Source organism: Sinohyriopsis cumingii, chromosome 9 (genome assembly GCF_028554795.1).
Source record: "Sinohyriopsis cumingii isolate HCF-2022 chromosome 9, ASM2855479v2, whole genome shotgun sequence".
Lineage (NCBI taxonomy): Eukaryota > Metazoa > Mollusca > Bivalvia > Unionida > Unionidae > Sinohyriopsis > Sinohyriopsis cumingii.
In genome coordinates, this window is record NC_142969.1 from 1,390,153 (window position 1) to 1,462,241 (window position 72,089).

The window sequence follows — 72,089 nt, forward strand, 5'->3', positions numbered from 1 at the left end:
TTCTTCGGGGGTCGGGCCTCCCAGATACTTAGGCCATTTTCCTTTGAACGATTGAAAACGATTTTCAAAGTCGCAGTATTCCGACAAACGCACAGGAAACGAATATTCGTCTTTCACAGATTCGTTTCGATGAGGGTTGGGTGACATGGACAGGAGTTTGCTAAGGGCTGGATGACATCCGTAGGGGGGTAGACGTGAAAGTGAACATCCACCTTTAAAACGAAACCCAGTAAAGTGTCCAAGAGGACGAGCGGCATCGCTTTCGCATCCCTCAGGTTTGACACGCACAGCATCACTTTCCATGATAGGGGTAGTGAGAACAAAGTTCCCATGATGCTTTACGGCATCGCTAAGGTCACAGCGTACAGCATCGTTCCCATCGCAAGGCTCACAATCGCATTTCACTTCAGAAGCCCCACACTTGAATTGTGCCTTTCTGAACTTGTTTTGTGTTTCTCTGAAAGTAATCATCTTGTTCGCTTGGTCTTGGTAGTCACAATGAACTATCGATCTTGCCTAGGGTTCCTTTTTATATACAGACCAATACCGACGTGTCCATACGGTAAGGTGAAATGATTGGGAAGTCGCACTCGCTTCTGGTACACGATTTGATAGACCTTTTCCAAGGGCGACTGACGATGTGGTGAGTGGGTAAACGTACAATCTTGTTGGGTTGATAGGTGGTCACTTTAAAGTGTTCATCCTCTCCAGATTGCAAGGCTACTTTCAATACCCCAAAGTTGACCACACGACTGGTACGATAATTCAGAGTCAATCCTTTCACTTTACACTTCGTGTGCACCTCTCCTTGTGCGTCCCGGTATTCGTAGCCGTAATTTGTTGGACCGCCACTGACGAAACTTAGAATCTTGTCGTCGGGATGCTCGTCTGTCCAGGCTCCTAAACGGTCTCCTTCGATGTCAGGGTGCTGTTGACTCGGGTGATGGATGTAAATGCAACTGTCCGTGTCAAAGTACAGGACACGTTCCCCTAACAGTTCTCAAGCTTCGTACAATTTTAAGCTAGCATGAGCTGTCACGTAAGCCGCAATGATGACATTTCCAAAGGGGTCGTCTTGTACAAAGTCCAGATCTTCTTCGTAATTGACCAAGATCAAATCCTCTCGAACGACGTCCACGTGTTTCATGTATTTGGTTTTTGTCGTGAATCATCTGGAAGTAGCGGGAAGGTTCTGTCAAATATTCCGTCTTGGGTAAACACGGTCGTTGTGCCATTTTTCCCCACAAGCAATTTAACATCACTTTGGCAAACGATCGCCTGCCTTCGTTTTTCTCGATGTGGTCTAAAGTGATGCCTTCTTGTTCCCGGTATTTCACTTTGAATTGTATTTGGTCTTCGGGAGTGTGACACCAGGAAGGATAGCCACTGGCTTCTTGCTTCAGTTTCAAAAAGGCATCCACGTAGTCTGCGAAAATGCCTTTCTGAGTGGGGTCACCCTTCTGGTATTGTTCTGTCTTGGGAAAGTGACAAATTTCGTACACTTCTAACAGTTGGTATCCCATGTCCAGAGCTTTGAACAATTCTACGCTCACCCACGTCCCCGTCAAGGCCCGTTCTTCCTGGGTGTGCTGACAAGGTTGGTCTTGGTTGCACGTTTCGGCACAAGTACGGCACAAAGGAAACATCAGTTTGCCTTGACAATGGTGAGGTAAAACGGGATGGTATAGGTTCGTGGGAGGCAAAACTTTGCACTTGATCAGACCTTCGTATTGTCGAATGTTTTTCAGGTCGATGTGTTCCGTCAACAATTGTGGGTGCCCTGCAGGAAAGCGACAATATTTGCACACGTAGGTATACAGCGAACACACGTCCAAGTATTTAATGTCTTCTCCTTTCTCTTCGTCGGCTTGGTACAGTAAACAGGTGGCATTGGTCCTTCCTCCGTACAAACTATCCCTCGGGTTCAGCGGGTCCATGAACTGGTAACTTTCCACGACACGTTTAAATTCGGGATCGGTTTTCAAACGGTGATCGTATTCGTGTTCCCACATTTCCACCACTTGGTATCCTTCCTGTTCTAACTTTAGGCGTCGCTGACAAGTGGCCTGGTACAAGTCTTCCATGGTTCGTTGTAAAAACTGATTTTTAGTACCACGGTCAGGGTAACAGACGGGAATCCGTGAAATAAGCAACCGTTAAACTCGTACACGATCTTGGGGTTTTCTAAGTCCCAGCCATCGACCGAATGCGTTCCGATGGTCTTTTCGCCTCCTCCGTTGCGGGCATGCTGGATCCATTTGTCTTCCTTGTCGCACAAGTAATGTAACCAGCGTAGGGCTTTGACCGAGTATTGACGTTTGACATAGTTGGTCGTTTGACGACTGATGGCAGCCACGGTGTTTTCAGGCATGAATCGTTGCCGGTACACTAAGGAACACGCTTTGGCAATGGTGCAAGCTTCTTTCAAAGGATCGACCCCTCCGTGTTCCATGAACAGTTCTCGAAATTTTCCACAGCAACGTCGTAAAATGTCCACATCGGAACGACAATACTTTAGCATTTCTTCCTGAAAGTCGAATGGGTCGGAGGCGTGAGCCTGGTACCAAGCGTAGAAAGCTTCTCGTTGTTCGGTACGCATATTGTCAGGGTCGTAACAGTGAGCCTCAGGCAAATGGGGTAGAACGGCGTGTTGATTGGCTTGCGTATTGAAAAAGTGTGGAACGTACCCTTTAGCCATTTCTGTCATTCCAAATGTTTTAGGCATTCGACTCAAAGGCATGGCTAAGTAACTCATCGAATCTTTAAACTGTACTTGTCCCACTTGCATGAAAATGATTTTGGCTCCGTTCAAAGTGACTTTAGGACGTTCGGTGCCTTGTTCCGTATAGTATCTCAAAAGAAACTGTCCATCATTTCCAGAGAAATTGTGAGCCATCACTGTGGCATGACGATGACAATCTCCGTAACGTTCGATGTCCTCTTGGCTCCACGTCTTTTCGATGGGGTCTAAGACCCATTGGGCGAAATCGGCTAGCGTGTTAGGTCCCCGAAATATTTTTTCACGCCCTCCAGGAATCTTGCTACAGTGAGGGCAATGACCGAAGATAGATTCTTGAATGCACTTCTCGCACGCTCGATGAGCCACGCAGAAATTAGGAATGTGAATACCGGTCTCTTGCATGCATTCGAAATCGAAAAAGATGAAATTGCCTTTCTTCTGGTGTCCATCCTCTTTCTCTGGTGGAGATTGGTATTTTTGAACGTAACATTCGTGTTCCAAGTCCACGATGTGGTGACAAATGTGACAAATGTGACATTTTTTCTTTCCTCGACATACGTGTGCCTTGGCACTGTTGGTACGTAGGCCTTGTCCACACGTAGGGCACAATCTCAGGAGTTGACAAGCACATTTCTGCTGTGAACCTTGCGTCTTCAGATGTTGTTGGTAACAGGTAGGACTGACAAACGTGCGCTGACAAGCTGGACAATGCACTGGTTCTTGCCCTTCGCTCAGACAGGGTGGAGAGGCCAAACATCCTGAGCATTTCCATCCGCAATGTTTGTTTTGCTCTCGATTGTTATAGCCATAGTCACATTTCTCACAGTAATATTTGTATCCCAGGAATCCGGTGATACTGGTAATGGTATCGAAATGGTCATCGTGATGATACACGTGAATGTATTTTCCATCCTTAAAGTCTTTCCCTCGAAACAACAGAGGCCCACGCATTTCTTAAGGGTACACTTTCAAGGTGTAGCGTGGAGCTAGGACATCTTGCAATTTTTGCATTTCAGGAATGCCGCAGGGTGTGTCTTTTGCAAGTCGGCTTGTTGCAACAGGAGTTCTGCTTCACTTCGTTGTTTGGCTCGGTCCGATTTTCGAATATTCTCCCAGGCTCTTTTCCATTCTACCGTGTCATTTTTGTTGGCATAGGTTCGTTCCACCACGATAGCCCTGGCTAAACACATCTGGTCTTGAGGGTTGTGAATTCGGACGAGACTTGTTTTGGTGCTGCGAAGCTCGTCCACCAATAACATCTTTCTGCGTCCAGTCCCTTGAGGAGGAGAGACGTGGGTCATGTCCACTTTGGCTTTTCCATCGGTAATGTCAAACGGGTCATTGGATTGTTGTACGTGTTGAATTTTGTCCATGACTTTGGAAGCGGTCAATTCTGTAGGGGTGCTAAACTCGATCCAAACAGGGGATTTCAAGCCGTCGTGTTGTATGGAAAGTCTCAAGCGATCGTCTTCTTTGGGTTGACATTGTCGCTTGAGTGTGGTGAGTAAAGAATCCCACACCCCGGTGATGAACCCTTCTACTTTCTCCAACGGTACTTCAGCCTTGAAATCTTTAAACTTCACCGTGTATTTGTAAGCCGTGGCTCTAAATTTTCTAGAGGAGTTCTTTTCGGTCTCTCGAATGGAATAGTATTTTTCAGGGTTAACTAAGGGTGGTGAACTTTGTTTAGAGGGTTTGGATTCTGGTTCACTCATGTCCTCTTCAAAATCACTGGCATGAATTTGTGCCAAGATTTCAGCCCTGGTACGAGGCGATAGATCACGTTTCTGCCTCTTACTTTCTTCTTTTTTCTTCTCAAATGAATTGGATCGTTTCATCTTGAGTGTAAAACGTCAAATGACTCAAGTTTAAACACCATAGACTAATTTATAGTAATGGCAGACCAGCGTATATAAAAGGGTGTGTGACTTGTCATTTCACTATTCGTTTCACTCTCTAACCGAGCACAACGATGGAAGACACTACCCAAATCGAACATTTCATCAGAGCTTTGCGAGGGGTCATTAGAAAATTTTCTTTAGACCAGCCGACGGACTACTCTCCTTCCTTGCGAGATAAAAGTCAAGATACTTGCTATATCTGTTAGAAGAAAAGGCGTTGGTCTTCAGAGTGTCCAGACCGTCAAAAAAGAAAAACAGGGGCTAAACGAGACAAAAGTCAAGATACCTGTTATTATTGTCAAGAAAAAGGACATTGGTCTTCAGATTGCCCAAAAAAGAAACAAGAGGAGTCAGAAGAAGAGAGGGATTCTTCAGAGGAAGAAGAAGAGGAGGAAGATAGAAGACAGGTGAAGAAAAAGAAACAGGAGAAGAAAAGAAGAAGGGAAGAAAGTGAGGAGGAAGAGGAAGAAAAAACTGTGAAGATGAAGAAATTAAAGAAACAGAGAGAGTGAACAATGAGACAGAAGAAGTCTATGAACTTTTTAAAGTGATTTGTTGTGAATTGGGAATTGGATTGTAACTATTTATAAAAGAATAAATTAGGTATAAAAAGGCAAGTGTCTTTGAGTTTTGATTTTAAATAAGAAGCTATACTCACGCACTCATATACACGTACTATAAGGGTAAAATAGTTTTTTTTTTTTGAGTTATTGGCAATTGAAAGTCTATCTCTTTTCGAGAGAAGTTTGTGGCCCTGAAAAGAGCCTTTGGTTTTTGGTGTAGGGGTGAGTTTAAGCAATCAACTTTAACTGCCTTAAGCCTTTGCCACGGCCGAGGCCTACTTCTGATGATGATGACTGAGCTGAAATCACTAAGGGTGGTACGGTAGGCTTAGTCACATGGTTGGCGTGTTTAGCTCGGAAAGGTCGTATTCTCTTCGGTCGTGATAAAGAAGTCTGATACATTTGTTTCAGACTTCTTAACTCCGCTAAAATGTCTAACAGTACCGTGACCGTTTGATTTTCACCCTCTTGTTTCTTTGCTGCTGCTTCTTCTTCTTCTTCTTCTTGTTTTTTTTCTTACCTCTTCTTGCTGTTGTTGCTGTAAAAGGAAAGCTTGTTCCGCTTCCTTTTGTCGTTGTATAAATTTCTCCAATTCTTCTTTCTGTCTCTGTCTAAAATTCTCCACGTGCGGTAATGAAGAAGGTGACGAAGGTTCCAGAACAAATTCTTGCGAGGTAAGAAAATCCACAAAATCCCAATTTACCTCTTCTGAAAGTAAGTCCGGGTTCCTTTGGGTGGTCTCCACTGCTGGTACACCCCAATGGATCGTTTTCTGAGTTTCCGTCATGTTGAATCACTGTCGCATGGATTGACAGCGCACAGGCGCTAGCGAATCTATATAGACCACGTGACGTCACAGACTGTTCTCTTCGGATTGGATGCGGGCTGACTGAATTTTGTAACGCGTGTTTGGATTGGTCAATGAACTCAATCCGTTTCAATCCTTCCTCTACCTATAAATAAGCTTAGTTCACTGCATTGATTCACCTGTTCTCGGCGCCTCAAAATGTGGACCACAGTCGAATCATCAACCCTTGTTTCTTCGATGATGTTCAGGACGGACATGCTAATGTATGTCCGATCCAACTGGACAGTTGTCCACAGGACAGACACCAGTCTGTGGATGCGAAGAGTCTATGTAGAACGTCAAGGATGCCTCAAAAGAGTCCTGATTTACGGTCCTGCAGTCAGGGGCAGCCTAAGGACAAGAAGAAGACCAATGCGGTGCCATTTATGTTAATATATCTTAATATTAACATAAAACCCAAAGGCCCTTTTCAGGGCCACTCCAATCTCTCGAAAAGAGATAGACTTTCAATTGCCTACCCCATTTATTTTATTTTTTATTTTTTTAAAAAAATAGAGACCAATCAGGTAGGACCCTATCAAAATAGGGTCCCGACCCTGTTCCATTTCCCCTAGTCCCTAGACAGACCCACACTCTATTCTCATGTTCAATTCCCCTTGTCCCTAGAGTGTCCCAGCAATTTTTCCCATGTTAAATTTACATTGTCCCTAGATTGACCCAGCAATTTTTCCCATGTTAAACTTCCATTGTCCCCAGATTGACCCAAGGGTGTTTTTAATGGTAAGTTCCATTGTCCCTAGGGTATCCCCATTCACTACTTACAGAAAATTGGTGATATTTTCCTGTATATCAGTGACTGCAGCCAAGAATAAAAATCGACCGTACAAGAAAAATACTCGAACGTCATACCCGATGTCATATTTGACATCTCTACCGCCCTGAAATATTTCAAGAAAATCTAGGTGATTGTTGATGAATCGGTTTACTGTTGTACAATTTATTTGAATTTTTTATCTTGAATAAATGTATAGAGGTTGCACACAATGATCTGACTCGGTCATACATGTAGTGCAGTTAATTGCATGAGGTGTCTTTAACAAATAAGGTGACAGTAGTGTCTGGGTTTGATGTATTAAAAAGTGAAATAGAAATAAAGTACCTCACGGTCGAAAACTGATATATATATATATATATATATATATATATATATATATATATATATATATATATATGTGTGTGTGTGTGTGTGTGTGTGTGTGTGTGTGTGTGTGTAAGTTCAGGTCATGTAGATCATACTCTTATGATCAACAATTTCATAAAACAAATTGCTAAAAATCACAAATGGAAATCAATAGTAGCAACGTTATTACATTGCTTTAAAATATATTACGCAAATAATACACTGAGATGGCAATTTCCAAAAGAAACAAAAAATATCATAATTGGAACGTATGATTATAACAAATAGACTGCATCATTTTGTTCATCGTTTATGACTCAAGCTTACATACTGGAAAGCTACCTCCTCTCGAAATGACATTATATTTACTTACAGTAAGAATTATAGATCCTGTGTTACGCCTTCTGTTACTTCCATTTATAGGCTTTAACTGCATATCTCACTGTTTGTTCTATATCAGCCATACTGACACGCTCTGGTATATAGAACCAGTCAGTCGCATTAGCGGCAATTTTATGCATTTGAAATTGCTCTTTAAGTGCATTCTGCGCAGCCGATTTAGCGCCATTAATTTCAGGTGCCCGTACTCTTCCCACTAAAATAGTATTTGGTCGATCTCGCTTGATTTGTTGTAATCGTTCTTCTGGATCACCCGAACATCCAATTTTGACCTGGTTACCATCTTGCATGATATAGACAAAACCCTCTCCAAACCAACTGCCCCGCTGTACCTCCTACTTTCTTAGACATATTCCAGATGGAGTTGACAATATTCCTATTAACCAGCTATTCGTAACTTAAGCATTTATATACAGGTTAGGATAAGAGGGGAGGAGCGGAGCTTAACTGTGCTACCAAATTGAACAAGTCCAGGAGGTGGAGTCAAATGTGCAGGAAACAATGTATTTAGAAATAAGCAACAATCCGTGTTGTTGTGACTGGTACATTGTGTAAGAGTTTTAATAATTGTCAAGTTTAGGGAAAGGTTGCCTCTCTCGGCAATGTGTGGCCTCCTTGGAGCGGTTTCCTTGTTGAAACTGGCCAAACAAGAAATTGTTTCTTGGACGCCGGTGGTCTGGCATGCGAGCTACATTACCTGCCCATTTGCAACTGTGATTGCATCAGGATGGTGTCGATACTGTGCAGGCTTGCTTGGGCATGGACCTCATTATCTGGGATCCTGTCTTGCCACTTGATGTTGAGGAGTCTTCTAAGGCAGGTTGTGTGGAAGCGGTTCAACTTATCTGCATGACGCTGATACACTGTCCAGGTTTTGCGCGCGTATAGTAGCGTAAGGAGTACTGTTGTCCTGTGCACTTTCAATTTTGTCGGTAGAATATTGATTCTTATATTCCAGAGATTGGCGGGAAGATTGCCGAAAGCTGCACTGGTCTTTGCAATTCTGGCCTTAACATCTTCATCGATTACGACGTTCTGGGACATAGTGTTGATACGATAGGTGAACCTGTTCACTGCGCTCAGTTTCTGGCCTCTGAGTGTGATGTTTGGCTCAGCATACGGTTCCCTGTGGATGGCTAATACCTTACTCTGTTATTATGTGTATTGATTGAAAGGCCAAAATGTGTTCAATCATCAAAGAACTTGTCGATGCTGCATTGCATGTCAGCTTCAGAGCCAGCGTTGAGGGTGCTTTGATCAGCAAATAGAACGTCTCTGATGATGACCTAGTTTTTGCTTGAAGCCTCCTGAGGTTGAACAGTTTGACATCAGTTCGGTATCTGATGCTAATTCCCACGTCACATTCTCCGAAGGTATTAGTACGCACGGCGGAGAATATGGTACTTAAATTTGGAATCTATTTGTCTACAAAATCCCGAGAAAATGCAAATGTATGATTTCAAACACGGTAAAGCAAGATAAGGGAATTTGAAGAAAAAAAATTCAATGATAAGAATTCCCACAAGCTGAATCCTCCTGAATGATAACTTTCATAGGAACTTCTGTATGAGAAATTTAAAACATGACAATACATGAACATGTGCGCACGCACATACAGCTTCGTGCTCTTTCAACACTCTTTTACCTTAGTAGTCATCATTTAATGCCTTGCCAAAATATATAATGGATTGCAAAGAATGCTTCATCCTACGGACGTATCAAAATACTTGTAAGTATTGATTTCGCACGATGTCGTTATGATGACAGCTGATCGAATTTTGACTTTTTTCTACATTGGTGTGGAGGATATATACTTCTATGTTCTATCAAAAACAATCATTCTGTAATGTGATTGTTATGTTCAAAGCAAAACAACAAAATAGATAAATAAATAGGTGTGTGAGAAAAAAGATGTTTTTTTGAATTGCTAACCTCAGTACCTAAATTATCTGCCCCTGTGGTTAGCATATAGACAAGAAACCACTTTTCAGATACAGAAGGAAACACGTATTTTTAGCAGATCTCCTAAGCGATCGTAATTTCTCATTAATTTGGACTTCTTGTGTTGCTAGTTGCACGCGGCTCATTTTCATGTAATACATGAGACCTGCTCTTTCTCAGGGCTTTTCTTGTGGCTGCTTCATTCGCACACATAATGGTTCATTTGGCCGCTTGTTTGGTTACCATTATGTCACGAAGCTCCTAATCCATATTTTTTGTTCAAGACCACACATTTCCAGGAATCGTTTAGACTCTAGGATTCTGAGTAGGTAAAATTAATTTAATTTCAAGTATTCGAATTAGTCAGTCATGTTTTCGTTTAAATCACTCCGATCATATGCTATGGCACGTTTGCTTTCAGTATAAGGGTTGTCTCGTTGGTTTGTTTAGTTTATTTAACCTGAGATAATATGCCATATGCGCACATTTCCGGAGAAGAACATTTCATTTCTCCCTCTCTGTTTGGCTATAATTTTTTTATATTATTTTGAATGCAGACTCTATTTGCAGGCTTATATTTCGTTGTCATTTTTCTTGTAGTATGCTGGTGGAAATATATGTATTTTTCCTGTTGTTTTGTTTTAGGGTGGAAGTATTAGGAATTGCTAGCTTGAGCAGATAAGCAATGGATGTCTTTGTGAGGGTACACGGGGACCCGATGTAAAGTCCATAACAACGTCATATGATATGATTTTAGAACAATGTACATGCTGTGAATCACTCGAAAGCAATCATATGAAGCATTTAACATAATCATAAGCACAAGTATACAAATAGGAAAGGGGGAAAAAAACGAACATATGGTTTCACCAATTTTAAGGACCTATAATTGTCTTTATCATAAAATCGGCTTTTTAACCACTTCTGCTTTGGATCCAGTGGTTCTTTTATTATACAGATATTTTAGTTTTTGCAAGAGGTTATGCTTTCCTGTACATTACACCAAAAGGTTTATCCGTGTAATACACTCTAGTGAAATTTAAGTATATATACAGTAGCGGTAAGGAAATTTTCAAGATGCCCATTGTATGATTGATAGACACCATTTTGATTTACGATCATCTATACATCATATGAAGACATTTACTGAAACTCAATGCCAATTAAATAATATGTACAGGAGCAGGAGCGATAGCAAGGTTTTCAATATAGCCACCAGATCGATCATACTATGGGTGAAATTGGCACCATATTTATTTAGAACAAATAAGACACCACCATAACTCATTTATTAAAATCCCATGTCGATATGGCAATTTTCTCAGTAGAAGTAGTGATAAAATTATTTTGAATAATGCCATGACGGACAAATTGGATGGCAGATGTGCATAATTTTCCTTTAGAGCCATATTGATATTATATAAAGACTTTTCATGAAAATCCCAAATCGATATCACTATTTGTTGAAGTGCAGCTGTAACAAGATTTTCAAGATGGTTGTTTTTGGCGGTTAAAGATGACATATGAAGAACATCATTTCCTCAAAGTCAAACTAAACATAATAAGAAAGTCTTTTAGCGCAAACCCACTATCAATACGATCATCCATTCAGAAAGAGTAGTGTTAATACGATTTACAAGTTTGCCGTAGTGGAGTTAATATTGGACGTCATATTTTCGCTATTTTCAAGTAGATGCACGAGACATAAGATGTCATTTTGAAAACACCCTATGTCGATAAAAACGTTTTTCTTTCACGAGTTGGAGCAATAACAAAACTTTTACGAAGGCCTTCCAAGATGGACCATGTGAAGATGTTTTGGGCATTCTATACATAACGAGAAGTTTTCCAGGGAAAATCTCATGTCGATATACCATACCCAACTGCTCAGGAATAATATCGATGACAATATTTGCAAGGTAGCAGCTACGGTGGCCACACTGAACATCAGACTGGCATCGTTTTCAATAAGGAACAATGAGAAAGCATATGAAGTCTTTCAGTGAAAACCCCATGTCATTATGATTATCCATGCAGGATTAGTTGGCGGATACAATGGACACTCATGCGACAATTTTTGTTTAGAACCAATTAGACTTTGGGATGAATGTGTCTTTAAATGAAAATCCATCCAGTAATTTAGAAGGAAGAGCGAGAACAAACTTAAGATAGCGGACGATTGACGACGGATAAAGGTACCGGACGAATGATGGGCCTTTTGATAAACTCTTCAGGTTCATACAAACAAGAACTACGATGTTGTTATATTCTTGTAACGTTGGAAGTAAACAATCTGTAAAATGGTCAGTCTGATTATAGAATCCATGATTTGAAATAAGTATAGTACATGTCACATCATCTTCCAATATATATATATATATATATATATATATATATATATATATATATATATATATATATAATACCAAAGTTAAGTCATATTCATTATTTGAAATGCATATATGTATTAATGAATATATTAATATTTAGTGCATTCCATTTATATTTAAAATGTTTAATTATTTATATGCAATACATGTTACTCGCATTCAAGCTTTTTAATTTCTCTTGATTAATTGTAATATTCATCGTGCACGTTGAATCAATGTATTCGTATTTGATTCTTTTTACGATAATTGCAACGTTTGGCACACGAAACGTTCGAAGTTTTAAATTACATGGAAAAAGCCAATCACGGATTCCATAGGTCAGAACTACACAAGGGATGTCAAAGGGCTAGACGGTATTAGATAGGATGAATTCTCTTAAATTATCGAAGCAGCTGATTGACATACAGACAGTTACAATAATACAATCAATGAAACAAGTAATATCTTTATTTTGGTTCTGAAATACTAAACAAAAACATTAAATAGTAACATATATCTTTCTGGGGAAAAATAGATCTGAGAATATCAGTTTGCCTTTCCAAATTGGCTTTAATATACACCACACAAATGTTGTTCTATAAGGTCATGCTATATACAATCAACACACATATCACACACACTGTATGGTATCATTTGTTGGAGGACACTCAACCCCTACATTTCTGTATAGTGTTATTAATGTGTATAAATCGTGCTATTTAGCAATATATATATTTTAACTCGATTTTATCTAAAATTTCCTGTTTCATGAAGTTAAGGCATCACGTTTTTGCAGTTTACTTTTGGTGAGAAGCAGTTAGTTAATACTACACAAGTGCTTTATTTATTACGACTTCTGCCATTCATTCCTAGTTCTTGTGCAATATAGTTTTCTATGTCCCTTTTACCGGGTATTCTCTTAAATCGGAAGTGGTTTTTGTATATCACTTTGTTCTTCCTGACACCAAAGCCATTATATACGATAATGAGGTTGTTGTGTGACCGTCATCCAGGTTCCTGGGTTTTCGTCAGCTCCTTACTGCATTATCTTTGTACCTGTCAATTCAAAATGAGTACTGATCATAAAAAGTAAAAAATGTGCAAATCAGCCTCTTATCGTCGATAAGATACATTTGTAAAAGTCAATGTTTAATGATTGTTTAAAAATTGGCTTTATAATTGTACTCAAAACAAACAAACCCTGTCCACAAGTCACTATATTAATATAGTACATCACCGGCACTAATTATAATTATAAAAGGAAACAAATAGTCATTTATTTTATTTGATTTTGGAAAAACTCGTTAAATAGACACAAACAGTACTTGATTGTTATATGGTAAATTTTCTTTCCATTTTAATCTGAAAAGATCATCATACATCTTCATGACAAAAACAATTTGAGAACCAAGTTAAATATAATAAAAGTGAAAACACTCGAACATTACATAATTTGGCATTCAAATAGATAAAATTAAAAAGTGATAGCCCAATAAACTGTAGATCTTCAACTGCCAGGAGGATATTTGTTACTTTGTTTTTCCTGGCTATTAATTTCGCCCAGTTTTAACAAACTTTTGTAAAATAAAGCATAGGTTTCCAAATGAGTCTGAAGGTAGCAAATTATGGTTATATCTGAACACAAATGTGAATTATGTTCCTAGTAAGGTGCATGAATTTCACTAACTTTTTCAATGTCAATATTTTGTTGAAATAAGAAGAAAGCATATAACAAATAAATTTGGTTATTTTCAAAATAGCACAAACCTTAACGTACAGATAAAAAGAATTAACTTTATAGAACTGATATTCAAATTAGTCTCTTCACATATAAACCCATAACAGTTATGTCTATCACGGTTTCATCCCACTTTTTCATGTAGGTCGAAAATATTTATGAAAATATCTCCTTCGACTGGTCCCACCCCCTCGATTAGTACTTTGTACTTTGCGTTATCTGATATGTTTATAGCTAGACCTACGTTGGCAAAAAAATTCAGGTATGTTCATTATTGTTTGTGTATTGTAACTTTGTAGCTGATTTGAGGTTCTGTAACGGATACTATATTCGTGATAATTCTTCTGCTACTGCATTAGACAAACGTTCTATCTCATATTCTTTAAACTCAGATTTGATTGAGATAGAGATTTTGCAACAGGTATGCAGCTGTGGGCAAATGTCTGTTCTACCAGTTAATATGGGGAATCCAATTCAAGAAAGTGTGCAGGTGGGATTAGGACACATAATAAAGCACGAAACAGGTTATGGGGACAGTAAATTGCACAAATACACCTGTCTCTACGCCTTTTGACAGTGAACAAGTTTTGTGAAAAAGTAAAGATCATATTCATAAGGCATAAATAGGTTTAAGATGTTTATTAGAAATACTGATTAGAAAGTCATAGGATAGGCAATTGTCTAAACAATTATTGGAAGGACAACAAAGGTTCGGACATAATGCAATACATATTCATGCAATACAAAAGTAACGGTTTTAAATACATTTATCGTGCAGCTTAATGTGCCATTTTACTTTCAATTCAATTGCACTGAGACAAAAAAGCAGTTAGCGAAACTATTTTCAACAAGAAATAGGAAATTCAGTCAACGAAGTAATGTATTTGGCAAATACAGATGAAAATACAAGTAAGTAAGAAAGGACAAAAATAATTCGCAGCACCAAAATCAAAACATCGAAGAAAAGCGGCAAATCGGCAATGGCGCTTGTTTGTTCGTTTTTTTTTTTTTTTTTTTTTTTAAACCCCGTAATAGGTTGACCAATGGGTCGGGGAACCATCCCAGGGTCACCTTACAATCAAACATTTCTGGTTATCAGATAATCTAGGGATAATAAATATAATCTACAGAGAAAGTAAAATGAAAACACACACACACACACACACACACACACGCATATGGCACACAATCAAGGTGACATGGCCTTTGTGATATTACAGTATTTTGTTCCTGTTTACCCTCAAGTCAGAGACAAGTTAAATGTTCATTGTTGAGGTCCATTTTTGAAGAAATTGGTCCTCTTTTTTGTTTACCTTAGCAGTGTATTTTTCAATGTTCTTATGCGTTGCAACTATTTGCTTAAAAGCAAAAATAGAAGGATTTTTCATATTGACTCTGCAAGTGAATCTTGTTTTTGCAAGTTCGTTATTTTATCCTCCTGCTTATCAAAATTATTATGTACTAGGTGGTTTTTTATGGCATCTTTCCATGCTTTAGGAATTCTGGATATTAAGGAGAAGTATTTCAAGAAATCATCGCTTCCAGTTTTTGTTTTATTATCTCAAAAGGTATTAAATTACCGTGATTATCTACTAGATCGTTCAGAATTTCAAAACCAGCTTCTGTCCAGGACTTGTACTGATAGACCAATGGCGCTTGTACTTTTTACCTCTGTGAAACATCGCCCGCAGTGGTATCAGTTTCCAGAAAATTGCCATTCGAACAAGGCGAACCGGCTTAATGGCGTTCAGTGATCTTTCCGTGTTATTGTTCACTGAAAACCATGTACTAGGCGCTACATTTTTTTCATCTGAATATAAATGTGCATTCCAATATTATGTTACATTTGTGCAGACTGTATGAATCATATAGTCAAGTTTGATAAATCTTTCTAGAACAGTATAATAGACAAATTGCCTGCATTTCATCACCGATATATGCCCTGAATATTTTGAGATGAAAATTCCAAGAGATACTTGTCGATCAAGTATTCCTATATGTGTTTCATGTTTTAGCATATAACTAAAAAGGGCTGTATGGTGAAAATGATTATTTCTTAGACTTTGCTTAGCGCATACAATTACACTCTGATGTGAATTTAGAAATGTTGCATCTATCTTCAATATATTGAAAAAATAATTTATCAATATTTGTTTTTTGTGGGTCTTTTTGTTGTTATTTTGTATTATGCAATAGTGATTTGATTACATCTTTCTATTTCTGATGTTTTATCGGTAACAAAGTTAAGAAAAGAGGAGAGAAAATGTATCTTTTTAATTAAATATCAGTTTTATAAACAAGTCTTGCATGGCGATTTAGAACATATAAGAATGCATTATGTTCATTAGATTTATGGTTTTGAAAAGAGCAGCAATGTTTGATTCTATTTAACCTACGTGCATATTATATTTCCTTAATTAAAAGATATATACATTTACATTTTCCTGGAATTATAATTACACGTATGTATTGATGGAAACAGCAATTCATAAACTTCTCTTCCTGATGATGACAGCCAGCCTTAAAATAAATCACATTTTACAAACAAAAACTAACTGAAAGGGAAATAAATTAGATATAAATGAATATTATTGTTTTCAACACATTCATTTGGGACACTCACTCTCACGTATATATATATATATATATATATATATATATATTCCTTTAATGTCCACATAAAAGAGTTTTACTCAGGGTAGACTTGAAAACAATACAAAAAAGAATTACAAAGAAATAAAGTGTACAAAATTATTACTGTACACACTCATATATTATAGTTGAATATATGAAAACATTACATAGTGAGGGAAGTGCAAATAAAAACAACTTTATTTTTGCATATATGTCGTGAAATACTACGTGTTACTAAGCTTCTATCAGTGCTTGGTGCGAATACAATATGGCGGTAGCCGGGCGTAGATAAAGCATGGTCTATTTTTAGCACAAGATAGATTTCAGTAAAGCGCCATTGGTAATTTTACGAAGTGTTTTGCTTCATAAACCCTAAATCAATCCGTTTCTCAATTCTGAGAGAGAGAGAGAGAGAGAGAGAGAGAGAGAGAGAGAGAGAGAGAGAGAGAGAAGAAAGGAAGGAAGTTCAAGTCATTTGATGTAGTGTCACTCGATGATGAAGACGTGACTACATTCTTGGGGAATTGAAGGTACTCGGGATCGAACTGCAAAAGACAAAGCCTGTTTGAGCTTCTGGCCAGCAAAACTTTATTGAAATATTCAACATAAACTTACATTTCAATATCAAACTACAACAAGCTCAATTTTCGGATATAAGAAATACATATAAAACTACGATATTATTTCACTTACCAACATCATACTTGTATAATGTCTGCCGTTTAGAATGTAATACAGCTAATTAAATATCGAATAAATTCACGATAGCAAAAGAATCTAAAATTCAATATTTCGGACTAATACCGTAATTGAAATATATTTTACTGAAGTAGTTAATGGGGATCTTATAGGGTCTATGGGATTTATCATTACAGACCCCCTTGGGAACATATAGGGTCTATGTAAATTTAACATGGAGAAAAATCGTGGGAACATATAGGGTCTATGGGAATTAACATGGCCAAAAACCCTGGGACAATATAGGGTCTATGTAAATTTAACATGGAGAAAAATCGTGGGAACATATAGGGTCTATGGGAATTAACATGGCCAAAAACCCTGGGACAATATAGGGTCTATGTAAATTTAACATGGACATAAACCCTTGGGACTGTATAGGGTCTATGTAAAATTGAAACAGGGAGGGTCTCTATTTTGTTTTTAAAAAAATAAAATAAAAAAAGGGGTAGGCAATTCAAAGACTATCTCTTTTCGAGAAATATGGCTGGCCCTGAAAAGGGCCTTTGGGTTTTCTTCTTCTTCTTCTTCTTCTAATTTCTTCTTTTCCTCCACCAAGTTCTTATTTTATCTCCTACACTCTTCTTCTCTTTCTTTTTTTTCTTCTCCTCCTCTTCTTTCTTCTTCTCTTCCTCCTCTTCTTTCTTCCTCTTTTCATTTTCTTCTTCTTTTTCAATCTTTTCGTTCCATTTGCGTATTCTTATTCTTTCCTCTTCATCCTCCTTCTCCTCCTTGATCTCTTTCATGACACCACTAATCTTGTCCTTTGCTTTCCTTAAGTTATTAATTTCCATCTTCACACGATGGGGACTATAGGAATAATGGTCTTCAACCAGTCTTAATAGCATCTGTTCCATTATTCCTAAGTTGTCTAAAACGTCTTGCAAGGTTTGAATTTTGTCGATTTGGTTTGACGCCATCTTCTTTTTATTCTTTGCAGAATGGTTTGAACAACGAACACTGTGGGTTATTATAGTGAAAGCGCGGACGTGATGGAAAACATCCCCCTAAAAAACATAAAATCGATCTTACCTAGATCATGACCCAACAACGCGCGAACGTGAAGGAAAACATCCCCACTTTTCTCATTTCATATAATATAACCCAAACTATACTCTCCACATACGCTAAGAAACAATAAAGAAACCCATAATCTACTATTCACACAAACTTACTTTATTAGTTACTAACACAAACACACAATCACATACACTCCCACTATTAATAAAGAGTTAGTGTTTATTTTCACACTACTCTACCTACACACATTGGCAAATCGATCGTTATTTCTTTTCTAGAGTATTGGGTAGCCCTGAAAAGGGCTGTTTTGTTTGGAACTTCATGGACACCTGGTTAATGGTGGCACCTTCCAGGCCTGGCGCCACATACACATCTTATCCCCCAGTTACTTTTTACCTTTTGGGGGGAGAGAGCAGAGACAGGATATGTCGCTTCAGAATCCCAATTTTCGCTCTCTGGGATTTTGAAATTTCTTCTCTCCTTTTCCTCCTCCTCTTCTTTGTTTCTTCTTTCCTCTTTATATCTTCTTTCTTCTTCTTCTTTATATCTTCTCTCCTCCTCTTCTTTGTTTCTTCTTTCCTCCTCTCTTATCCTTCCCTCCTCGACAATGGCTTCCGCGGCCAGTTCATTTAATATGCGCCTGGCATATTCCAGATGCACATGAAGCTCCAACAGTTTCTCAAGTCTCGTGTTCATTTTTTGGTGTTGATCAATCAACAAGGGTAGCTGGACTGCCGAACGAGTTTCAATTTATACTGAAAGCGCGGACGTGAAGGAAAACATCCCCCTAATAACATAAAATTCATCTTACCTTGATCATGACCAAAAAAAACAACAACGCGCGGACCTAAAAGAAACACTCACTCACTTTTTATGCTACCCATCACTATTTTAAAATTTTTTATAAATCACTTCAATAGACTATCCACATACGCAAAACAATTCAATCTCACTCCAAATATACACCTCAAACACTAAGAAAAGATATCATTTTAATCTACTATCCACACCAACTTACTTGAGCTCTTACAAGCACTAACACACCAACACATACACTTTCACTATCAATAAAGAGTTAGTGTTTATTTTCACACTACTCTACCTACACACACACATTGGCAAATCGATCGTTACTTCTTTTCTAGAGTATTGGGGTAGCCCTGAAAAGGGCTGTTTTTTTGTTTGCTATGGCATTCTTTTTTAGTTTCTAAGAATGCGATGTCCTCTGAGGATAGACTTTCTGGCGATAGGTCTGCTTCTTCGGAAAGAGAAGAAGAACTCTTTGGTGTCGATACGACAATCGACAAAGCCTCTGTCAGCTTCAGGTTGTTGCTGCTGTTGCTGTTGTTGCTGCTGTTGCTGCTGTCTCTGAAGTCTGTACTTCTCCGTCCATTCTTCTTTTTCCCTGTTCACTTCTTCTCTGAAGAGCTCTTCTATCAGGTCTTCAGTGATTTTTAACATTCTCACATTCTCTATTTCTTCTGGCTTCGGTATCAGACTGTGTCTGACCCTATGCAAATTCACGTAGGCTTCGTTGAGCTTAGCTAGTTTGGAGCACATCTTCTTAGGAGGATGAGTCGACAATGGATGGCTAGACTGGAAACAACCCCGGTTATTATAGTGAAAGCGCGGACGTGAAGGAAAACATCCCCCACACGGTTTTCGATTCGCAACGTTCAGTGATTGTCATGAGAGGGATAGTAAGAAATGAAAGGGCATCAATTCAACATTCTTATAGCTAAACAAAAGACAAAAGCATTTTTTCAAAACACAACATTTTTTATTCAAAAATCACTTAACACTAAACATCAACTCTAACATTTTTTAACAATAATCTAACACTATAACATCAAACCATTTTTTTCAAATCACAAACATTTTTTTCTTCAAATACAATCTACTTTAAACAAGGCTGACAACGTTGTGAATGAAATTGTGATTTCCACTGTTGGAAATCATTAGGCCATTGATGGACACTACGTTTCCTAGCTTGAGACAAAAGATAAGCATAATGGTCACAAAACCATCGATCTACTTTCACATCGTTTCTAGCAGAAGAACGAGGATCGAAATGAGTCACTAAATGTTCTAAGGAATAGCCCAGGCTGCGATGATGCAGAAAATACACACAGTACTGTCCACACACCAAGGAATCTGTGCCTTGTAATTTCACATTATTGAATCGGGTGGTTTGAGCATTTCTTCTCATAAAGTCGATGATATCGTCTTCCAAAGGGGGCAATCCGTACGAATCGAAATATTCCACACATCCTTCTTGAGGAAAGTAGACGGCTACCCAGTGGGTTCCTGGGAGATGACTGTCATCCGTGTTGATCACGTAAGCTTGATGGTCTTTAGGTTTGCGATGAGGGAGTTCATCTTTAGCACAGACGACAGGATTCCAAGAAGACGTATACGAACTGTGGTTCAGAAGGTAATAAAGTTCCCAGGTATCCATTGTTTTGTGTTTTTTTCTTCTTCACAGGTAATAATAAGTCGTCAATTCGATCCTGACTTTTTGCTTGAAAATGTCTGACGAATAAACGGTTATTCGTTCTGTTTCCTCACTCTGATTCAGGAGAGCTTCGATACGATGGATCTCTTGAGTGGTTAATGGTGGACAAGAATGCTCACGCAAGTCTTTATACCACTGGTGCAACACGTCTTTGTTTGAGATGAGACTCCAAGCTTCGTCCAGATACTCGTCCAATTTTTCTTCTTGACTTAACATCAGGCATTTATCGTGTTGAATTTGACTGGGATGATCGTTTTGACATCCATAGCAATTTTTCTTGATCAATTCCGTCATTTTGTCGACCAAGTGTTTGGCAAAACAGGAGACTAAATGGGCTTCTTGTTCTGGCCATCTTGACTTCATCATGACAACTTCTTCGTCTTTGTCTTGGGATCCTTCTTCCACGATCTCCTCACATTCCGTCTCCAAAGTTTCTCCACTTTGTAAAGAGGGATAACAGTCTTCCATGGTTTCTAATAATCTAGAATGACTTCTCTCAAACTGTTGATTTCTATGGTATTATCAAATTCTGCATACAGGATGACGTTCAACGTTACATCATCTTCAGGGGTTCGGTTTCCAAACTGAATTTCCACAAGAATCTGGCCGGATTTGATAGGGTGGAAATGTCCCTCGTCGCTGCCTTGGTCTGGAGTGAAATCGAAAGCCCACAAAGCATAGCCTCCGTCATAATCGTCGTACGTAATACCGTGACTGGTGTTGGTTCCTAACTGACCCGTGGCTTCGTACAGGGACAAGTACGATCTCAAGTAATTCTTCTTCTCAAAGTCGGGTTCGAAAGGTCGGGTACACAAGGACTTGCCATCACGACTGACTTCGATTTTCTTCACGTTGAAGTGATGAAAGTTGAAAGGATTTTTAGTGAAGGCTCCGTTGAAGGCTTCATTCGAGACCATGCCAACGATCAAACGTTTGGGTAGCTGTCCTTGGAACAGATGATCTTCGATCATGGATTTCTGTCCCCTAGGAATAGTGAAAGTTTTCACTTCCACGCGTCGTATGGGATACTTGGCGGTCGTTCTGCTCAACGTCTGACTGATGTCGTTACCTACTTTAGGTAACACTTCCACACGGCGTACGTAGAGTCTGGCTTCTTCGATTTTGGTTTTGTAATCGGCACTGTCAGCTATTAAATGGAAAGCGGTACTGCTACGATTCAGTCTCAGGCGAACATTCACCCCGTTCAGCAAATATTTTTCTTGCAACCACATGTCCAAATGCAAACGATCCATCAGTTCTAAACTTTGGTTGACTCCCATGATTCTCTTTCTTCGTTCTACAAATCCCTCATTGGTGGTTGTTTTTGATTTGGGGTCAGCTTCAAGACCTGTTTTATCAAATTCGCCCGCTTCGTCAGGTTCCCATAGCACGCAAGCATTGAGATGACTATCCTTGGCATCTATTCCGTACGTCAAGAGATTTTCCAGGTAGGCACGGTAAGGGTAAGTATCCATGCTGCTACTGACTAGTTTGTTATTCAAGTACAAGTCCACTGAGCTGAACAAGGAATGCATGAAATTGTTGACGGGAGCTACTGGCTCAGTGTCTATATCATTTCCATCCTTATCTAGAACTTTGACTTTCAAGTACAAGTAACTGCTATTCAGATCGATGTAATCTTCGGGTTGTCCTTTGATTTCAAACTCGATGGGAGCGGAATCGGCCAATGAGGAGACGGGATGAAATTCCACCCACTGGGATTCTTGCATCGTCATCATGGTGGGGGGCATGGCAAACAGATCCAGTTCCGTCTTGGAACAGGCGCAAGACTCTCGGTGCATCATTTTTTCTGTGTTTCAATAATCGAAAACGTCTAAGTCTCGAACGGTTCTTCTTTTCTTGGCCTTTCTCGCTTGAAGTCTGGTGAAAGGGTGTTTTCTTCGTCGTCTCTTTCTGCCTTGTCCTTGCTGAATGCCTGACTCGGTAGCGTGCAGGGCATTTATAGGTGTGTCTCGTCGGCCTAAAATGTCTTTGCCCGTTTGCAGCAAGACATTTTTGCCTGCCCTCATGAAGGCTTCTTTAGGGTTTTGTTTGTCGATGATGACATTTTGGAGAAATTCTTTGCCTTGCGTCAGTGCCGCATCTTTCAAGGCGTGCAATCCGCGTGTCACCATCGGTTTCAACACCGGGACCACCGAACGAAACGCCGATTTTAACATATCTCCTAAACCGTGTCCTCGCTGTCGTGCAACCCCTCGGTACACTGGATACATGACTTACTTACGAATCGTGAGAGAACCGTTTTCGAAAATGGAGTTTCACCGTGACTTTTCCTTTGGTGAATGGAATATTTTGTCCCAAATCTCCTTTTATAGTAATGTTGACCGTGTCCAAATACGACTTGCTGACGGGTAAATAATGAGGATGTACAAATTCGCGGTGGACGTGGTAAGTGTTTCCACCTTCCTCGTCAGTGTTCGTGGTAGAATCCACTTTGAAAGGAATGACACGCAGTAATGGCACAGAGGTGTGTCCCACCACGTTGTACTCCACCACATCGGAGTACACGAACATTAAATTCAGTCCTTGGTTCAGTTCTACCGGTTTTCCAAAAGCTCTGTAAAAATCCATATTACTGTTGATCTTGGGGCTCCAATTGTTTGTGACCATTGTTGAATGTCCACCCAAAATTTCAAACAAACTACCATTGAACCTGAAGGACAATGTGTCCGTATCTGAAAATTTCATCAGTAAGCGACGAGCCACTTTATGGTACTCCAGGGTGACACTTTTTTTGGCTCTGTTCAGGGCTTTGCCAAAGGCGAACTCGAACCTGTCCACAATAGTGTCCACCAAATGTTGGCCACTAAAATAAAACCCTGCTGGAATTTTCAAGGTGTAGATACTGAAGGCTGGTTTGCTGGCTGGTCTTGTGATCCCTGAAAACCCGATGTCAGTCATGGCTTCTTGTAATTGTTGGTTCAGGATTTCGACCTCAAAAAAGTTTTGTTTTTCGGTGATGTTTTGGATTTGTGTAGGGTGAATCATTTCTACTAAAGCCACTTCCCAATGGGCTTCGTGATCTAAGGGGATGGCTTGAGGTAATTTGGCCGTGTAACAGCACAATGTGTTATTGGGAAACACCTCCATGGAACTGTCACTGGGTAAGGTCAAGTAAAATTGGTTTTGGTGACTCATAATTCCAGAGTTCTGTGGCTGTCCGAGGGGATATTACTGGACGTCAGAGGTGTGTCTCCGCCCAAAATGGGGTTCTGGTTGTGGTTGTTGTTGGAGTGGTGACTGGCACTGGCACTGGACACAACGTTCCCGTTCGAGGAGAATTTCAGGGAGGGATTGGGAAGCAGGTAACCGATGCAACTGCTCAATAAAATGGTCCACAATTGTTTGTCTCCTTGTTGCAAACTCAAATTGGCGATGGCTGCCCCGATGACACAATACACCACGAAGATTTGGCAGAAAAAGACGATTTGCGTTTTAGGCACACGTTCTCCACACCACACCCACAAGGGTTGTTTTTGTAAATCTTGCACAGAAGAACTAGGTGAAGGAGGATTGGTCGACGTAGCTGCGTCTGATGTGTGAAAGGGCATGATGGTCACTTCTTTTTATAGTCGATGACTTGCGAAGCGTCGATCCAAGAATCGAAACTGGGTGGATATCCTTTCCAACGTACTTTGACTTCTTTGACACGTCCTTTGCCCACTTTACGGGTTCTGCGTTCGAGAATGCTTTCGATGTCGTACACGTTGTCTTCTTTTTTGGTGACACGTTGTAACTCGGGCAAATAAAACGTTCCTTTGAGCACTTCTCCGTTCATGTCTGCCAATTTATAGACGGCAGGATGACGGCCATGCACTCGTCCAGTGACGCGAAACAATTCGGTCGTCCAGTTAGGTAAGTAACCTTTGTCGAAACTGCGTTTGGTTTTGCCAATGCGCACCCAATCTCCTACGGCCAACTCTCCACTTTTCTTGGGGACAGCCCTCGTCGGGGACGTACCGAACAGACGCTCAAACACCAACACTTCATTGTCGGGAGTCACGTCTTGCGGGGCACGTCCGATGCTTCGATGGTAAGATTGGTTGTACGCTTGCACCAGGTGCGGTAAGATGTCGATGTACTTCAGAGTGTGGTGATGCGTAAAATATTTCCACATGCGTTCTTTCAAAGTGCGTTGAAAACGCTCCACGATGCTGGCTTTGGTTTCGGGATTCTCGGTGGTAAAAAAATGAATGTCACGTTTCTTTAATTCTTTTTGGAAAGCTTGGTTCAGAAATTCGGTGCCTTTGTCCGTTTGCCATCGAAGAGGGTGACGGCCACTTTGTTTCAACACTCGTTGCAGGGCTCGCACTAACTCGCTGCTGGATTTGGAAGTCAAGGGCACGACCCAGGCAAATTTGGAAAAGACGTCGATGACACAAAACAGATATTTGTAGCCACGATTGTAGCTGGCCAAATGAGAGACATCGGCTAAATCGGCTTGCCATTGATGATCGATGCCTTCCACTCGGGTGCGACTTCTGGCAAACTTGCGTCGAATGGGTTTGTGCAAAGTGTAGGTAGCTTGTTCTTGTAACCATCGTTGCACTTGAGGTAAACGGAGACTTTTCAGTCGCGTTTTGGCAGCACGATACAATTTTTGAACTCCTGCGTAACCTGCAGGATGCGAGGGATCGTAGTAAATGCTAGCTAAGACTTTTTCCATTTTTTTGTGTTGATTGGTGTCTTAATAAGGCACCCACTCTTGGAAGAGGCTACTCTTTTTCTCTTGGGGTATTTTCTTGGATTGCAAGGCTTTGCGTGTGCGACCGGCAATAGGTGTTGAAGAGGAGGATGTCTGAGCAGGGGATATTGGTTCTTGTTTCACTTCTGTCTTCACTTTCTTTTTCTCTTGTGAGGAAGAAGGGGTGGCCATCATCTTTTTAATCCATCCAATTCTGGAGGTAGGTGGTGTTGTTAACTTGCGTACTTTTTCTGGTGGAGTTTGAAACCCTTCTTCTTCTTCTTCTTTTCCTTTTTCTGTCTTGGTCACGGGTAGTGGTGGAACTGGTACCGGTACTGGTGATGGTGCTGGACTTTTCATCAAGGCCTTAAAATCTTTCAAAGTGGGTAGAGCTGTTTCGTCTAAAGCTTTCTGGTGAAAGAGTTGTAGTCGTTGCAAGAGTTGACCGTACTTTTGCGATTTTTCTGTTTCGGACAAATCTTGGCGATCCATCAAGGATTGCAATTCGTGTTGTAACTGGGACATCTCGCTCAAATGGGGATTGGGAGGTAAATGAGGGGTGCGTTGTTCTTGCCACCGATGGTATTCCATCCATCGTTTGTAAGGCACTAAAGCTAGTTTTCGTCCTTCCATGGGGTTGTCAGGGGTCGATTCTGAGATCTTGGGACTTCCGAGGGCCTTTTTATCTTGCTCCCACCAGTCCTCCCAACATGGTCCCCAAGACTCCTTTCAGTATGGGGCCTAACAAGAGAGGTAAAATGCCTCCACGTTGGACCAACATCTTCTTTTTTTGACGAATGGGAATTTTCTTTCGAACCATTTGGCGAAGAACGTGACGATGTTTTCCTAAGCATTGTTTCTGGTGTTTGGACAAAGGGATCGTGCCTTTCAAAACGTTCAAACAACATTCGCACACGGTATCGATGACCTCTTTGGAGGCCGTTTGAATGAGTTTTTTTCGTAGGGGTGAAGAAGCTTTGGACAGGACAAATAACATGTCCCCATGTTTAGCTAAACGTGGTGGCAGTCCTTTCCTTTTCTTTCCTTGGGGTTTTCTGGAGGGTGACATTTTTTGCTTGTGGTTCCGGGACATTCACCGAACAGACACTAACGTCGATGACTTAACGCACACCCTTTTATCTTTTTTTTTGGGACTATCGCTTTGTCATAAAGGTGACAATGTTTTTCCCAAAATCACCAAGGAATCCTCCCCTTTGTTGACGCCTCTTTTTCTTGGAACGACTGTGTCTTTTCTTAGGGTAATGTCGATGCTTGGCTAAGCGCTTTGTCGGATGACGCGTCTGCCTTTGTCTCTTTCTTTTGTGGCTTCTTGGAGGTGACATCTTTTTTACAAGTTCACTGATACCCCGACTTGGTCACAGGCTCTTTTTATACTGGAACGCGTCGCCACTGATTGTCTTTACGTTTTATCAGTTTGAGGACAGGCATGACACGTCGTGCAGGGGTACGCAACGGACTAAATCGAGCCAGTTCTTGCTTGGACAAATCCAGTAAACTTTGTAACATGCCCGATCTTTCTTGGACTTTGATTTTGGGAGAAGGTACTTTGTGAGCAGCAGCCACTGCCACTAAATTGGAGGGTCCTGCCACTGGGGAAGTTCTTTTGGGGGTCATCAACGGAGATGTTCTTGGTGTGATCAACGTCTCCAAGTACTCTTCAGTTCTGGGTGTCATCAACGGAGAAGTGGATGAACGTGAGGATGCCGGAGACGCAGTCACTGCCGTGGCAGGTCGTGGTTTGCGAGTGTAAGGTTGCGTCCTGGCCGAAGTGCCTCTCTTGCGACTAGTTTTCTTCTGTGGACTTTTCTTTTTCTGGGGGCTTTTTCTCTGTTTCTTTTTCTGGGGGCTTCTTTTCTTTTTCCGGGGTGGTGGTGTCTGGTAAGAGGAGGGTCCTGCCACTGGAGAAGTTATTCTTCTTGGGGACCTGGTCTTTTTCTTTTTCTTCTTGGGGCTTCGTTGGACTTTTGTCTTGGGGATAACTTTGGGGGCATTAGGATCCCATCTTAAGAGTGAGCGAATGATGACCCCTCCTAGAGTACCGCTCCCTCCAGGTTTCAAAATGATTTGTTTTTTGGTTTGAGTGTCGATGCGGGGATCGGCCAGTTGGACCAAAGCGACTTTGTTTCGATCGAAAAAGCGTTGGGTTTGATGAGGAATCTGAATGATTCCTTGGAGTAATTGACGTGCCGTCACCGTGAACCATCGTAAGACTTCTTTGAGACTAGCTTCTAAGACACGGGCTCGTGTTTGTGGATTTTTTTCTCGACTGATGCCATACAAGGCACGAATCAATTTGACGGGAAGATGCGACTGAAGGGACGTCATGTTCACACTGTGTGAGACAGACGAAAAAGGGTCTGAGGTTTTTATAGATTTTTTGATGGGGAGTGAAATGAAGTCGAGGACGGAGACGTGTACAGGACAGGCCCTCCGTCTTGGCACCAGTGGTGAAACAAGTGGGTACGAAATCGCAAATCCTCGGGGGTCGTAGGTTTCAAATCGACGAGTAAATAGGCGTGTGGCGTTTGAGTGGCATCGTCGTACGCCTGAGTCAGCCAAGGCGTTCCTAACTGTTTGGCTAAGACTTGCACTTGCGATTTATCTCGAGGGCTTTTAAACAAGACCACGTAATGCGCATTGAGACTGATGGTGCGATGGGCTTTACTTTGTTGAAACAAATTTTGGGTGATGTAAATGACACTGGCATTACGGTGATGCCCTTTGCGCGTGAACCACAATTTAATTTCTTCTTCGTCTTCTCCTAACATGTCGTCGAAAATGACCAAATGGGTTTGACGGGAGTCAGAGACGATGCCGTCGTCTTCTTTAGGAATGCCTTCCACAAACACGATGGAATCGCCTTGACTTTCTCGCAAGAGGCTGTACGCCGATTGCCACTCTTTGTAACACCACACGATCCGTTGAGGTGGCCGATCGATCAAATGATGTTTATGTTCGATCAAACGTTTGACGAATTCGGTTTTGCCTGAACCGCTAGGTCCAGCAATGAGCATGTTAAAGGGATGGCGAAGATACAAAGCCTCCCAACTGGCACGATCTAAGTGTTCGTCGATGACTTTGACAGTAGAGGAAGAGGGAGCAGAGACAGCAGAGGTAGCCATGGTGTGAGAAATGTCACTTGTGACACGAAAACGAACAAGACAAGAGTTTATATACTTTTTCAGAACACGTTTATTGAATGTTTTTTATCAAACATGAATACGAAAGACAAAAATACATAAAAGCCAAAGGCTTAAGTACAAGGATAAAAGGCACATGATAACGATGAACGTGGAATAAACACAAGTGTCTGTACAACAATCACATCTTTTGGGTAATGTTCTAACCAGTTCAACAGGGGGTAAGGTCACACAAGTGTCCTCCCGAAAGGGTCTTTCAGGTCTGTCCACGACAGTCCTGTCCTGGGTGACGGGTTCTTCTGGCACCGTCACTAACACGGGTTGAAAAGTAACTTTTTTCCTTGAACAACTCTCGTGCATACTGGGCCACTTCTTGGGTCCAAGCCTCAAAATCCCATTCTTTCCAGGCACGGACATCTGTCCAATGGGGATGTAAGTCACAAGCTACACACACATCGTCATACACGTCTTGGGTAGCTAAAAGTTGACGAATCTTTTTTTCCCGTAGAGGTCGAGAAGTATCCAGATGAAAACGCAAGGCTTTGAGCAAAAGGAGTTTTTCGTGACCATTTAAGGCCATGGAGGTGGTAAGTACTGATCGTAAAGAGTCCACAAAGAATCGGCTGGTAAACGAAATCCCAAAAAACAAGTCACTAAGACACACACCACTTGTCGTCCCAAATTGAATGGATACAGTTCTTGTAATAATCGATGGTAATGATCCACGGTTTGAATATGGTCATTGAGTTCCTTCCACGGAATCTGTTGGATGACATGTGACATAAGTCGTGGCATGGCAGCCTGTTTTTATAGTCTCTTTGTTTCGGAAACAATACACGTACTTTCTAGCCAGAGATCTTCGTTCTCCAGTAGGGAATCTAAATCTTGCATACTGTAACCGAAACTTCAGAGTTCGTTTAGAAGTTTCCTCTTCCTCTAAGTAGATTCCACGTAAAATATGTTGATAATCCTTTAACTTGTCTTCCTCAATGTATTGCTGTAGGTGAATCTCGAAGTAACCAAAATAATGAACATTTCGATCATTCACTAACTCAAAGTGTTGAACAAGGTCTGACCACTGAAACAATTTCTGACGAATCAGTTCTCTTATACCATTCAGGTACCAGTGGTTAAAGATCTGGTGACGTAACGGATGCAATTGTTCTTTACGTTTGACTTGTATTTTCACCAGCTCTCGGTAAATGCGTTCTCTCAACTCCACAGGCAAAGCACGAATGTTCTCTAGCAAAGTATCCATGAATAGGTCATACTAAATCCTCTTTGGTCTGACACAAGAAATGTACTCTTTGCACAAACATGGTTTCACTTCAGTGTCAAATTTAAATCGTTGAGTCACTAATCTACACATGACAATTCGTTCAGAAGTTTCCTCTTTCACTAAGTTGACATTGTGTTCAAGATGTTGGTAATTCGTTAACTCTTCCTCTGGAATTCGATGCAGTACGTTTACAATGATGTAGGTAGAATCGTCCATACCAAACCAATCCTTTTTAAAACTAGAGGATCGTTGATCAATGTCTGTCCGATGGAACACTTTCAATTGAATCAATCCTTGTATAGCCTTCAGGTACCAGTGGTTCAAACACCGGTGACGTAACGGATGCAATTGTTCTTTACGTTTCACTTGTATTTTGACCAGCTCTCGGTAAATGCGTTCTCTCAACTCCACAGGCAAAGCACGAATGTTCTCTTGTAAAGTATCCATGAACAGATTATTATGGTAAGAAGTTACTTCAATGTCTCGGTCCCACTAAGGGTAAGTAATGACAATTCGGTGACCATCGAGCATGTTCTACGTAGGCCGAATCTTGCGGTTCCCAGTGGTGAAGTGTCACATCGCAACTGAAGCACCTGACTTTATCTCCTTCGCCCAAGTAGAAAAATCCGGCTCTGGCTAATTCTTCGGGGGTCGGTCCTCCCAGATACTTTGGCCATTTTCCTTTGAACGATTGAAGACGATTTTCAAAGTCGCAGTATTCCGACAAACGCACAGGAAACGAATATTCGTTTTTCACAGGTTCGTTTCGATGAGGGTTGAGTGACATGGGTAGGAGTTTGCTCAAGGCTGGATGACATCCGTAGGGGGGTAGACGTGAAGGTGAACATTCCCCTTTAAAACGAAACCCAGTAAAATGTCCAAGAGGACGAGCGGCATCACTTTCGCATCCGACAGGTTTGACACGCACAGCATCACTTTCCATGATAGGGGTAGGGGCACTAAAGTTCCCATGATGCTTTACGGCATCGCTCAGGTCACAACGTACAGCATCGTATCCATCGCAAGGCTCACAATCGCACTCGTCTGCAAACTCCGTTACGCAATTACAATGGTAACCACATGGACAATCGCAGTTTCCTTCCGGACATTTTCCGTCGCAATGCCTGGGTCTTATCCATCCAGTATTAGTCACACTAGAGGAAGATACAACTTTTTTACAATCCCCAAACTGGAACGATGTCTCTTTCAAAGTATTCATCTTGTTTGCTCGGTCTTGGTAGTCACAATGAACTATCGATCTTGCCTAGGGTTCCTTTTTATATACAGACCAATACCGACGTGACCGTACGGTAAGGTGAAATGATTGGGAAGTCGAACTCGCTTCTGGTACACGATTTGATAAACTTTTTCCAAAGGTCGACTGACGATGTGGTGAGTGGGTAAACGTACAATCTTGTTCGGTTGGTAAGTGGTCACTTTAAAGTTTCCATCCTCTTCCGATTGCAAGGCTTCTTTCAATACCCCAAAGTTGACCACACGACTGGTACGATGATTCAGAGTCAGTCCTTTCACTTTGCACGTCGTGTGCACTTCTCCTTGTTTGTCCCGGTATTCGTAGCCGTAATTTTTGGGACCGCCACTGACGAAACTTAGAATCTTGTCGTCGGGATGCTCGTCTGTCCAGGCTCCTAAACGGTCTCCTTCGATGTCAGGGTGATGTTGACTCGGGTGATGGATGTAAATGCAACTGTCCGTGTCAAAGTACAGGACGCGTTCTTCTAACAGTTCTAAAGCTTCGTACAATTTTAAGCGAGCATGGGCTGTCACGTAAGCCGCAATGATGACATTTCCAAAGGGGTCGTCTTGTACAAAGTCCAGATCTTCTTCGTAATTGACTAAGATCAAATCCTCGCGAACGACGTCCACGTGTTTCATGAATTTGGTTTTGTCGTGAATCATCTGAAAGTAGCGGGAAGGTTCTGTCAAATATTCCGTCTTGGGTAAACACGGGCGTTGTGCCATTTTACCCCACAAGCAATTTAACATCACTTTGGCAAACGATCGCCTGCCTTCGTTTTTCTCGATGTGGTCTAAAGTGATGCCTTCTTGTTCGTAGTATTTCTCTTTGAATTGTATTTGGTCTTCGGGAGTGTGACACCAGGAAGGATAGCCGCTGGCTTCTTGCTTCAGTTTCAAAAAGGCATCCACGTAGTCTGCGAAAATGCTTTTCTGAGTAGGGTCACCCTTGTGGTATTGTTGTGTCTTGGGAAAGTGGCAAATTTCGTACACTTCTAACAGTTGGTATCCCATGTCCATAGATTTGAACAATTCTACGCTGACCCAGGTTCCCGTCAAGACCCGTTCTTCCTGGCTGTGATGACAAGGCTGGTCTTGGTTGCACGTTTCGGCACAAGTACGGCACAAAGGAAACATCAGTTTGCCTTGACAATGGTGAGGTAAGACGGGATGGTATAGGTTCGTGGGAGGCAAAACTTTACACTTGATCAAGCCTTCGTATTGTCGAATGTTGACCAGGTCGATGTGTTCCGTGAACAATTGCGGGTGCCCTACAGGAAACCGACAATATTTGCACACGTAGGGATACAGCGAACACACGTCCAAGTATTTGATTTCTTCTCCGTTCTCTTCGTCGGCTTGGTACAGCAAACAGGTGGCATTGGTCCTTCCTCCGTACAAACTATCCCTCGGGTTCAGCGGGTCCATGAACTGGTAACTTTCCACGAGGCGTTTAAACTCGGGATCGGTTTTCATACGGTGATCGTACTCGTGTTTCCACATTTCCACCACTTGGTATCCTTCCTGTTCTAACTTTAGGCGTCGCTGACAAGTGTCCTGGTACAAGTCTTCCATGGTTCGTTGCAAAAACTGATTTTTAGTGCCACGGTCAGGATAACAAACGGGACATCCGTGAAATAAGCAACCGTTAAACTCGTACACGATCTTGGGGTTTTCTAAGTCCCAGCCATCGACCGAATACGTTCCGATGGTCTTTTCGCCCCCTCCGTTGCGGGCATGCTGAATCCACTTGTCTTCCTTGTCGCACAAGTAATGTAACCAACGTAGGGCTTTGACCGAGTATTGACGCTTGACATAGTGGGTCGTTTGAGGACTGATGACAGCCACGGTGTTTTCAGGCATGAATCGTTGTCGATACACTAAGGAACACGCTTTGGCAATGGTGCAAGCTTCTTTCAAAGGATCGACCCCTCCGTGTTCCATGAACAGTTCTCGAAATTTTCCACAGCAACGCCGTAAAATGTCCACGTCGGAACGACAATACTTTAGCATTTCTTCCTGAAAGTCGAAGGGGTCAGAGGCATGAGCCTGGTACCAAGCGTAGAAAGCTTCTCGTTGTTCGGTACGCATGTTGTCGGGGTCGTAATAGTGAGCCTCAGGTAAATGGGGTAGAACGGCGTGTTGATTGGCTTCCGTATTGAAAAAGTGTGGAAAGTACCCTTTAGCCATTTCTGTCATTCCAAACGTTTTAGGCATTCGACTCAAAGGCATGGCCAAATAGCTCATCGAATCTTTAAACTGTACTTGTCCCACTTGCATGAAAATGATTTTGGCTCCGTTCAAAGTCACTTTAGGACGTTCGGTGCCATGTTCCGTATAGTATCTGAGAAGAAACTGTCCATCGTATCCGGAGAAATTGTGAGCCATCACCGTGGCATGACGATGACAATCTCCGTAAAGTCCGATGTCCTCTTGGCTCCACGTCTTGTCGATGGGGTCTAAGACCCATTGGGCAAAATCGGCTAACGTGTTTGGCCCCCGAAAGATTTTTTCACGCCCTCCAGGAATCTTGCTGCAGTGAGGGCAATGACTGAAGATAGGTTCTTGAATGCACTTCTCGCACGCTCGATGAGCCACGCAGAAATTAGGAATGTGAATGCCAGTCTCTTGCATGCATTCGAAATCGAAAAAGATGAAATTGCCTTTCTTCTTGTGACCGTCCTCTTTCTCTGGTAGGGGTTGGTATTTTTGCACGTAACATTGGTGTTCCAAGTCCACGATGTGGTGACAAATGTGACATTTCTTTTTTCCTGAACATACGTGTGCCTTGGTACTATTGGTACGTATGCCTTGTCCACACGTAGGGCACAATCTCAGGAGTTGACAAGCACATTTCTGCTGTGAACCTTGCGTTTTCAGATGTTGTTGGTAACAGGTAGGGCTGACAAATGTGCGCAGACAAGTTGAACAAGGCACTGGTTCTTCGCTCAGACAGGGTGAAGAGGCCAAACATCCTGAGCATTTCGATCCACAATGCTTGTGTTGCTCTCGATTATTATAACCATGGTCACATTTCTCACAGTAATAACCGTATCCCAGGAATCCGGTGATACTGGTAATGGTATCGAAATGGTCATCGTGATGATAAACATGAATGTATTTTCCGTCCTTAAAATCTTGCCCTCGAAACAACAGAGACCCGCGCACTTCTTGAGGGTGCACTTTCAAAGTGTATCGTGGAGCTAGGGCATCTTGCAATTTTTGCATCTCAGGAATGCCACAGGGTGTGTCTTTGGACATGCCAGCTTTTCGTAACAGGAGTTCTGCTTCACTTCGTTGTTTGGCTCGGTCCGATTGTCGAATGTTCTCCCAGTCTCTTTTCCATTCTACCGTGTCGTTCTTGTTGGCATAGGTTCGTCCCACCACGATGGCACGGGCTAAACACATCTGGTCATGAGGATTGTGAATTTGGACAAGGCTACGCTTAATGCTGCGAAGGTCGTTCACCAATAACATCTTTTTGCGTCCGGTCCCTTGAGGAGGAGAGACGTGGGTCATGTCCAATGTGGCTTTTCCATCGGTGATGTCAAACTGGTCATTAGATTGTTGCACGTGTTGAATCTTGTCCATGACTTTGGAAGCGGTCAATTCTGCAGGGGTGCTAAACTCGATCCAAACAGGGGATTTCAAACCGTCGTGTTGTATGGAAAGTCTCAAGCGATCGTCTTCTTTGGGTTGACATTGTCGCTTGAGTGCAGTGAGCAGAGAATCCCACACTCCGGTGATGAACCCTTCTGCTTTCTCTAACGGTACTTCGGACTTGAAATCTTTAAACTTCACCGTGTATTTGTAAGCCGTGGTTCTAAATTTTCTAGAGGAGCGCTTTTCCGTCTCTCGAATGGAATAGTACTTTTCAGGGTTGACAAAGGGTGGTGGACTTGGTTTAGAGGGTTCGGATTCTGGTTCACTCATGTCCTCTTCAAAATCACTGGCATGAATTTGTGTCAATATTTCAGCCCTGGTACGAGGCGATAGATCACGTTTCTGCCTCTTACTTTCTTCTTCTTTCTTCTCGAATGAATGGGATCGTTTCATCTTGAAAGCAAAAAGTCAAATGACTCAAGTTCAAACACCATGAACTACTTTATAGTCATAGCAGACCAGCGTATATAAAAGGGTGTGTGTCTTGTCCTTTCACTATTCATTTCACTCTCAAGCCGAGCACAACGATGGAAGAGACTAACCAGATGGAACGTTTCGTCAGAGCTTTGCGAGGGGTCATTAGAAAATTCTCTTCAGACCATCCTACGGACTACTCTCCTTCCTTTCGAGATAAAAGTCAAGATACTTGCTATATCTGTCAGAAGAAAGGGCATTGGTCTTCAGAGTGTCCAGACCGTCAAAAAACAGGAGCTAAAAAAGACAAAAGTAAAGATACCTGTTATTATTGTAAAGAAAAAGGACATTGGTCTCCAGATTGCCCAAAAAAGAAACAAGAGGAGTCAGAAGAAAAGAAGGATTCTTCAGAAGAAGAGAGGGATTCTTCAGAGGAAGAAAGCAGACAGGTGAAGAAAAAGAAACAGGAGACGAAAAAAAGAAGGGAAGAAAGCGAGGAGGAAGAAGAGGAAAAGAGTGTGACGGTGAAGAAATTCAAAAAACAGAGAGACTAAACAAGGAGAAAAGAAGAAATCAATTAACTTTTTATTAAAGTGTTGTGTTGTGAATTGTGAATTGGATTGTAAAAAATGGAGAAAAGAATAAATGAATGATATAAGGTAAGAGTCTTTGAGTTTTGATTTTAAAATAAGAAGCTACACTCACGCACTCATACAAAGACACGTACTATAAGGGTAAAAATGGGTGGGGTTTATTTTTTTTTTTGAGTTATTGGCAAATTGAAATTGTATTTCTTTTCGAGATATGTGGGTGGCCCTGAAAAGGGCCTTTTTTCTTTACGATGTAGGGGTGAGTTTAAGCAATCAACTTTAACTGCCTTATGCCTTTGCCACGGCCAAGGCCTACTTCTGGACTGCGTAATGTTGATGATGATGATAATGATTGGGTTGAAATCACTAAGGGTGGTACGGTAGGCTTAGTCACAGGGTTGACGTGTTTAGCTCGGGAGGTCGTATTCTCTTCGGTCGTGATAAAGAAGTCTGATACATTTGTTTCAGACTTCTTAACTCCGCTAAAATATCCAACAGTACCGTGACCATTTGATTCTCACCCTCTTGTTTCTTTGCTGCTACTTCTTCTTGCTGTTGTTTTTTTCTTACCTCTTCTTCTTGTTGCTGTTGCTGTAGGAGAAAAGCCTGTTCCGCTTCTTTTTGTCGTTGCATAAATTTCTCCAATTCTTCTTTCTGTCTCTGTCTAAAATTCTCCACTTGCGGTAATGAAGAAGGTAACGAAGGTTCCGGAACAAATTCTTGCGAGGAGAGAAAATCCACAAAATCCCAATTCACCTCTTCTGAAAGTAAGTCCGGGTTCCCTTGGGCGGTCTCCGCTGCTGGTGCACCCCATTGGATCGTTTTCTGAGTTTCCGTCATGTTGAATGACTGTCGCATAGATTGACTGCACACAAGCGCTAGCAGATCTATATTGACTACGTGACGTCACAGACTGCTCTCTTCGGATTGGATGCAGCTGGCTGAATTTTGTAACGCGTGTTCGGATTGGTGAATGAACTCAATCCGTTTCAATCCTACCTGTCCCTATAAATAAGCGCAGTTCAGTGCATTGATTCACCTATTCTCGGAGCCTCAACATGTGGACCGACGTTGAATCTTCAACCCTTGTGTCAACAATGATGTTCAGGACGGACATGCTCATGTATGTCCGATCCAAGTGGACCGTTGTCCACAGGACCAGCAGCAGCCTGTGGATAAGAAGAGTCTATATAGAGAGACAAGGTTGCCTCAAGAGGACTCTGATGTATGGCCCTGCTGTAAGACGAAGTTTGAGGACAAGAAGATGTCGCAAATGCCCTTTATGTTAAGGGCATATTAACATAAACCAAAGGCCCTTTTCAGGGCCAGCCATATTTCTCGAAAAGAGATAGTCTTTGAATTGCCTACCCCTTTTTTTATTTTATTTTTTTTAAAAAAAAATAGAGACCCTCCCTGTTTCAATTTTACATAGACCCTATACAGTCCCAAGGGTTTATGTCCATGTTAAATTTACATAGACCCTATATTGTCCCAGGGTTTTTGGCCATGTTAATTCCCATAGACCCTATATGTTCCCACGATTTTTCTCCATGTTAAATTTACATAGACCCTATATTGTCCCAGGGTTTTTGGCCATGTTAATTCCCATAGACCCTATATGTTCCCACGATTTTTCTCCATGTTAAATTTACATAGACCCTATATGTTCCCAAGGGGGTCTGTAATGATAAATCCCATAGACCCTATAAGATCCCCATTAACTACTTACTGAATTAATTCTAAAATGTCAGCATATTAAACTCTATTATTTAAAGAGTATTTTATTTCTAAATTAGTTATTACAAGTATGAAGTTGGTAGCGAACGTTGCTTCTACTATAATCAATAATATAGTTATAAGTAAATATAAGTTATTCAAACAATTAAACTTTCCGTTACATTATATTAAAGAATAGCAAGGAAATATTAAAATAATCTAATGTTCAAACATACTGATGTTAGGTTAACATCTTAGCAATAAAAATTCTTATAACACTAAAAGTCTTATGCTATGACAATTTGTACATAGACGGTTATCTTACCTGCAAAAGACAAAACCTGTTTGAGCTTCTGGCCAGCAAAACTGATGTCAACCCGTGGCTGGGGCTTAATATACCCGCTTTCTTAAGACAACGCCAAATATGGCGCGTTCTTAGCTCTTGCGTTGGCCAGAATCTCAAAGCGTGGCTTCGTAGTCTCTTACAGATTATTGTCTAGGTCTATGTACATTATTACCTAAGTACTTCTGCAAGATCAGCACATTTGCCCTCCATAGGAATCTTTGGAATCTGTCTAGTTCGCTATTTTTATAACCTGATGAATATACTCTTTTTGTGCTGAGTCTGAGATACAAGTAATATTTTGCATAAGACGGTTCGTACTTGATCATAATAATAATAGCGTAATCATTGTTGAATAGTAGTATATAATTGTAACACGAATAAATGGATTAAATATCAATATATTTTAATAGAAATTTACTTTCAATATAATTTATCAACTTACTTTTAATACCATTTAGAGAAAATTTCAATCTTGTTACTTGTACTAAAAGATTCTGTCCTAATAGTAATTGCCGAATCAAAACGGCGCATAAAATAGACTCAAACAGAATACAGTTCCCGATGGGAATACAAGTGCTTAATCTTAGGACGGAAATTTAAAACCTCGAACTTGAGGGCCAAAGGTCGACGGGTACAAACTGGAGGCCCAACCCAGTTGACAATTCATTTGTCAATAAAAAAGAGTTTGTTTTTGTGAGTGAAGTGCAGCACGAGCCAATAATATTTTTGATGACTACCGGAGTAAATATTAAATTTTAAATGAAAACATTGCTGTCAATGATAAAGAAACTTCTCACCTCGATTAAGTCTAGTAACAACCACAGGACAAACCATTCCTTTTTTTTTTTGGTGTGGCAGCCATATATATCCATATGAGAGAACATGCAGTAGTTGATATTAAATCAGAAGGAGGTTTGGTAATGTACTTCTTAACGTCCAGTCACTGAGATGTTTTACTGAGCAAAACATTATCCTAGTAAAGAGTAAAAAAGTTCCGTGCTTGAGATACAATGTTCAATACACTTGCTGTGGCTGAGAAGTTTATTGTCCCAACCCTCTAACATCCGACAGCATCCTGCTGGTACAGGGGAAATCGATAAGAATCATGTATGTTGTGGGTATCATATCACCATCTTCAAGTTTCACAGAGACATGCAGTCTCCTTGTTCTCATGGATACATGCCATATCGCTTAGTGAAACTGAGTGATGAACCGCACGTTATCTATAAAATTACAGATGCCGCTACTTTAGAATGCATATAAAAGTAGATAATCGAAACGACTGTAAACGTTAACGCCGTTCAGTTACGGCAGTGCCGTTCAATCTTTTTGACACCATGGGCCACTGAAAAATATTTTTCTTCAAGCCGAGGGCCGCAACAGAAAAATGAAAAGCAATGATTAACTCGGGTGGTGGGGGTTGAAGGGGGCATCTAAAATCAGCCCGCGGGCCGCGGGTTGGACAGCACCAAGTTACGGCTAAGGAAGGCAGTATCTTCACGTCCAGTGAATACCTTGACTATTTGACCAATCTATATGACGAGATCAGCAAAATCTAAATGGCTTGGAAAAGACTGCATTTAAGTATTTACTTATTGAATATCGAATTATATATATATATATATATATATATATATATATATATATATATATAGAGAGAGAGAGAGAGAGAGAGAGAGAGAGAGAGAGAGAGAGAACTATAAATATACATCAGACAGAACGGAACTTTCTATCACTGGATTCCTCTGGAAGAATGCTTGATCACAGTTGGCATAATTCATATTTTAATACAAATAATACTATCATACAGGTTTGAGAATTTTTTATTCGTACTCTACGGAGATTCGGAACCATGTCCCATGTTGACCGCACCCATCGCCTTGCCTAGTCACACGAGCTTTTCCCTCACGACTAAGCACACATCGCCGAAAAATGATGCTACTCAGTCAGTGTTATATGCACTCGTGTTTAGCCGACACACTCGCGTTACCACCAAGTACATAATTCTCATTTATCTACAGTCATTTTGGATTCCTATGAAAGAAATCTCCGTAGAGTACGGATTAAAATATGTTACCTGTATGCCCTCATGCTAGTGCGTCTGCTACACACGAGTGCATATAACACCGACTGAGTAGCATCATTTTTCATGCATACATACATACATACATACATACCTTCATACATACATACATACATACATACATATATGCATACATACATACATACATACATACATACATACATATATGCATACATACATACATACATACATACATACATACATACATACATACATACATACATATATGCATACATACATACATACATACATACATACATACATACATACATATATGCATACATACATACATACATACATACATACATACATACATACATACATACATACATACATATATGCATACATACATACATACATACATACAAAAATCGTGGGCCTCATATTACCAGCTTTAAGTTTCATAGAGACGTTTACTGTCCTTGTTCTCGTGGATATATGCCACAACGCTTAGTGAATCTGAGTGATGAACCGCACCTTATCTACAAAAATACAGTTGTAGCTACTTTAAAATGCATATAAAAGTATATAATAGAAGCGAATGAAACTGTTAACGTCGTTCCGTTACGGCTGAAGAAGTCAGTATTTTCAGGCCCAGTGAACACCTTAATTATTCGAACAATATTTAAGACGAGATTAGCAAAAATCTAAATGGCTTGGAAAAGACTGCATTGAATTATTTACTTATTGAATATCAAAATATAATTTCCAACTCACCAAATAACATGTGCCGAACAACTTTAGTAGAGCCCTCCATTAACACTGGTGAGAGCCTACAGTTACATCAACGACCTAGGCGTATACTCTTAGCTAATTTAAGGATGCTAAACACGCGATGGAAAACAATGGCTGTGCAAGGGATCATCGAACCTTCTATTAACCCTTGGTAGGCCCCAGCCTTACTTGTCAAGAAAATTGACAGTCCCTTCGCTTCTATGTTGATTACAGAAAGCTAAATGACTTTGCAATTAACGATTTCCACCCACTTCTCAGTACCTTTAATACGTTGGATGCACTTTCAGGTTCGAAGTGGTTGTCCACACTTAATTTAAAAATTGAGTATTGGCAGTATCAAAAGAAGATCTTGTCAGGCTATCGTGAAAAATGTTCTGAGTTCACCTCAATGATATTATTGTATTCCGGTAAAAAAAAAAAAATTGATGGGCAGTTGGAAAAGCTGCGTCAGATATTTCAAATAATTCGCAAGGTATATTTACAACTATGTGTACTCTTTCGTTACCAAAACAAGATGGTGTTGACAGTGTGATTAGTTAATTTAGTAAAGAATTCAGTCGAACAGATAAAAGTACATCGAGTGACGCTAGATTGCATGGTACTCTTTTAACTGCAGAAATCGAACGGAAGCATGGCTCAGAATATCGTGTACTCACGAAATTAAATATCACTAATTCTGTGCAAGTGTGCACTCGGTCGTGTAGGCTAGTTGGTGCGGTAAACACAGAAAGTGGAAAGGTAGAATGAGGGAGTTGTTCCAATGGGAATTATGTGGAAATTGCAGGGGATTGACCCGGTAATGTGCCATGCTAGAGAACGGAAGTAGCAGGAGCAAACACCTTACTGGGCACAAATTTTGCACATATGTGTGGCGGTCAAATACCATTGGGCGCGATACGAGTCGCTGTTTTTGCATGATGGAAGTCTCTGTTGGAAATTTGTATTCAGAAGCTGATAAGAATGTAGTTTGGCATATGGTACTACTATGTTCTCTAAAAACTTGTACTCAAGCAGTTGCACAATTCGATACCTGAGTTGTTCATTGGGAGTTAAGAAACCCCTATTAAAAGTTTCATAATATTTAATTTACCTATCAGCTACGGAGTAATGTGGAACACCGGTGTAAAGTTTGTGACAAATGTGCCTCAGTAAATTTTCCCGCAAATAAGTCGAGGGCGCCAATGTAACAATACGAAGTGGGCGATCCTTTTGAATGACTAGCGTCAAATATACTTGGACCCTTACCTACTACTAGGAAGGGTAACCACCATAACTTAGTGGAAGCTGATAACATTTTAACGAGTAAAAAAGCAGTTTCCATTAGAAATCAAGAAGCTGTTATGGTTGCCCGAAAGCTAGTTGAGCTGGTCATATCAAACTTCGGTGTTCCGATGCAAATTCCCTCCGATCAAGGTTCACCCCTCTATGACCTAAGTATGATGGCATGGTTGAATACGCTGATCAAAATATTGATAATATTTTGTCTGCCTATGTTTCAGAACTGCAAAATGACTGGGGTAATAATCCATATCTACGTACACTAGGCTACATGTCAGCTGTTCATAAGTGCAGTGTGGTTTTTTTCCCCTGAGAGTTATTATGCAAACGAACCTAGCCAACAAAACGATAAAATTCACGAGTTCATCCTATCGAGCCATCCAATGAAAGGCAGTATGACTTTCGAGCAAGGAAACCAGATTCTAATCAAGTCATGCTAGAGGGCAGTATAATCCTCACTAACCTAAACTCATTGCAATTTTGCTACTGAAATATCTTGTATGCAGAGTCCAGAACAATAGCAGACGTTTACCCGAAGTGGTTGACTGTGACAGACTTTAGCCGTACTTGGGTTTGATTAAGCCGAACTGGTTATTGTCAGAAAAGCAATATCGTGTATTAATGATGATGGAGAAATAACCAGAATTTGAACGCTGTATTATTTGTGCGTTGTTTCCAGTACAATCCGGAATGTAAATGTTAAATGATATTGAGAGTGTCTGTGTAGGCTAAACAACATTACTTGCAGTTGACTACATGTTCTTTGCATGTGACTCTTTGGCAGTGTGCACATTACAGAGGTGACTTTGATAATACCTCCACGTACTGTGTAGAGAGGTTTATGTTTCAGAGGACAGTGGTTTTGGAGTGCAATACTCTACGTATAAAATTGTCTTAAGTTCTACTGCTTGCCAGTCTCAAGGGTATAAAATTAGTTACGATCCTATTCAAAGGGTGTGTGTGTGTGTGTGTGTGTGTGTGTGTGTGTGTGATTTGGATTTTTAACGTAGCTTAACCAATTTTTCAGGCATTTCGCTACGATGTCTGCAGTGTGACAGTTTATAGTGATGTCTACCACTGGGGCATCGTGCCGCATATCTACCACTGGGGCATCATGCCGCAGACATGTAAAATCATGTCCCACTTAGTCACATTATCCTAACACTAGGACGACTAGTCCTAACACTAATTTCCTAATGCTGAGCGCCAAGGAAGGCAGCTGCTAGTACCATTTTGATGAGTCTTTGTAATGACTCGGCCGGGGTTCGAAACCGCGAACACCCGCATTAGGAGATGACACTCTAATAACAAGGCCACCATAGCGGCTTCCAAAATGGACAGAGGCCCGGATGTCGACTCCCATCCCGAATTAACTTCAGATGCAACTGTTACTCAAATTTCATGCCATTTTCAAACTTGCGGATGGGGATGATGACAAGTTTTAATACTGAGAATATCCATTCACGGAAACCAAGGATCCATGCGAAGTCCCCAAGCATGGCATATACAAATAATCCAACTCAGATGAAGCTGGCCCAAGATAAAATTATTATAATGAATGTTGGCGGCCAGAAGTTTGAGACATCTGTCTCACTTTTACAGAGAGGTCCATCTTCTGTTATTGCATAGATGGTTACGCCAGACTCTCTTACAAGACCATGCAACACAGATAGTGGGTACACATACTTCCTCAATCGTATCTCCAGACATTTCAAGCACGTTATAAACGATCTTAGAAATGGAGGAGACACAAATAAAACCTTCCTACACGATGTAGGATACTACGAGAAATGCAGAGGTAAGCAGAATACTGCAATCATCAGTCTACTTCTGGAGAGAAGACCTCACTTCACTTCCAGCCGAAAAGATGAATCAGTCGTTATAATTAATACCTTAGCGCTCATTTATTTCAATACCACTTAAACAGCACTCAGATATTAAATACCGTAAATGCATCCAATATCACAAAGTATGGATACTCATTCACGATACTCACAGTCAGCAACACCACCCTCCAACAAAATCATGTTACTATCAGCGCACTAATGTGTTCGCATACTTTCTCTTTCTCGCTCGCTTGATGACATAAGAGCCCACATATTCTCCCCAACTAATTGAGCCAAAATATATATTTTGACTATAACAAATTCTCTTTATTATCGCATCAGATTTGTAAGATAATTGATGCAACAGATGACACACATAAAACACAGACACATACACACACGCACACACACACACACACACACACACACACATATATATATATATATATATATATATATATATATATATATATATATATATATATATATATATATATTGATATATATATATATATATATTGACTGTAACAAATTCTATGTGTGTTGTGTGTGTGTGTTTGTGTGCTTCCAACTCATTGGACAGTTTGTTTTCAGGATATGGATGCAAGAATTTATGAAATTTCATGTCATAGGCTGTGTTTCACTGTAGATCAGCACAAATTAATGTTACTAACTCAAGCGTCAAAATCACATGATTTGTTTTATTTCTATTTCCTTAGCACAAAAAATAATACCATAGATTTTGGCAATACTACTATATATGGTGGTACTTTGGTATCTGAAATCTGACACAACTAAACTCCTCTCTGCCTTCTTGTGAAATGCTACGATGTTTTTTGCTTTATGACTTCTTTCGTTTTGTCTGTCACCTGGTTATAATAATTTATCATTCCTTCCGTTACGGGTCTCTTGTGCTCATTTATCGTATATTGCATTATCACACAAAATGCACACTTAACCACATTAAATTTAATGCACGAGCAGAATATAGGGACAACATCTAAATAACTGTATTATCTAGTTCCCAGATGATATTGAAGGAATATTTAAATATGCGTTCTCTCTCTCTCTCTCTCTCACACACACACACACACACACAAACTAACAAATATTACATCACAACCCGTTCTGTAAGTGTATAAGTTGTCAAGGATAATATACAGGTTTGATGTGGTGTTAAGTTATGGTATAACGGTACCAATTGCGCAAGACCAGGTGGGCGGAGCCTAAGGTGTAGGGAAGATTGCATTCAGAAATAAAGAACAACACTAGCTGTGATTGGTGCATTATGTAAGAGTTATACTTTCTGTTAGGCTTAAAAAAAAGTGTAGCCTCTTGGCAACATGTGAGTGTATGTTAATTTCTATTTAGATTATATTTTGTATTTTTTATGATTTTTTTAAAATATGGTACACATGGCTGAAAATGTGCCTGTTGTGACTAGATAACTCTCACCCCTGTCTAGTTCCAGTGGAGTTATCTCTCTTAAATGCAATGGAGTACCTGGTTCTGTCATTGTCAAATTGACAATCTAACACTGCTCTCTAGAAAAGTGTGTGACATGCATGCTAAAGTAGGATAGAAAATATATTTATTTCCCCAAACATTAGCATTAAGGTCTATGGAAAAACAATTGGTACCGTGATACCTAAAGGTAAGATCAGCTTCACAGTGTATCCATAGTAACGAGTATACATAGCCGCCATTTATAAACTGTCATAGTGTCATTTGGTAAAACAATGGATATTGAGAAGTTTTGGTCTAATATTGACAGACTTTTACATAGAAAATGTATAAAATCTTCAGAAAAAAACACATGCTGGTTTTGGAGAGGGGCATTTGATAAAGACGGCTATGGCAGACAGAAAGTTGTATGGCCAGATGGCTCAATATCAGTTGTGTCTGCTCATAGACTGTCATACATGCGACAAAATAATTTATTTAAACACAATATACCACGTATGGATGATTATGGTCACCTTTTAGATATTTCACATATATGTCATAATAAATCATGTATAAATAGTAAACATCTAGTTCTAGAACAACATGCCATAAACCAGGATAGAGAACACTGTAGGACTCAAGGAAGCTGTACCGGTTGCCATAGACCACTTTGTGTCATATAGGTAATGCAGGCTTAAGTGATTTTTGGTAATTTATTATTTACATGGTCTTCTTTTCCCTTTTTCTTTTTGACATTTGGCATTAATAGCCCTTTCTTGTAATTTTTTTTCTCTTGAAATTCTTCATACAATTTATAAAGATAAGTTCTTTTCTCACACCTTCTTCTTTTAAATGCCATTGACTTTTTGTATGCTTTATATCGTGTAAAAATTCTCTGCTCCTGAGCTAGTCTTTGAGCAACCCTAGTTCCAGATGAAATGCTACAGCCAATTGCATTGCATAGTTTTAGTATGGATTCCCCAGGCCCATTATTTAAAGAGTGCACTGCACTGTGTGCTCTACCAGGAAAATTTCTTGTCCATGTTATACATCTTGGTAATGAACGCCTTAAAACCCTATTTGCTGCCTCAACCTTTTGAGTATTTGTGTTTAATTTTGTTTTTTCCAAATTTAATGGTCCCAAACGATAATTAATACAACCCCGCAATATGCCCTCAGACAGTTTTGTTACATGCATTTTAAAATTAGATGGCAAGTATGGACTTTTCTCCAACCAGTTACCATTGCATGCATATGAATTATCAGTACACAGACTATGATCTCCTTGGTAACACTGTACAATAGCATCTACACTGTATGAAAGGCAATCCTTGACTCTGTCAGTATCCCCGTTAAGTTTATTAAAAGCATTTTCAAACTCCACCTAACACCGCTGACTCAAGTCAATGGCAAACCTTTGACACATTTTTTGTCTAGCAGCTTTGGTAAGCCCTGGCATCATGTGAACCAAATTTGGGCACCTTTTTATATATTTCCTATGGTTTTCAGAGAAATGTCTTGTGTCAATAAACTGTTTAGGGATAGTCTGAGTGATCCCCTCATTGTATAGGTTGACTGCAGCCCTATAGCTGCTTGTATCTGGATCAGTTGTTATGTTCCGCACTTCAAAATTATCTTCTTTTAGGTTGAGAAGACATTCCGAGGCCCAAGTTTCCTCATCACCAATATTAGTTTCCATACTTATATTTGCAGTGCAATCACAGGTCTTATTTGTCATATTAAGTTCATCTGATTGGTGTTGTATGTGATGAGAACACAATTTATTTTTAGTTGTTAGGGCAATAATGTCATTCTTTGATGTTACATTTTCAGCCTGTAAGTAGCAAACTTGTGTTGCTGGCTGAAATGGAGTTTTTCCAACACCAGAATACAAAGGATTATTGTATAAACCATCTCCTTGTACATCAATGATATCAGGTGGATTTCCCCTTGCGATATTAATTTCTCTTAGCTTTTGTCTCCGACTTCTCATATCCAAAATATTTTCTTGTATAATCTCTTTACAAATTTTGTTTGAAACCTTTTGCATCCCCTTTGTGGAAGGGGCAGGAATACTGGCAGACAAGAGTAATTTCCTTAGGCCAGCATTTCCCATGGACACTTGTGTCAGCCCCACTTGTAGCCCTCTATTTATATTGGCTGCTTTGCGTCCAGGATTTTTATTATACATTTCTTCATACAGATTAAACATTGCTGATTTATAACTGCATGTGTTGCATATTGCCCGTTCTCTCCAACCAAGGCCCCATTGTTCCTCAGACTGTTGGTCCCATTTCAAAAACCCCAAACACTTTGGGGATATTTGTGCATGTTCTCTGAAGACGCTGTTCCACATTATTTCATTCTGATGAACATTTATAATGCGATTAGTGGATGACTCCTCATCTCTGACAAAAAACAAGAACAATAATAACTACCCTGAGACTCTCTGCTGTACTTATATAAAGATATATATATATATAGATCTTTGATTATGTAAACACTCACATTCTGGCATTGTAATTTTCTTTGATTTAGTGCATGTAATTTAAATCACTTTTATGTGAAATGACTTGTATGACATGGATAATTAAGACATGAAAAGAAAATTACTACACATGTGTAGGCATCTCATTAAGTTATCTCCCTTCATAGCACAAATCTTTTCAAGAAATAAAAAGTTACATTTTCAGTACTTTTTCTGCCAATAATGAGAAGATTAATGATACAGTATTACAGTATCACTAAATAACTATGCAAATTATAGTAAAACTGCTTCCATAATTTGTCAGAGCAAAGCTTACTGTTTATTTGTTTGTTTTGTTTTTTTTTTTAAATTATTCTTACTCCAGTTTAATTGAAGCCAATTAATATGAACTTAATGTGTATGACCCATACAAATTGCATGTGTCTGTATGCTTTACATTATTTACCCTTTTATTACAGATGGATATGCACACTGTTCCACCTGAAGTCTTGATGCAGGTAGCGGGCGTAGCAGTACCGGTGCCAATGGATTCTCATTGCTATGATTTGGCACAGCCTCCACATACTGATCTGATGTGAGTCTTATAAACTTTCTATTCTCTGTTTTCTGATCATTATTGTTGTCGTATGTGAACCCTTTATTGTGAGGTACATGTCCCTTTTGGAAACACACTGTCCTCCTGTTTTTAACTCCCTTGGATTTGCCAGGCTTAGTACTTTTTCTTGGCATTTTTCTGGTCTTGATTCCCCAAATTATTAAAAATTCCAATCCAAAGTGGTTAAAAGTTGTACTGTATAAGGTATGATTACAGTGTGGCTTATTGTATGAATATTAGTTACTATTTAGGGGAGGAAAGTTTGTTGTTTATGTTACAGAAGGGATGGGGGAGGCTGAACTGTGTGAAAGGACTGGGGTTAGTGACCCCATTTATTAAGAGGCAGTGAAAGTTGTTGATAGCCTAGACAATTTTTTAAGATTGGGTCATATCAACCTGTCCCTGATGTTAAGTTCTGTGTTTATGAAACAAATATAAAGTCCTTTATTTTAGATCAAAATGTCCTTTTAAGAGTAGAACAGGTACATGCTAACTAGTGCACTGACCTTTGACCTTGCTATTACATAATATGACATAATGTGATTTATCCCATATTGCCAAAGTGAAGTTAGATAAGTCTTGATATGAATAAGACACAACTCATAGTTAAAAGAATTCATTTTATTTCAAAATATGATTTTGCTAGTGAAGCTAAAGTATGAAAACAAGAGTTGAAAACAGCTCAATGACATTTCTATACACATTCATAAAAGACATAGCTTAGCAACTCATAAAACTGTTTTTCACAAGTGAGACTAAGTACATTTGTTACTTATACAGTCCCGAACCATTTTGCAGATTATAGGAAAAATTAAGGTTTGCTTTAGGTATAACGGTACCAATTGCGCAAGACCAGGTGGGCGGAGCCTAAGGTGTAGGGAAGATTGCATTCAGAAATAAAGAACAACACTAGCTGTGATTGGTGCATTATGTAAGAGTTATACTTTCTGTTAGGCTTAAAAAAAAGTGTAGCCTCTTGGCAACATGTGAGTGTATGTTAATTTCTATTTAGATTATATTTTGTATTTTTTATGATTTTTTTAAAATATGGTACACATGGCTGAAAATGTGCCTGTTGTGACTAGATAACTCTCACCCCTGTCTAGTTCCAGTGGAGTTATCTCTCTTAAATGCAATGGAGTACCTGGTTCTGTCATTGTCAAATTGACAATCTAACACTGCTCTCTAGAAAAGTGTGTGACATGCATGCTAAAGTAGGATAGAAAATATATTTATTTCCCCAAACATTAGCATTAAGGTCTATGGAAAAACAATTGGTACCGTGATACCTTATAGACTGCGGTTAAAACATCCATGACGACCGAAATGTAGCAATACTTGCTGGTTAAAGCTGTACAAGTGTATGAAGCGCCGGAGAGGACAAAAGCTGGTCCAATTATAAAGTTGCAGTTGAAATTTCAATGTCGTATGTCAAGAAACCCAATATTACGTGTTGGATGAAACTGTACGTCCTTAAAGTCCCATTTCCTAGATCGAGACTTTAGATTTTATATGTAGAATTATACAGTGGTGGTGTAAAGTTCTATTTCCTATGTCGACGTTTTACAGTGTATATTCTGAATTACACAGCGGTGGTTGAAATTTCAATATCATATGTCGACAATCCCTAATTCACACGTTGTATGTAACTGTTTATGATGAAAGTTCCATTTCATATGACGAGTATTTAGATTTCATCTGTTGAATTTCACAGCAACGAGAAGCAGTCTCCTTATTTAAAAATAACGCGGTCCGTTCACTAGAGCGACCTCTAGCGAAGAAATTCATAGTAATTCTTGAACTGTGAATGTTAACTTTCAAACTGTGTATCCATTAAACGTAATGGCTCTTCATAATTGAATACACCAACGATATATCTTAACCCTCGATATCTTTTCGAATTGTTAAAGTGGGCATTAACCCTTAGCGACGACTTTACGGGGCTGGAGGTAGTAGCCTGCCGCCGAGCTCTGTAGCGTCATGGTCATGCATGATACACTAATGTGGATGGTATTATTAAAAGGTAGACAGATGTAGCTCTACAATGATACCAAATAATCTGGAATATCTAGTTGCACTACAAAATACAGATAGAAAAACCTCTTTTTTTGGGCCCGACTATTTTTTACGCAAAATTCACCCGTGATCGGATACCCATTTTGTGTCCCGATTTTAGACTTTTTGGTCTCAGATCTAAGGCAAACCGGTATCAACTGCAAGCAGACAGATGAGCCTTTGCAAAAAGTAGGATAAGATGGGCATTTGGAAAAAAGAGTGGTCTCCATACGAAAATAATGGCTCCGTTTAGCAAAAAACAAACAAAAAAAACCAAAAAGAACAACAAGTCCAACTTTTACCCTTCTGCTCATGCGCGAGTCTAATAGCCAACGAAAAAAGATGTTTCTAACATAACTAGGCAGTATGTTATTGAAAGATGACCGAGGATTTGGTGCTTTCGAGTCTATTCAGAAATAGCTTTCAAAATGTGTTTCCTATTCGATTTTCAGGCAAAAATGGCAGAAACCTCCAGAGGTTAATGTGTTAACACCAACACATCATTTCATCAAATAAAAGTAAAAATTCTGACAAGCACAATAAAGTGTCCAACCATCGCTGTGTAATTCAACCGATACAATCTAAACATTCTACATACGAAATGGAACTTTCAGCACAATTGAAATTCTCGACATATGACAAAATTTCAACAACCGCCGTGTAATTCAGATGATACAATCGAACAAGTTGACATTGGACATCGAATTTTCAACCAGTGCTGTGTATTTCAACAGATGAAATCTAAATACTCAACATATGAAACGGATCTTTCAACTTAAACATTTTGAACCAATACGTAAATTAGGAATTCTCGACGTATAACATTGAAATTTCAACACAGCCGTGTAATTCAAATGACACAATATAACACCTCGATAGAGAAAATATAACTTTCAACCACTACTGTTAATTCAACAGATACAATATAAAATCTCGACCTAGGAAATTTAATTTTAAGGACAAGCATTTTGGATACAATGCGTGAAATTGGAATTCTAAACATATGCAATTAAAATTGAAACGGCAACGTTCTGATTGGACCAGCTTTTGTCCGCTTTGGCGCCTCATATGAGTGTAGCTTGACTTTTCAACAAAGCGACTCAAATTACCTCACTGGAATGCAGGTTGTTTAATACAATTTCATCCTTATGCGTGGGATCCGTTAGCTTTGCATGGCCAGTTGCTAGGTAATATTGATTTGTCTTGACAACAGGTAGAGACGAAAAGGAGACACGAAAAAAACCATTCTACACGATGTTGAATATCTATAGAATGCAGCGGTAACCAAAATATTACAATCATTAGTCTACTTTTGGAGAGAAGGCCTTACTTCCCTTCCAGCCGTAAAGATGAATCAGACTTTTTAATTAATACCACTTAAACAGTACTCAGATATTAAATAGCCTAAATGCATAAAATATCACAAAGTATGCCAAGGAATGTGTCCGATTCCCGAAACTCAAAGTCAGCAACGCCCTTCCGAACAAAATCATGCTACTATCAGCGCACTAATGTGGTTGCATCCTCTCTCTCTCTCTCTCTCATTGTTATCAGAGTTCACATATTCTCCCCAAGTAATTGAGCCAAAATATGTATTTTGACAAATTATCTTATTTTTCCCTCCTGGTTTATAAGATAATTGATGCAAAAGAGGACACACACACACACACACACACACACACATGTGTGTGTGTGTGTGTGTGTGTGGAGAGAGAGAGAGAGAGAGAGAGAGACTAAGTGATGTTGAACAATTAAGAAGCTCTTCCCACTAAAGTAAATTGTGCATGTTTAGTTAAAGATCTATTGTCCTGATAAGTGTGCTATACAATTTAGGTTTATCAACGGGTCGGTAACAGTAACATATTCTTAAGTAGGTTTTCAGCTTAACGCTCTCAGGCAATTATATCCAGTGTTGTAAAGATCGTATTAAAATCAATAATTTAACATTATGTTATGTAAATATTGCAAATTACGGAACAAAACTTTAGCTTTACATCATTTGTACGTTGAAGTATTGAAATCGTATTCCTAAAGTTAAATTATCATCTCATTGACTCGGGCATGAATCCGGTAGATGGACAAGTCTGTATAAGTCAATTCATGATATACTGTGTTCTATTTGCAACTTCCTTGAGGGAGGGAGAGAGAGGATACTAAGTGATGTTCAACAATATTGAAGCTCTTCCCTTTAAAGTAAATCGTTCATATATACATATTATGTGTGTGTGTGTGTGTGTTTGGGTGCTTTCAACTCTTCCGACAGTTTGTTTTAAGGGTTTATGAAATTTTATGTCATTGACTGTGTTTCACCGTTTCACCGTAGATCAGCACAAATTAAAGATACTAACTCAAGCTCCAAAATCACATGATTTGTTTATTTCTATTTCCTTAACACACTAAAATAATACCACATACTTTGACAATACTAATATATATATAGTAGTAGTTCAGTAACTTATGTATTTCAAGTTCCCCGATGATATTGAAAGAATATTTAAATATGCTCTCTCTCTCTCTCTCTCTCTAACAAAAAAATACTACAACACAACCCACTGTGTACGTGTGTAAGTTGACAATGATAATATTTAAGTTTGAAACGTGATGTGGTGCTAAGTTATAGACTGCGCTTCAAACATCTAGGACGACCGAAATGTAGCAATACTTGCTGAGGAAAACTGTAGGAGTGTATCGTGACTTTTCAACAAAGCGACTCTTTGTAGGTAATATTTATTTGTCTTGAAAACAGATAAAATTCAAGGCTATGATGTTCCCCTTTCTGCTGCAGTGTCTATTCCCGGGAGAGTGGATATTGCATCCAAACATTTTTTCCGAAATCTTTTTTGAATAACATAATATCTTCTTTAAACGAAATAATATTTAGTACACAAGTACTCATTTACGCATCGAACATTTCTGGTATCGGGTTATGTTTATCAAGGGCATAGTCTGCTAATATGAAATAATACCATTATATTTGATACGTTAAGAAAATCGGTCAAATATGTTCCGGTAATATTGCAACATAAATGTATAATATTGTTCTTGCTTAGGGTTTAACGCCATTTCCAGGGCATTATAGTCTATACATGGTGGCCAGTATAACTGGTGGAAAAAGAACCATGGAACGCCTTGGTAATAGCCATAGACCCACCGGGAGTTACTGGCAAGTATGTTTGACGTATATAGGCGAAATACTGATTTTATCTTTTCTGTGACGCTACGAACACGCCATAGCTCGAGCAGAGTGATTCTTGTATTAGCTACACTCATGAATCCTTTCAAAATAATATGCATAATCTATCAGTGGAGCATCGGGCATAATATAGTTACCCCTCTGTTATTGTTTAATATAGTATTCGGATACAAAAGGAAACAGTCTCCGCTCATGTTGTGCTTGTTAATCATAAATGTCTCCAAACTACAAAACAAAGTCATAAGTGTTCACGGCTGTATGACACATAATTAAACATTGTCTAGAATTCCTGAAATATGTTTGGGCAATAACTCTGCTAAATATGTAATGAGGTAAAATGAGGATAATATAATTCTTCTGAGCTGATGTCAATAAATAACATCATGTATATTTTTTGTTTCAACTCAATAATAATAGAACAGTTATTTTGTCAAATCAATAGCAGGTTATCAACCAATCAGATATCCCCTAAACAATGATGTAGCATTCTTAGAAACTGAGTCCGCACCAATGATATGTTTTAAATGCAGTATGTAATGAAATTATTCGCAGAATCGATAATGAATAGGGCAGATATTCGGGGGCATCACTCTGTTCAGTCATAATGAAGAATGGTGAAAATCAGATGAACGCTTGGTCTTATTACTAGCAAGCTACAGATCAAACCTGACTCAAATCTAATCCAATAAAAATAAAGAAGTTTGTGTGCGGAAGTCAACGTGGGTGGTCATACAATGAAGGCTATAACTGTGCAAAATAAAAAGGGAGAATGCTAGCAATCAATTTAGTCATGGCCATAGGAATATAAAGCCGCCAAAGATATTTAATTAAATCCAATGATAACTTAGGGAGCTGTCCTGCATAAACGGCATCAGATAATTATGTCAATCATGGTAATAATCCACTTAACGATGACGTAAAACGCTAACAATCGTACTCAGCCATGGTCTCATCAATATCAATTTGCATACGAAATTTATAACATCATGGGATTACAACTCTGCTATTAAAAATAAAACAACTATCATGAAATCTAGCAATCACACGCAGGAAAGATCTCATCAGTGTCAAGTTTATTTAAAATTAGATGCTTTTGTATAGAAACATAATACGGGAACGAAAGAGAGAGGGACGGACTGATGTTGGAAAAGATGGAAACAAAGGCTTAATGAGATATGTGCGTTTTCTACGGAAAGCTCCGGGCAGAAATAACGAGAACATGATGAATATATAGAAGTATATTCCATAATTGTATTGCAGTCAAACTTATCAATAGCTATCACCCAAAGGAAAAAGTAAAACTGGATTGTGTAAAATGGTACCCTTTGCGGGACATTTCACATTTATATCTCGGCTTTTGGATAAATACCTTTCACCAAATACAAGTATCGTCATCATCATCATCATCATCATTATCATTATTATTAAATTTAATTCAGTGCGCTGTTGAATAAAATCATTAAAATAGAGAAAGCAAAATATGTTGTTCACTCCCCAAGTTGTTTTCTATAAGCAAAGACTTTATCCTGCTCGCTTTCGTCCACCCTTAAGAAACCAAAAGAACTTGACTCTTATTTCTGCTGAGATTATACGGCTACTTTTCCCACCAACTAGGTAACGAATTGTTTCGACGCTCTTTTTTGTAATTATAGAACTACTTTGCTATATTAAACCACCCAAATCCGACTGTGAGATATTGCCTCTTCCTTTGACCCCATTTAAATCGCTTTGAAGGTTCGTCTCTTTGATGTTTGCTTAGCCTCACCCCACCAAAGTTCGAAAACATTCTGCAGTCGCCTATGTGCCTCGCTTTACATTGTGACATAATGACAATTTTGACTTATATTGACAGTAGGACTGGACCTGTTGACACATTCATCAATATGTAATTCCTGTACCTAAACATTTTCTTCCTCATCAAAACGAAAGTTTAATTTGTATGTACAGAGCAGTAACTGTTAGTACACTAAAGCAATGGAAAGCATTACTGGGCAACGATAATGCAGAAAGCATGTGACCCTTATATACATCACTTTAATATAAGACATTTGTCAGAGGGTCATTAGGATAGACGTTGTGGCCACGTGACAACAATATAAAGGTGACCATTGAGACAGGTTTGACTACTGATCAACATGCATCAGATACATGAAGTAAAAATACTGAGACGCCGTAATTTGCTTACCTGGTGTATTTAATGTTCTATTTCTGTTTCTGATTATTGGCATAAACTGCACTACGCACTACTTCTTTAATCCTTTTTTGTGAAGATCTTTTCGGGTTGAAAAACCAATCAGTTGCAGTATTCGTTATTTTCTTAAAGCCAAGTTCCTCCGTTGCTTTTTTTTGCGCGTCACTTTCAGCTTCACGCATCTCTGTTGCTCTCACCCTAAAAAGCAATTGAGTATCAGCTCGGCCTGGTTGGGCCCGAATATCAGCTAATCTAACATCTGGATCAGCGGAGCAACCGATTTTAAATTGATTACCATCCTTCATGCAGTAGACGAAACCATTGCCTACTGCACTACCTGCTGCACCTCCCTGTACAGCCATGATTACAAAGCTAAGTGCGCTATCGAAACAACAGCACAGCTATAAACATTAGTGTGTGCACTTTAATACATATATCTCTGTATGCATGTCCTCGACATTTCATAATCGGAAGAAATGAACGCACCAGTGGTTTCTATAGGTATTATGGGGCGTAGCTAAAGATGTAGGGAACATTGTATTCAGAAAAATAATATAATTGTGATTGGTGCATTTTGAAAACGTTGTAGTTTTCGTCACTATTAAAAGAAATTGAGTCACCAGGCTATACGTGAGCGACCTCTAGCAACGACATTCATAATAATTATCGACCTGTGAATGTTAACTTTCAAACTGTATATGCATTAAACGAAATGGCGCCTCATAATTGAATACAGGAACGATATATCTTAACACTCAATATTTTTTGAATTGTTAAAGTGGACATTGTGTAATGTTACTTTTAACACCAACACACCATTTCACCACATAAAGGTTGTGATGTTGTTGTTGTGATTTGGATTTTTACCGTAGCTTTAACAATTTTTCAGTCATATCGCTACGATGTCTGCAATGTGGCAGTTTATAGTGATGTCTAGCACTGGGGCATCATGCCGCAGACATGTAGCATGATGTCCCACCCAGTCACATTATCCTGACACCGGGCCGACCAGTCCTAACACTAACCTCTTAATGCTGAGCGCCAAGCGAGGCAGCTGTTAGTACCGTTTTTGTAAGTCTCTGGTATGACTCGGCCGGGGATCGAACCCACGACCTCCCGCATCCGAGGCGGATGCTCTAACCACTAGGCCACCGGAGCGGTCCACATAAAAGTACAAATTCTGACAAGCACAATAAAATGTCCAACCATCGCTGTGTAATGCAACCGATACAATCTAAAAACTCAGCATACGAAATGGAACTTTCAGCACAATCAATGTGATTTAACATGTGAAACTAAAACTCTCGACATATGACATTAAAATTTAAACAACCTACGTGTAATTCAGAAGATACATGCGAACAACTCGACATTGGACATCGAATTTGCAACCAGCGCTGTGTATTTCAACAGATGAAATCTAAATACTCAACATATGAAATGGAACTATCAACATAAACACTTTGAACCGATCTGTAAATTAGGAATTATCGACGTATGACATTGACATTTTACTCACCGCCGTGTAATTAAAATGTCACAATCTAAAACCTCGACATAGAAAATGTAACTTTCAACCACTAATGATAATTCAACAGATACAATCTAAAATCTCGACCTAGGAAATGGAATTTTAATTACAAGAATTTTTTAATCCATACGTGAAATTCTAAACATACGTCATTAAAATTTCAACGGCAACGTTCTGACTGGACCAGCTTTAGTCCGCTTCGGCGCCTCATAGGAGTGTAGCTAGACTTTTCCACAAAGCGACTCAAATTACCTCACTTGAATACATGTAGTTTAATACAATTTCATCCTTATGCGTGGCATCCATTAGTTTCACATGGCCTGTAGCTAGGTAATATTGATTTGTCCTGAAAACAGGTAGAAACTGAAAAGGAGACACAAACAAAACCATGCTGCACGATATTGGATATCTACGAGAATACAGCGGTAACCAAAATACTACAATCACCAGTCTACTTCTGGAGAGAAGGCCTTACTTTCCCTCCAGCCGAAAAGATGAATCAGTCTTTTTAATTAACACATTTGCGTTCATTTATTTCAATGCCACTTAAATAACACTCAGATATTAAATTGCCTAAGCAGCATCAAATATCACAAAGTATCCCAAGGAATATGATTCCCAATACTCAAAGTCGGTAACGCCCTCCCCGAACAAAATCATGCTACTATCATCGCACTAATGTGGTTGCATCCTCTCTCTCTCTCTCTCTCTCATTGTTATAAGAGTTCACATATTCTCCCCAAGTAATTGAGCCAAAATGTGTATTTTGACTGTAACAAATTATCTTATTTTTCGCTCCAGGTTTGTAAGATAGTTGATGCAAAAGAGGACAGACACACACACACACACACACACACACATAGACACACACACACACACACACACATATATATATATATATATATATATATATATATATATATATATATGTGTGTGTGTGTGTGTGTGTGTGTGTGTGTGTGTGTGTGCGCTTCCAAATCATTCGACAGTTTGCTTTAAGGATATGGATGTAAGATTTATGATATTTCATGTCAGTAGTGAATAGGGCCACCTTACGTACAATGCAAAATAACATTACAGAGACCCCTGGGCCACTTTACGTACAATGGAAATTTAACATGGCGAAAAATCGTGTACCACTTTACGTACAAGGGGAATTAACATGGGAATAAATTGTGGGTCATTTTACGTACAAGGGGAATTTAACATGGGATTTTTTTTTAAAAAAATTTTTTTTAAAAAAAGGGGTAGGCAATTCAAAGACTATCTCTTTTCGAGAAATATGGCTGGCCCTGAAAAGGGCCTTTGGGTTTATGTTAATATGCCCTTAACATAAAGGGCATCTGCAACATCTTCTTCTTCTTAGGCTTCGTCGAATGGTAGGTCCATAAACTAAAACTCTTTTCAGGCATCCTTGCCTCTCCACGTAAATTCTACGTATCCATAGGCTCGTGTCGGTCCTGTTGACAACGGTCCACTTGGATCGGACATACATGAGCATGTCCGTCCTGAACATCATCGTTGACACAAGGGTTGAAGATTCAACGTCTGTCCACATGTTGAGGTTCTTATAATAGGTGAATCAATGCAGTGAACGGCGCTTATTTATAGGGGCGGAAAGGATTGAAACGGATTGAGTTCATTTACCAATCCGAACACGCGTTACAGAATTCAGTCAGCTCGCATCCAATCCGAAGAGAGCAGTCTGTGACGTCACGTAGTCAATATAGATTCGCTAGCGCTTGTGTGCAGTCAATCTATGCGACAGTGATTCAACATGACGGAAACTCAGAAAACGATCCAGTGGGGTGCACCAGCAGGGGAGACTGCCCAAGGGAACCCGGACTTACTTTCAGAAGAGGTGAATTGGGATTTTGTGGATTTTCTCTCCTCGCAAGAATTTGTTCCGGAACCTTCGTTACCTTCTTCATTACCGCAAGTGGAGAATTTTAGACAGAGACAGAAAGAAGAATTGGAGAAATTTATACAACGACAAAAGGAAGCGGAACAGGCTTTTCTCCTACAGCAACAGCAACAAGAAGAAGAGGTAAGAAAAAAACAACAGCAACAACAGCAAGAAGAAGTAGCAGCAAAGAAACAAGAGGGTGAAAATCAAACGGTCACGGTACTGTTGGACATTTTAGCGGAGTTAAGAAGTCTGAAACAAATGTATCAGACTTCTTTATCACGACCGAAGAGAATACGACCTTCCCGAGCCAAACATGTCAACCCTGTGACTAAGCCTACCGTACCACCCTTAGTGATTTCAACCCAATCATCATCATCAACATTACGCAGTCCAGAAGTAGGCCTTGGCCGTGGCAAAGGCTTAAGGCAGTTAAAATTGATTGCTTAAACTCACCCCTACACCATAAAGAAAAAGGCCCTTTTCAGGGCCACCCACATTTCTCGAAAAGAAATACAATTTCAATTTGCCAATAACTCAAAAAGTACGTGTCTGTGTATGAGTGCGTGAGTGTAGCTTCTTATTTTAAAATCAAAACTCAAAGACACTCACCTTATATCATTCATTTATTCTTTTCTCCATTTTTTACAATCCAATTCACAATTCACAACACAACACTTTAATAAAAAGTTCATTGATTTCTTCTTTTCTCCTTGTTTAGTCTCTCCGTTTTTTGAATTTCTTCACCGTCACACTCTTTTCCTCTTCTTCCTCCTCGCTTTCTTCCCTTCTTCTTTTTTTCTCCTGTTTCTTTTTCTTCACCTGTCTTCTTTCTTCCTCAGAAGAATCCCTCTCTTCCTCTGAAGAATCCCTCTCTTCTTCTGAAGAATTCCTCTTTTCTTCTGACTCCTCTTGTTTCTTTTTTGGGCAATCTGGAGACCAATGTCCTTTTTCTTGACAATAATAACAGGTATCTTCACTTTTGTCTCTTTTAGTCCCTGTTTTTTTTCTTTTTTGACGGTCTGGACACTCTGAAGACCAATGCCCTTTCTTCTGACAGATATAGCAAGTATCTTGACTTTTATCTCTAAAGGAAGGAGAGTAGTCCGTAGGCTGGTCTGAAGAGAATTTTCTAATGACCCCTCGCAAAGCTCTGACGAAACGTTCCATCTGGTCAGTCTCTTCCATCGTTGTGCTCGGCTTGAGAGTGAAATGAATAGTGAAAGGACAAGACACACACCCTTTTATATACGCTGGTCTGCCAGGACTATAAAGTAGTTTATGGTGTTTGAACTTGAGTCATTTGACTTTTTGTTTTCAAGATGAAACGATCCCATTCATTCGAGAAGAAAGAAGAAGAAAGTAAGAGGCAGAAACGTGATCTATCGCCTCGTACCAGGGCTGAAATCTTGGCACAAATTCATGCCAGTGATTTTGAAGAGGACATGAGTGAACCAGAATCCAAACCCTCTAAACCAAGTTCACCACCCTTTGTCAACCCTGAAAAGTACTATTCCATTCGAGAGACGGAAAAGCGCTCCTCTAGAAAATTTAGAACCACGGCTTACAAATACACGGTGAAGTTTAAAGATTTCAAGTCCGAAGTACCGTTAGAGAAAGCAGAAGTGTTCATCACTGAGGTGTGGGATTCTTTGCTCACTGCACTCAAGCGACAATGTCAACCCAAAGAAGACGATCGTTTGAGACTTTCCATACAACACGACGGTTTGAAATCCCCTGTTTGGATCGAGTTTAGCACCCCTGCAGAATTAACTGCTTCCAAAGTCATGGACAAGATTCAACACGTACAACAATCTAATGATCAGTTTGACATCACCGATGGTAAAGCCACACTGGACATGACCCACGTCTCTCCTCCTCAAGGGACAGGACGCAAAAAGATGTTATTGGTGGACGACCTTCGCAACACCAAAAAGAGTCTCGTCCGAATTAACAACCCTCATGACCAGATGTGTTTAGCTCGTGCCATCGTGGTGGGACGAACCTATGCCAACAAGAACGACACGGTAGAATGGAAAAGAACCTGGAACACTATTCAACGATCCGATCGAGCCAAACAACGAAATGAAGCAGAACTCCTGTTACAACAAGCCGGACTGTCCAAAGACACACCCTGTGGCATTCCTGAGATGCAAAAATTGCAAGATACCCTAGCTCCACGCTACACCTTGAAAGTGCACCCTCAAGAAGTGCGCGGACCTCTGTTGTTTCGAGGCCTAGATTTTAAGGATGGAAAATACATTCACCTTTATCATCACGATGAACATTTCGATACCATTACCAGTATCACTGGATTCCTGAGATACAGATATTACTGTGAGAAATGTGACCATGGTTATAATAATCGAGAGCAACACAAGCATTGTGGATCGAAATGCTCAGGATGTTTGGCCTCTTCACCCTGTCTGAGCGAAGAACCAGTGCCTTGTTCAACTTGTCTGCGCACGTTTGTCAGCCCTACCTGTTACCAACAACATCTGAAAACGCAAGGTTCACAGAAGAAATGTGCTTGTCAACTCCTGAGATTGTGCCCTACGTGTGAACAAGTCATATGTACCAATGCTGCCAAGGCACACGTATGTCGAGGAAAGAAAAAATGTCACATTTGTCACCACATCGTGGACTTGGAACACCAATGTTACGTGCAAAAATACCAACCCCCACCAGAGAAAGAGGACGGTCACAAGAAGAAAGGCAATTTCATCTTTTTCGATTTCGAATGCATGCAAGAGACCGGCATTCACATTCCTAATTTCTGCGTGGCTCATCGAGCGTGCGAGAAGTGCATTCAAGAACCTATCTTCAGTCATTGCCCTCACTGCAGCAAGATTCCCGGAGGGCGTGAAAAAATCTTTCGGGGACCTAACACGTTAGCCGATTTTGCCCAATGGGTCTTAGACCCCGTCGACAAGACGTGGAGCCAAGAGGACATCGAACGTTACGGAGATTGTCATCGTCATGCCACGGTGATGGCTCACAATTTCTCCGGATACGATGGACAGTTTCTTCTCAGATACTATACGGAACATGGTACCGAACGTCCTAAAGTCACTTTGAACGGAGCCAAAATCATTTTCATGCAAGTGGGACAAGTGCAGTTTAAAGATTCGATGAGTTACTTGGCCATGCCTTTGAGTCGAATGCCTAAAACGTTTGGAATGACAGAAATGGCTAAAGGGTACTTTCCACACTTTTTCAATACGGAAGCCAATCAACATGCCGTTCTACCCCATTTGCCTGAGGCTCACTATTACGACCCCGACAACATGCGTACCGAACAACGAGAAGCTTTCTACGCTTGGTACCAGATTCACGCCTCGGACCCTTTCGACTTTCAGGAAGAAATGCTAAAGTATTGTCGTTCCGACGTGGACATTTTACGGCGTTGCTGTGGAAAATTTCGAGAACTGTTCATGGAACACGGAGGGGTCGATCCTTTGAAAGAAGCTTGCACCATTGCCAAAGCGTGTTCCTTAGTGTACCGCCAACGATTCATGCCTGAAAACACCGTGGCTGTCATCAGTCCTCAAACGACCCACTATGTCAAGCGTCAATACTCGGTCAAAGCCCTACGTTGGTTACATTACTTGTGCGACAAGGAAGACAAATGGATTCAGCATGCCCGCAACGGAGGAGGCGAAAAGACCATCGGAACGTATTCGGTCGATGGTTGGGACTTAGAAAACCCCAAGATCGTGTACGAGTTTAACGGTTGCTTATTTCACGGATGTCCCGTCTGTTACCCTGACCGTGGCACTAAAAATCAGTTTTTGCAACGAACCATGGAAGACTTGTACCAGGACACTTGTCAGCGACGTCTAAAGTTAGAACAGGAAGGATACCAAGTGGTGGAAATGTGGGAACACGAGTACGATCACCGTTTGAAAACCGATCCCGAGTTTAAACGCCTCGTGGAAAGTTACCAGTTCATGGATCCGCTGAACCCGAGGGATAGTTTGTACGGAGGAAGGACCAATGCCACCTGTTTGCTGTACCAAGCCGATGAAAAGAAAGGAGAAGAAATCAAATACTTGGACGTGTGTTCGCTGTATCCCTACGTGTGCAAATATTGTCGCTTTCCTGTAGGGCACCCACAATTGCTGACGGAACACATCGACCTGAAAAACATTCGACAATACGAAGGCTTGATCAAGTGCAAAGTTTTGCCTCCCACGAACCTATACCATCCCGTCTTACCTCACCATTGTCAAGGCAAATTGATGTTTCCCTTGTGCCGTACTTGTGCCGAAACGTGCAACCAGGACCAACCTTGTCAGCACAGCCAGGAAGAACGGGCCTTGACGGGAACCTGGGTCAGCGTAGAATTGTTCAAAGCTATGGACATGGGATACCAACTGTTAGAAGTGTACGAAATTTGCCACTTTCCCAAGACACAACAATACCACAAGGGTGACCCTACTCAGAAAGGCATTTTCGCAGACTACGTGGATGCCTTTTTGAAACTGAAGCAAGAAGCCAGCGGCTATCCTTCCTGGTGTCACACTCCCGAAGACCAAATACAATTCAAAGAGAAATACTACGAACAAGAAGGCATCACTTTAGACCACATCGAGAAAAACGAAGGCAGGCGATCGTTTGCCAAAGTGATGTTAAATTGCTTGTGGGGTAAAATGGCACAACGACCGTGTTTACCCAAGACGGAATATTTGACAGAACCTTCCCGCTACTTCCAGATGATTCACGACAAAACCAAATACATGAAACACGTGGACGTCGTTCGAGAGAATTTGATCTTGGTCAATTACGAAGAAGATCTGGACTTTGTACAAGACGACCCTTTTGGAAATGTCATCATTGCGGCTTACGTGACAGCTCATGCTCGCTTAAAATTGTACGAAGCTTTAGAACTGTTAGGGGAACGCGTCCTGTACTTTGACACGGACAGTTGCATTTACGTCCATCACCCTATTCAACATCACCCTAACATCGAAGGAGACCGTTTAGGAGCCTGGACAGACGAGCATCCCGACGACAAGATTCTAAGTTTCGTCAGTGGCGGTCCCAAAAATTACGGCTACGAATACCGGGACAAACAAGGAGAAGTGCACACGACGTGCAAAGTGAAAGGACTGACTCTGAATTATCGTACCAGTCGAGTGGTCAACTTTGGGGTATTGAAAGAAGCCTTGCAATCGGGAGAGGATGGAAACTTTAAAGTGACCACTTACCAACCGAACAAGATTGTACGTTTACCCACTCACCACATCGTCAGTCGACCCTTGGAAAAAGTCTATCAAATCGTGTACCAGAAGCGAGTGCGACTTCCCAATCATTTCACCTTACCTTACGGACACGTTGGTATAAAACATTGGTTGTAAGAGGATAGTTACCCCACCAGAAAGATGACTTCGCCACAGCAAGAATCGAGTGAGAAACCCGATGAGAACTCCAAGTTCAAACCCTACCATTTTCCAGTCTTTTTACCTGACTATTGTGATTGTGCCCGTCGATTGGACACGTTTCAGAAATGGCCTACGGATAGGGAAGGATTACCTTCTTCGCATGTTTTAGCTAGAACAGGATTTGTCTACTTGGGACCTGAGTCAGGATTGGGATACGAGGTACAGTGTTTCGCTTGCGGACTGAAGTTACGAATGGATCTATGTATCTATAAAGATTCAGCTATTCTGGAGCATACTCGATGGTCTCCGAATTGCCCTTACCTTTCTATGGCCTTTCCACCCATCACACTACGGTACAATGTTGACGGTACCTTAGAGACGGTACCTTCCAGAACAGGACATAAAAAACGTAAAAAAGGAAAGATGTACAAGTTGGAGACTGCATTGAGACTAGTATAAAAAAGGGGCTATGGTCAAGATCGATAGTTCATTGTGACTACCAAGACCGAGCGAACAAGATGAATACTTTGAAAAAGACATCGTTTCAGTTTGGGGATTGTAAAAAAGCTGTATCTTTCTCTAGTGTGACTAATACTGGATGGATAAGACCCATGCATTGCGACGGAAAATGTCCGGAAGGAAACTGCGATTGTCCATGTGGTTACCATTGTAATTGCGTAACGGAGTTTGCAGACGAGTGCGATTGTGAGCCTTGCGATGGGACCGATGCTGTACCTTGTGACCTGAGCGATGCCGTAAAGCATCATGGGAACTTTAGTACCCCTACCCCTATCATGGAAAGTGATGCTGTGCGTGTCAGACCTGTGGGATGCGAAAGCGATGCTGCTCGTCCTCTTGGACATTTTACTGGGTTTCGTTTTAAAGGGGAATGTCCACCTTCACGTCTACCCCCTTACGGATGTCATCCAGCCCTGAGCAAACTCCTACCCATGTCACTCAACCCTCATCGAAACGAACCTGTGAAAGACGAATATTCGTTTCCTGTGCGTTCGTCGGAATACTGCGACTTTGAAAATCGTCTTCAATCGTTCAAAGGAAAATGGCCAAAGTATCTGGGAGGACCGACCCCCGAAGAATTAGCCAGAGCCGGATTTTTCTACTTGGGCGAAGGAGATAAAGTCAAGTGCTTCAGTTGCGGTGTGTCACTTCACCACTGGGAACCGCAAGATTCGGCCTACGTAGAACATGCTCGATGGTCACCGAATTGTCATTACTTACCTTTAGTGGGACCGAGACATTGAAGTAACTTCTTACCATAATCATCTGTTCATGGATACTTTACAAGAGAACATTCGTGCTTTGCCTGTGGAGTTGAGAGAACGCATTTACCGAGAGCTGGTCAAAATACAAGTGAAACGTAAAGAACAATTGCATCCGATACGTCACCGGTGTTTGAACCACTGGTACCTGAAGGCTATACAAGGACTGATTCAATTGAAAGTGTTCCATTGGACAGACATTGATCAACGACCTCCTGGTTATAAAAAGGAATGGTTTGGTATTGACGATTCTATTTACTACATTGTAAACGTATTGCATCGAATTCCAGAGGAAGAGTTAACGAATTACCAACATCTTTCACACAATGTCAACTTGGTGAAAGAGGAAACTTCTGAACGAATTGTAATGTGTAGATTAGTGACTCAACGATTTAAATTCGACACTGAAGTGAAACCATGTTTGTGCAAAGAGTACATTTCTTGTGTCAGACCAAAGAGGATTTAGTATGACCTATTCATGGATACTTTACAAGAGAACATTCGTGCTTTGCCTGTGGAGTTGAGAGAACGCATTTACCGAGAGCTGGTGAAAATACAAGTGAAACGTAAAGAACAATTGCATCCGATACGTCACCAGATCTTTAACCACTGGTACTTGAATGGTATAAAAGAACTGATTCGTCAGAAATTCTTTCAATGGTCAGACATTGTTCAACACTTTGAGGTCGCTAATGATCGACATGTTCATGATTATGGTTACTTCGAGATTCACCTACAGCAATACATTGAGGAAGACAAGTTAAAGGATTACCAACATATTTTACGTGGAATCTACTTAGAGGAAGAGGAAACACCTAAACGAACTCTGACGTTTCGGTTACAGTATGCAAGATTTAGATTCCCTACTGGAGAACGAAGATCTCTGGCTAGAAAGTACGTCTATTGCATCCGAAAAAAAGAGAATATAAAAAGAGGCTGCCATGCCACGGTTTATGTCACATGTCATCCAACAGATTCCGTGGAAGGAACTCAATGACCATATTCAAACCGTGGATCATTACCATCAATTATTACAAGAACTGTATCCATTCAATTTTGGACGACAAGTGGTGTGTGTCTTAGTGACTTGTTTTCTGGGATTTCGTTTACCAGCCGATTCTTTGTGGACTCTTTACGATCAGTACTTACCACCTCCATGGCCTTAAATGGTCACGAAAAACTCCTTTTGCTCAAAGCCTTGCGGTTTCATCTGGATACTTCTCGACCTCAACAGGAAAAAAAGATTCGTCAACTTTTAGCGACCCAAGACGTGTATGACGATGTGTGTGTAGCTTGTGACTTACACCCTCATTGGACAGATGTTCGTGATTGGAAAAAGGGGGGTTTTGAGGCTTGGACCCAAGAAGTGGCCCAGTATGCACAAGAGTTGTTCAAGGAAAAAAGTTACTTTTCAACCCGTGTTAGTGACGGTGCCAGAAGAACCCGTCACCGAGAACAACCACTCGCTTCAGGACAGGACTGTCATGGACATGCCTGAAAGGTCATTCCGGGAGGACACTTGTGTGACAATACCTCATGTAGAGACTGTAAGAACATTACACACTGTCCCTAGGACATCTTGGTTAACCAAAACATGTTGTACAGACACTTGTTTATATTCCACTTTGATCGCTTTGCTGTGTTTTATATTCCTGTACATCACTATTTGGGTTGTATGTATTTTTGTCTTTCGTGTTCATATTTGAAACATTCAATAAACGTGTTCTGAAAAAGTATATAAACTCTTGTCTTGTTTGTTTTTTCGTGTCACAAGTGACATTTCTCATACCATGGCTACCTCTGCTGTCTCTGCTCCCTCTTCCTCTACTGTCAGAGTCATCGACGAACACTTAGATCGTGCCAGTTGGGAGGCTTTGTATCTTCGCCATCCCTTTAACATGCTCATTGCTGGACCTAGCGGTTCGGGCAAAACCGAATTCGTCAAACGTTTGATCGAACATAAACATCATTTGATCGATCGGCCCCCTCAACGGATCGTGTGGTGTTACAAAGAGTGGCAATCGGCGTACAGCTTCTTGCGAGAAAGTCAAGGCGATTCCATCGTGTTTGTGGAAGGCATTCCTAAAGAAGACGACGGCATCGTCTCTGACTCCCGTCTAACCCATTTGGTCATTTTCGACGACATGTTAGGAGAAGACGAAGAAGAAATTAAATTGTGGTTCACGCGCAAAGGGCATCACCGTAATGCCAGTGTCATTTACATCACCCAAAATTTGTTTCAACAAAGTAAAGCCCATCGCACCATCAGTCTCAATGCGCATTACGTGGTCTTGTTTAAAAGCCCTCGAGATAAATCGCAAGTGCAAGTCTTAGCCAAACAGTTAGGAACGCCTTGGCTGACTCAGGCGTACGACGATGCCACTCAAACTCCACACGCCTATTTACTCGTCGATTTGAAACCTACGACCCCCGAGGATTTGCGATTTCGTACCCACTTGTTTCACCACTGGTGCCAAGACGGAGGGCCTGTCCTGTACACGTCTCCGTCCTCGACTTCATTTCACTCCCATGAAAAAAATCTATAAAAACCTCAGACCCTTTTTCGTCTGTCTCACACAGTGTGAACATGACGTCCCTTCAGTCTCATCTTCCCGTCAAATTGATTCGTGCCTTGTATGGCATCAGTCGAGAAAAAGATCCACAAACACGAGCCCGTGTCTTAGAAGCTAGTCTCAAAGAAGTCTTACGATGGTTCACGGTGACGGCACGTCAATTACTCCAAGGAATCATTCAGATTCCTCATCAAACCCAACGCTTTTTCGATCGAAACAAAGTCGCTTTGGTCCAACTGGCCGATCCCCGCATCGACACTCAAACCAAAAAACAAATCATTTTGAAACCTGGAGGGAGCGGTACTCTAGGAGGGGTCATCATTCGCTCACTCTTAAGATGGGATCCTAATGCCCCCAAAGTTATCCCCAAGACAAAAGTCCAACGAAGCCCCAAGAAGAAAAAGAAAAAGACCAAGTCCCCAAGAAGAATAACTTCTCCAGTGGCGGGACCCTCCTCTTACCAGACACCACCACCATCACCCCGGAAAAAGAAAAGAAGCCCCCAGAAAAAGAAACAGAGAAAAAGTCCTCAAAAAAAGAAAAGTCCACAGAAGAAAACTAGTCGCAAGAGAGGCACTTCGGCCAGGACGCAACCTTACACTCGCAAGCCACGACCTGCCACAACGTCTCCGGCAGCCTCACGTTTGTCCACTTCTCCGTTGATGTCACCAGGAACTGAAGAGTACTTGGAGACGTTGATCACACCAAGAACTTCTCCGTTGATGACCCCCAAAAGAACTTCCCCAGTGGCAGGACCTTCCCATTTAGCGGCAGTGGCTGCTGCTCACAAAGTACCTTCTCCCAAAATCAAAGTTCAAGAAAGATCGGGCATGTTACAAAGTTTACTGGATTTGTCCAAGCAAGAACTGGCTCGATTTAGTCCGTTACGTACCCCTGCACGACGTGTCATGCCTGTCCTCAAACTGATAAAACGTAAAGACAATCAGTGGCGACGCGTTCCAGTATAAAAAAGGCCTGTGACCAAGTAGGGTATCAGTGTTTTTTAGGTGCTCCTAAAGACTCAAAGATGTCACCCTCCAGAAAACCCCAAGGAAAGAAAAGAAAAGGACTGCCACCACGTTTAGCCAAACATGGGGACCTGTTATCTGTCCTGTCCAAAGCTTCTCCACCCCTACGAAAAAAACTCATTCAAACAGCCTCCAAAGAGGTCATCGATACCGTGTGCGAATGTTGTTTGAACGTTTTGAAAGGCACGATCCCTTTGTCCAAACACCAGAAACAATGCTTAGGCAAACATCGTCACGTTCTTCGGAAAATGGTTCAAAAGAAAATTCCCATTCGTCAAAAAAAGAAGATGTTGGTCCAACGTGGAGGCATTTTGCCTCTCTTGTTAGGCCCCATACTGAAAGGAGTCTTGGGAACCATGTTGGGAGGACTGATGGGAGCAAGATAAAAAGGCCTTCGGAAGTCCCAAGATCTCAGAATTCACCCCTGACAACCCCATGGAAGGACGAAAACTAGCTTTAGTGCCTTACAAACGATGGATGGAATACCATCGGTGGCAAGAACAACGCACCCCGCATTTACCTCCCAATCCCAATTTGAGCGAGATGTCCCAGTTACAACACGAATTGCAATCCTTGATGGATCGCCAAGATTTGTCCGAAACAGAAAAATCGCAAAAGTACGGTCAACTCTTGCAACGATTGCAACTCTTTCACCAGAAAGCTTTAGACGAAACAGCTCTACCCACTCTGAAAGATTTTAAGACCTTGATGAAAAGTCCAGCACCATCACCAGTACCAGTACCACCAGTACCCGTGACCAAGACAGAAAAAGGAGAAGAAGAGGAAGGGTTTCAAACTCCACCAGAAAAATTACGCAAGTTAACAACACCACCTACCTCCAGAATTGGATGGATTAAAAAGATGATGGCCACCCCTTCTTCCTCACAAGAGAAAAAGAAAGTGAAGACAGAAGTGAAGACAGAAGTGAAACAAGAACCGATATCCCCCGCTCAGACATCCTCCTCCTCTTCGACACCTATTGCCGGTCGCACACGCAAAGCCTTGCAATCCAAGAAAATACCCCAAGAGAAAAAGAGTAGCCTCTTCCAAGAGTGGGTGCCTTATTAACACACCAACACAAAATAAAAAATGGAAAAAGTCTTAGCCAGCATTTACTACGATCCCTCCCATCCTGCAGGTTACGCAGGAGTTCAAAAATTGTATCGTGCTGCCAAAACGCGACTGAAAAGTCTCCGTTTACCTCAAGTGCAACGATGGTTACAAGAACAAGCTACCTACACTTTACACAAACCCATTCGACGCAAGTTTACCAGAAGTCGCACCCGAGTGGAAGGCATCGATCATCAATGGCAAGCCGATTTAGCCGATGTCTCTCATTTGGCCAGCTACAATCGCGGCTACAAATATTTGTTTTGTGTCATCGACGTCTTTTCCAAATTTGCCTGGGTCGTGCCCTTGACTTCCAAATCGAGCAGCGAGTTAGTGCGAGCCCTGCAACGGGTGTTGAAACAAAGCGGTCGTCGCCCTCTTCGATGGCAAACGGACAAAGGCACCGAATTTCTGAACCAAGCTTTCCAAAAAGAATTAAAGAAACGTGACATTCATTTTTTTACCACCGAGAATCCCGAAACCAAAGCCAGCATCGTGGAACGTTTTCAACGCACTTTGAAAGAACGCATGTGGAAATATTTTACGCATCACCACACTCTGAAGTACATCGACATCTTACCGCACCTGGTGCAAGCGTACAACCAATCTTACCATCGAAGCATCGGACGTGCCCCGCAGGACGTGACTCCCGACAACGAAGTGCTGGTGTTTGAACGCCTGTTCGGTACGTCCCCGACGAGGGCTGTCCCCAAGAAAAGTGGAGAGTTGGCCGTGGGAGATTGGGTGCGCATTGGCAAAACCAAACGCACTTTCGACAAAGGTTATTTACCTAACTGGACGACCGAACTGTTTCGCGTCACTGGACGAGTACATGGCCGTCATCCTGCCGTCTATAAATTGGAAGACATGAACGGAGAAGTACTCAAAGGAACGTTTTATTTGCCCGAGTTACAACGTGTCACCAAAAAAGAAGACGACGTGTACGACATCGAAAGCATTCTCGAACGCAGAACCCGTAAAGTGGGCAAACGACGTGTCAAAGAAGTCAAAGTACGTTGGAAAGGATATCCACCCAGTTTCGATTCTTGGATCGACGCTTCGCAAGTCATCGACTATAAAAAGAAGAAGTGACCATCATGCCCTTTCACACAGCAGCAGACGCAGCTACGTCGACCAGTCCTTCTTCCCCTAGTTCTTCTGTGCAAGATTTACAAAAACAACCCTTGTGGGTGTGGTGTGGAGAACGTGTGCCTAAAACGCAAATCGTCTTTTTTTGCCAAATCTTCGTGGTGTATTGTGTCATCGGGGCAGCCATCGCCAATTTGAGTTTGCAACAAGGAGACAAACAATTGTGGACCATTTTATTGAGCAGTTGCATCGGTTACCTGCTTCCTAATCCCTCCCTGAAATTCTCCTCGAACGGGAACGTTGTGTCCAGTGCCAGTGCCAGTCACCACTCCAACAACAACCACAACCAGAACCCCATTTTGGGCGGAGACACGCCTCTGACATCCAGTAATATCCCCTCGGACAGCCACAGAACTCTAGAATTATGAGTCACCAAAACCAATTTTACTTAACCTTACCCAGTGACAGTTCCATGGAGGTGTTTCCCAACAACAAGTTGTGCTGTTACACGGCCAAATTACCTCAAGCCATCCCCTTAGATCACGAAGCCCATTGGGAAGTGGCTTTGGTAGAAATGATTCACCCAACCCAAGTCCACAATGTCATTCCACAGCAAAATTG

At 40.6% G+C, this 72,089-nt stretch overlaps 1 long non-coding RNA gene across 1 annotated transcript; it reads right to left on the reverse strand.

Annotated features, from left to right (window-relative positions):
- Positions 1-12,351: 12,351 nt before the first annotated feature.
- On the reverse strand, positions 12,352-56,024 carry LOC149791163 (uncharacterized). Its single transcript, XR_016423153.1, has 2 exons — positions 55,562-56,024; positions 12,352-12,957 (listed from the first exon to the last, which is right to left on the reverse strand). It is a non-coding gene; the product is annotated as an uncharacterized LOC149791163 (long non-coding RNA).
- Between the last annotated feature and the right edge of the window lie 16,065 nt (positions 56,025-72,089).